This window comes from Columba livia, chromosome 5, assembly GCF_036013475.1.
Source record: "Columba livia isolate bColLiv1 breed racing homer chromosome 5, bColLiv1.pat.W.v2, whole genome shotgun sequence".
NCBI lineage: Eukaryota > Metazoa > Chordata > Aves > Columbiformes > Columbidae > Columba > Columba livia.
Window position 1 is genome coordinate 31,188,143 of NC_088606.1, and position 72,089 is coordinate 31,260,231.

The 72,089-nt window shown below is 35.9% G+C and overlaps 2 long non-coding RNA genes across 2 annotated transcripts in view; one reads left to right on the forward strand and one right to left on the reverse strand.

Annotated features, from left to right (window-relative positions):
• Window positions 1-16,325, reverse strand: part of LOC135579568 (uncharacterized) — a 22,238-nt gene extending 5,913 nt beyond the window's left edge. Inside the window, exons 1-3 of the long non-coding RNA XR_010472925.1 lie at window positions 15,583-16,325; window positions 9,870-9,950; window positions 1-9,239 (exon numbers count right to left, since the gene is read on the reverse strand). The exon at window positions 1-9,239 is cut by the window's left edge and continues 5,913 nt beyond it. This is a non-coding gene — a long non-coding RNA (uncharacterized LOC135579568). The remainder of the gene's footprint in view (window positions 9,240-9,869; window positions 9,951-15,582) is intronic.
• Window positions 16,326-29,032: 12,707 nt separating this feature from the next.
• LOC135579569 (uncharacterized) lies at window positions 29,033-54,808 on the forward strand. The gene is made up of 3 exons (XR_010472926.1): window positions 29,033-35,213; window positions 42,928-43,011; window positions 50,024-54,808. It is a non-coding gene; the product is annotated as an uncharacterized LOC135579569 (long non-coding RNA).
• The last annotated feature ends 17,281 nt before the right edge of the window (window positions 54,809-72,089 follow it).

Below are 72,089 nucleotides of genomic sequence, written 5' to 3' on the forward strand. Positions count from 1 at the left end.
ACACTTAATTCCTTCAGATGTGAAACAGATCAGCTGATTTCAGGCTTAGAACAATAAATCAGAGTTTTACCCAGTTATGGCTGTCATTTAAGCTGCTGTGAAGAAAAAGGTGGTGTTTTGGGGAGCAAAAGAGCATGTTAGTATGGTGAGAGGAGATAACATCACTATCCATAAAACATGTAATATACAATGTTAAAAAAAATGTTTTCTGAATAAATGTGTTCTTTTGCTGGACTGCCTATAGATGTGTGGAAGAGTTTGTACATGAACACATCAAGTTAGAAAATGAGCATATGTTTGGAACATAGAGTCTGTGTTCAGGAATCAACATAGATTGACCTTTGCAAGCTACACTGCATCATTTTATTTTGCCAGCAATTTCAGCTGCTTATACATAGCTTTCATGACTGGGACACATAGAAATGAGAATAAAGAACTGTGAAGTTGGTCATGACCAGATGGAGTGATTTGACAGTGTTTCAGTAGTAATCTACAGGTACACAGCAAGAATAACAACTTTTTAAATTTTTTTTTTAGAAATCATGCATACATCTTAGTCTATCAAGTTCTCTTTCAAAAATAATCTTAATATGTAGATCCAAGAACCTTTGAGGTTCAAGCACCCCATTACCACTGACTGTCTCCATAAAGACTAAGTGTATTTATCTACAATAAGATATTTCCAAAACACTTTTGCAAATGAGATTTGTGTTTCTGTCTTATTCTCAAAGTACCATCAAAAATTATACCTCCTTTCTCAGACACCCATTTACACCTAATTGCATACTGAGAGTTCTAATGATATAGCAAGGTCATATGTAAAGAATATATAATATTGTCAATAATATGGCGGTGAGTTTGCCTAGGAAGGATTACAATTATTTTTGACTCAGAAAAACATTGACATCCTAATATATGTTGCACTTAATGCAAATGATACCACTCTGTTTAACCAGTCCTGATTGTTCAGGATTCATGTAGAAAATGTATCTTTTAAATTTTATCCTGTAGATAAAACTAACCGAAAAAAAAAACAAACAAACAAACAACTGAAAAAAGATGATTGTAAATGCTTTAAAATATTTTGTTGATTAATATTATTCCATTATCCATTTGAGTCCTAATTGTTTCTTCATAGCACATTAGGAGGCAAGGGAGAGATCAAGCAAATACTTATTCCATCTGTAGACTATTTACTAATTACAATTAAGCCATTTTGTATGATACATTCTTGTCTGATTTCATCTGGTCCCATTTGGTTCTGAAAAGTCTTCAGGCAAAAGATATTGATGGCTTCTTCCTAATTACTGATCATGGCCCTTACACCATTTTAGTGCTACTTGACCTTTCAAGCAGCCTTTAATGATGGTAGTGATGAGATCTTGCTATAAATTTTTGCGACATACAGTAGCACTGGTGTTCCTAAGCTTTTCAGTCTGCATCTCCCTCCACTTTACCACTTAACCAGAGTTTGTCAACATGGTCACTTGTGTCTCCTATTTTGCACCTATTTTAATTGAAATTCTATATTTGGAGTAAGTTTTCTTGTAAACTACTGCACCAGATTGTGTCATCTTTTAGTTTTTACCACTATATAGTCACACTAAAAATTTGGTGTTATTGTGAAGCTCTTTGTACTGACAACCTGCCAAAGTTTAAGGCAAGGCAACAATAAGCTGTGGCAGACGCTCTCTGTTACCCCCTTACCTCCCGCCACCCCTTCCTTTAGATCGGAAAGATGATAGGAAGATAAGGAGGAAGGAAGAGAGACTTCAACTTCAAGTTGGAAGGTTTTAAAGGCTTTTACTAATGCTACTAATAAATAGAGAATATATACAAAATATACAAAACCAATCTTGAGTGCTCGATGTGGAGTTGGCATCACTCCAGCAGCAGCGGAGCTGGGTGTGCGGAGCTGGCGGCTCCAGCAGCTGTAGGGCAGGCACCCGGAAGTCATGGGCGGGACTTTACAGCAAACCAGAAACTGGATTTCAGGGATGCAGGGCCTGAGGACTTCCAGATCTCAGGCAGACAGACAAGGTCCTCTCTAGATGCCGGCCATGGTCAAAGAGAGACAGACCCTTGTGATCACCCTCTTATATAGGGGGTATGATGATTATGGAATGGAATACTCAGTTGGTCAGTTTTAGTCACCTGTTCTGTCTGCCCCTCCTCAAACATGACCCTCTCATGACGGAATGTGGGAAATCTTATCAGTCTTTCTTGGCTACCATAGTAATAAATCTAAACATGAGCTTCTTCAGCATTCCGTTGGTCATTTTATCAGCACCGAGTACAGTATCCAAGGAAAAATACGCAGGCAAAAACTCAGAAAAGTACAGCCACCTAGAAGAACTTAGCTAAAAGCAAAAATCACTAAAAGACAACTGACCTTGTTTTTAACAAAACCAACACAACCCTGTAAACAGTTCAGGAAGACTGAGGAAAAAGGCATATTGCCATATTAATTGTAGAAAATTGTGAGCTTCAGAAAAACATGAAGGCTACATATTTGGTTCTGCTTTACTCTATTGAGTAAAACTGAAATGCAATAGAATGGGGATATTTGTTCAGGTGAAATTTACCCATGTGCAGAACACCTCTTCCGCAATTTTGGATTTGTTAGTGGGATGCAAGTCCTATTGTAACAGTAATCTGTCCCTATGTACAGAAGTAAATTTTCTCACAAAAAAGACAGCTCAAATGTTCAGCAAAGGAACATGGAAAAACAAATATCCTGTTTTTCCCACCTTGCAAAAAATAAGCTAATAAGGTGCAATAAACATTTATATGTGCCTGCTTCTCTTCCAAGTATTAAAGATTTATTTGATCCTATTGAGAAGAAGATTTTCATCTCTATGTGTATTTCTACAAACTGAGGATGATTGACAAAGTTGATTTTGAAACAGGTTCTAACAATGGCAGTAATTTAAATGGCACACAAAACAGAAAAAGGAGAAGCTGATGGCCCTCTAGAGAGACTTGAGCACCGAGTATTGAGCAGTGGCATATATTGCCATTTAGGAAGGGAGAGTCCAAAGTAGAGTCCAAACATTTTTCAGCTCTTAATCATGACTGAAGTTTCAAAAACTTGTTTGCCCTGTAATCCTGTTTGTTCATTCAAGAAATATATAATTTTAAGGTTATAATTTTCTGTTTGAATGGAATTGTTAGTTAGTAGGATTTTTCAGAAAACAAAACAAAACAAAACAAACCTCAAACTCCTATTATTGAGAACATCTTTCTTTGAGAGTTTATGCTAGTAAGTCTTTCTTAATGCTTTGACTTATAAGAGGTAAAAGGTGAAATTAGTATAGGTGACACTGTATCATTGCCTAAGAAGATTTTTTTTGTTTGTTTTGTTTTGTTTTGTTTGTTTGTTTGTTTTTTTAAGTCTTTACTGAAAAAAAAGCAACTTATAGAAAATATGAAGACAAAAATCTTTGGAAATCAGTTTGATCATCTTTTAAGTGAAATTATTTTAAACAATGTAAGTCAATTTAAATGCATGCATATTTTTTACTGAGTACCACTGAAGAACACTACAGAGAAAATAATAGGATTGTTTCAGAGGTTAGGTATTTGTTAATTTTTTCAATTGATTAATTGCATGAATTGTGAAAAGAGAACTTTTTGAGGTTACTGATAATTTCTTGCCAGTTATGTATCTCTATTTCAGTTACCACGAATGAGATTACTGATGAAGGTACTTGTATAATGTCTTTTAATGTCAGTGTTTAATGTCAGTGTAATGTCTTTTTATGCCGTAACTTTGTGGTAGTTATTTGGAGCATCACGTTAGACCCAGGATGCTTTTGATCTCTTACATTCACTCATACATTCACAAAAGAAATCAGTCTAAACAAATAACGTGCTTCTGACATGTCTTCAAATACCAGTTTATCAAAGAAGTAATTTTTATGACTACACAGTGGAGTGTAGCACCATCAAACTTTTCAAATTAAATACAAATAATTTAATCAGATAAAGAGAAGAATAACTTTGAACAATAAAAATTGAATACAGTGGGTAGACTGTAGATTATTAAGGAGTTCTATCTAGCCTTTTATTCTTGAGTTTCACTCTTAGCCAAGACATAAACATTACAACAGCAAGTAAGTCTTTATACTTCAAAGACTATCTCCAGGTGTTTTTTGTTTGTTTGTTTTTTTCAGACAAATTAATTTTAATAATAAACACTACATAATGTATTACATATGAATAATCTTTTTCTTAATTTGTTACTATTACAGGAGGACATTAAAACAAATTCTTTCAATGTAGACATTTAATATCCCGTATTAAACTTTCTGTCCTGGAATCTTTGCTATTTAGACCGCCCATTGCTTTGGTCCCTGATATGTCATCGTCTTTGACCTACTATTCCTTCTCAAAAGCCTGAAAAAACATCATCTAGTTGAGAAGTCACCTAATCACAAATTAAAAAAAAAAAAAGAAAAGATGGGAGAACTCTTGGGATGAGATAAAGACATTTTAATAAGCAAAGCAAAAGCTGCATGTGTAAGCAAATCAAAATAAGGAAATAATTTGTTACTTCTCATCAGTAAGCAGATGTTTATCCCCTTTCCTGGAAAGCAGGATACTTGGGAAGACAAACAGTGTAACTACAAACGTCTGCATTCCTCCTTCTTTGCCCAGCTATTATTGCTGAACACAATCTTCTATGGCATGAGATATCCCTTTGATCATTTTGGGTCAGCTGTCCTGTCTGTGTCCCCTTTTCATTTCTTGTGCACACTCGGACTGTTAGCTGGTGAGGCAATGCGAGAAACAGAAAAGGCCTTTACACTGTGTAAACACTGCCAAGCAAAATCAATAATATAGCACTGTGTACCTTGTCTTTCTTATGACATGGCTATGGTAATAAAGACATTGAGCTGTTTTAATGCTCTTGCAACCATAAATTGACAAAACTTGGCAGAAGACAATGAAAGAGAGTGTGTGGAATGCAGAAACAGTTCACTTATGTGGCAGAGCATTCCTGTGGATATTGGAGACAACTGGTCAGAAAACAGAATGGTTTTAAAGCCATTGTCCAGCCTAGTGTTTTTGCTAAGAGCTTTGATTATTCAACTGAGATACATTGACATAATGTTGTCTTTAGGTCCCACTTATCATATTTAAAAGAAGATTGTATTTTCTTATCTTACAAAATGTATGTCATAAGATGTAGTGAATAAAATTTTATACTTATGATAGCAGAGCTGTACACAGGGCAATGTGCCTTGCAGTTACTCTGTCTCATTTATTATGCATTGGTAATAATGCCAGTCTCATTCCTGTGATATTAATAAAAAGAACATGCTGGTATTTTAAACAGAGCCTCTGATTTTTGATGTTATTCAGCTGAATAAGTATTTAAAACTTGCACACAGAAATGTTTGCTATATAGCACAATTACTGAAGTGCATTATCAGCATGAGAGCATTATAAGATCACAGGATTCTGAACTTTAAAGATGAGAAATGTAAAATTCCTCTTGAAGTGAAGTGTTAGCAGATGACTTGTGATGACAATGATGATGATAGATAACTGCAACAAAGACAGGGAGAATTTTTTAGAACTCTGAGCAGCTTTTGCTATGCATAAAGCCTTGAATGTGTTGAATATACTCAGTAAAAAGAGGTGCTTCTGTAGAAGATTTTGCAAGTTGATGATAAAAACATACTGCAAATTTGCAAGAGTCATGAAAAAGTCCTTCCTTAACATGAATAAAAATGATGATAATAAAACATCTTCTAAGTATGTGATGAATACCTTGTGAATGTATGAGATTATCAACATACTTTTAAGAATTACATTTATTATGTCTTATTATTTATGATTTTTTAAAGACAATAAACTTGACATAATTTGCCATTAGTTATTATGGTTTTTAATGAAAAGTTAGAAACAGAAGTGTACTACAGGGTTTTAATTTCATTAGTATTGTATATCCTTACAATATATTTTATATTAAATAGATTATATTTATGTATTATGCAACCTATCTATTATTGGAGTGGAAATCAAATATTGTATTTTTTCTGTACTGTAGATCCCAAAGCTTATTGTATATAAAACATATTCTATTCCCTAGAATTTTGAATTAATTTCTATGCCAGAAATCTAAACATATATTAGTTTGAAACCACCTATAATAAACTGCATTATAATGAATAAATTACAACAGCTGAGCTCTTTCCTCTTGTTTCATTTGATCTTCAAGAATTATTCTGCAGTCCTCCCCCATTTTGGCAGACCAATATAAGGTAACACAGTCTGAACAACAGGGTGTTTTGAGGTTAACCTCTACTCTGGATTAATAGCCAAACTGACCCACTGAAATTCTTTAGCAATCTATCAGAATCTTTGTCAATAATCACTTTATTAGCACAGTTTATTTCCTATCTCTCAACTAGTTCTAAATTCAGAGTGAGGCTTTTTTATTCCCTTAGGCTTATGGAACTACTTTTCCTTGTTTATGTAACTCCTGCTTGGGTCAGTCATTCAGCTCAGCTTCAGCTCCATGTGTTGTTAACGTAATTTTTGACCAAACCTCTTAATGTAAATTCATTCTACTCATGGCCACTCAAGCGGAATATCAAAAGGAAATTAATCTTATTTCATATGTATTGGTATCAATTTATTACTAAACTTAAAAGAAAAAAGTTCTATGCTCATCTTTAGGGATTGCTGACTTGATTAATAAGATTGATTAATAGTTTGCCACTAGTGTCTCTTTCTTCCCTAAATCCAAGAACTGAAAAGGCAATATACATAAACAATAACATGGCATAATCCTTCTGATCAAAATGTAAGGAATATGCCCTCAATGTACTTTGTGCTACTGGTTCTGCAAGGGTGATCTCCAAGGTGAAGCTTCCAGAGAAAGTTAGATTTCTAGACCTCCTTGATCACTGTACCAGTTGCAGAAGGACTAAAAGGAAGTTTCCTTCAGTTATCTCAGTCAGTTATTACATTATCAAAGACAAAATGTGTGTCTTGTTCTCACTTTTCCACCTACAAATATTGACTTTGTTGTTTTCCTTAATCCAAAACTAAAAGAATTTTGGAACAGAATGTACAACATTTAGTTCCTTCTTGGACTGAAAATGTAATTCAGAAAAGCTGCTCTAGTTGACATTTTTGTTGAAAATTTTATTAGAGAGATCCAAGAAGCAAGCAGCACAAACAGAAATCTCATGAGCAATCTCTTCAGTTCAGAGCTAAGATACACTAAAAGGCATAAAACAGAGCTGAATAGCTAGTCCAGAGCTGAGATAAGCAGATCTAAGATACCAGCAGTCTGACAATTCTCTCTGCAGTGCATATATTCCATCAGTCTGGCAGCACTGAATTCATTTAAGGAGGGACTCGTGATGTGTGCCTGATTTGTGTAGCATGCATATGTAATTTGTTTGCTCTTGGCTAACAACATTTTTTTTCATTTTTTTTGTTTTCATTCTTTCCATGTTATATCAGTCTTTCTTAAAACAGATGAATCTCAAAAATAAACAGAAAATACTGTCAGCTTTCAGGCTACCTTTCCATCCTGAACTTAACAGGCAAATGTATGGAACTTGTAAGCACAGTAGTCAAAGCTGCTTTGCAATCTGTTGTTTGGCAGTTTGCAGTTAGGGGGTGGAAAGATTAAAATGTTTTAAGAGATGCAATTTTCCTATTGCAGCTCTTAGCACTTCAGCTATGATTTCTTCTTCACAGAAAGGAGTGGGAGAAGAAAGTCAGGAGTAGAGCTTTTGAGGTGGCCAAATGATCTTAACACTTCTTTCAAATTTTGGCAGCTTTCTTGCCCTGATTTTTCCAGACAGACCTCTCAGCCCAATCCAAAGTTCTTGAGTCTAAAATATGAAAGGATCTTTTGGCAGGAATCATAGCAAAATTGTCGTCTTAGTTACAAAGGAATTATCCATCAGGTCTTGTCTCTGTGGAAATTTCACAGCACCTCTCTCTTACAACCTTAATTCTACGAGTACTAGGATATTGGATAATGGCATGAAAACAACCTAAAGCAGATCTCTGTATTTAAAATGTGAAAAAATGTTAAGACTGAAGTTGTATTTGGGTATATTCTGTATTGAAAACTATTACAGTTTTGTTCAGGGCACAGAAATCAAAAAAGAATTGTCAAAAGACAGCTCTCCAGGTGGTCTTGTTAGGTCTTGCAGATTTCATCTCCAGAATGCCAGCTATTGGGTGGACTGACATGAGTGGATTTAGTGCAATCAACTGAAGGCAGAGTGGGGGCAAAGGGGACTCTGATCTGTGGTGCCAGCAACTGGAAAGAACGGGTGGTCTCAGTGGCAGCTACTGGAATGGGTGGTGATCTCTGCTGCCAGTTTTGGGGAAGGCGGGGGGGGGAATGGTGTGTGTCCTGAAAAACAGCTGCTGGGGGGACAGGTGTGAGTAAGGCAAGTGAGGGACTCAATGTCAGTGTCCAGAGAGGAACCACACATCACAGTCCCTGTGTCTACCGCCTGCTGCTGGAGGTGGGCAAGTATTCGTATTTGCCACAAAATGGTGTGTGATGAAGTTTACATGACTCATTCTCTAGTAAGTTTCATGCTGGACTAGCCAGGGAGTAGGTGGTCTTTGATCAAGCAATGAGTATCAGGGCAGAGGGTGTGTGCTGGTATTGCAGGAAAACCTGAGTATGAGGTGCCTATGAGACAAGTGTGTGTACCTCTACATGCTGTTGAGCATCAGGCTGAACTTGCAGAATAGGAGACCTGGGAAGTGGTTTATATGGGATGCAGGTAGTGCTATTGGATGGATGGAGGGATCATGGTGTGCCAGTACTCAGGGTGATCCATGAACGTGCATGTTCTTGTGAATCTTATGAATCTGGAGCACAGTGCATGTGTGCTTTCACTCATGAAGTTCAGTCTCTACCAGAAAAAGAGGAGGAAAGTGACTTGGTTTTCTGTACTTACGTTTTAAACAAATGTCATATACAGGTGCTGTTGAATGCAGTACCTTGTCTGTGGTAGTCCATGCACCTGACTATGCATGTATGTGGGACATATGCTGAGCTTCACTACTGGGTAAACCTGAAAAAAAAATAGGAGTTATGTCCCTCACAGAGAGACACCTCATGGTTCCTGGTGTCCTGGGCTGGGCTCCAGCAGCAGGGCAGGAAGAATTCCTGGGCATGGAGTTGCTGGAAGTAGTGACTGCTGTTAACATCCCTTAAAATCTGTGTTGCATTTTGAGTGAATCTGTGGAGTAAATAATAATAGATGATGAGTACTAGAAAAGTTAATCAGTTACAAATTTTAACCATACAGACACTAAAACAGGTAGTGCTTCCCTTGTTGCATAACAACAAATATCAGTAATAATAGCTATAGAAAAAAAGACTGAAAACCTGGAAATAATATTAATTAATACTTTTCAAAAACATCTTTCATTCCAAAATAGTATAAATACTAGAATTTTTATTTGAAGTATAAAATCCAGCAGACTAATCGGATGTGTTCAGTCCATATAGTTGTCCAGAAGAAAGCTAGTTGGGACATGAGGCCTTACAGAATAAGATTTATTGTTTTAATTTTTGCAGTGGGGAAAACTACCTTAAAATTAAATATATATCTATAAAAGCTTATTTTTATTCCAAAGTGAACCTTTGGCCCAAGAAAATGTAAGGTACAACAATATATAGAGAATTATAAAAAGTTTCTAACACACTGTCCTGTTTTGGCCTTATTTTTAGTCTCCTGTGATGTCTGCCTCTGTGGAACTACTGAGTTTTGATTACCAGAGTCTTGGTCATGATTGAGACTATGTATCAGGATGTTGTTTATTGGTCTCACTATACACTAACTCAATGAGTACGAGCAACCACTTACAATTTTTCTTCAAAGTTTCAACCTCAAGGTAACGACACACACAGGGACAGTCCGAAGTCAGTCTTTGGTAAACAGGAAACCCTAGAGAATGGATGTGGCTGTAGTTGGCAATGAATCTACTGGAAATCTCACATGGTATAAAACAGAGGTGAAGTAAAATCATTGAGGCATATTTTGAAGGATCATGAAGCTTTTTTTTACTTTTTTGTTTTTTTTTGCCAGTTGGGTGTGCAAAATCCTGTTTCACAGTAGAACAGGACCTAAGATGTGAAACATAAGAAATTAAGTTTTTGGTTTTTTTTTTTTAATCTGTTATCACAGATAAGCATGTATAATGTGGCTTCACTAAAGTAGTGAGCATTAGAGATTTTCTCTGACATTCAATTAGTAAGTGAATTTTACAAGGCTATCTCCCTAATTATAAATGCCAACAAATAGAGGCTGAAAAAAAATACAATTTGCAGTTATAAAGTTCTGTCTTATTGTTCTCTTCAGTGATAAAATTGTCCAGATTACTTATTAGCAACAAAACTGTTTAAATTTCTGCACTTGAATTTGGGCATATAATTTATTCAAGAATTTAGCCAAATATGATTTATTCCTTCACATTTTAATCACCAATTTCTTCTGTGGCTGTTATAATAGCTAATAATTTCAGCCTCTGTGTCTCCTGTGATACTAACATTTTTCAGAAGACACTAAAAACATTGATGTGAGAGTTTAAAATAGTAAATTACTTGCAAAGTAATAGTAAATTACTTGAAAAGAAGTAATCTGCCTTCCATATAATTAAAACCTCTGAACTCAGCAGCTACAAACAATAAGTAGATATCTGCAAACTACTTCAATTAGACCTTAGGGTACTTGATACTAGCCTGATCCGGTCTGATCTATACTAAAACAAACGTTCCATTTTCTTATAAATATTTTTGTAAGAGCTTCACTAATTGTTTAATGAAGTCCCTTGGACTCCTCTTTCATTGCATCAGTATCTCCCAGAATAAGCACATTTTCTATGGAAAAGAGAGTTGAGGTTACAGAAATAGTCCTATATGGGAATTCATATGCTATTTCACCCATTTCTGTGGAATTCAGCCAAACTTACTTACATATAAACATTTCAGAAACACACAAATATTTTCCCTATTCTGTTCCTCAGCAAATTCCTTTTTTGTTCCAACTGGCCAGAGGGCACTCTGCCCATGAAGTATACAAAGCAACATTTATTTCAGAAAAAGAGAGGAAGAAAAAGGGAAAAGAAAGCTTAAAAATATTTTATCTTTATTCCAGTTTCACTAGCCACTTCATTCTGACCATTCTGCTGGGGCGTTGCATGTTCACTTTGCTACAATACAGGAAAGAAAATACATTTGTGCTTGGCTGAAGTTGCAGTTAACAGTACATTGGCCAATGATGCTTATTTTTCTCTGTTTCTTTCATATCCATACTTTATATGAACACTAAATAAACAATTTGGGTGTTCCATTTTGATAATTTAAACCTTATTTTCTGAAATTCTTCTCTTTAAATAACATCTCACATCTTCAGAGCTGTCCAGTTCAGTTGTCACAGTGAACTGGCAACATTTCTGACACTTCTCTCTCACTTTAAGTTTCTAAAAAAATGGAAGAAACAAAATTCTTAGCCACAAGAACAAACTAGTGTTACAGCAGCAGTACTCTCTGTGGGACTTAACTGAAACAAACAACACAAATAAACAAAACCAAAACCAAACAAAAATCAATGATAACTTGGCAAATGAAAATTGAGACATTTCAAAGTTTTTTTTTTTTTTTTTTTTTTTAAAAAACCCCGAAACTTTTAAGAACACGTATGGGACAGTTTCCAGAAAAACAGAAAAATCATATCTTGATAGATAGGTAACATACCTGCTTAAAGTTTTCTCCTTTTTTGAAACATAAGTATTTTTCAGCTTCTTATGAAAAAGTTGCCAGAATTTTTAATATTGGCAAAACAAATATTTCCTTCATTCCCAAAAATAAAATTAATAGCTTCAAGAAATATTTATTCAAAAAATGTTTCATCCAGAGACTAACACTGGGTAGGGGTAGGCAGCATTGTAAATGGTTGACAAGCAATGCCTTGTAATGGAAACAATTTGCCAGCTTTGCTGACAGTTGTGACCTTTAGATATCCAAACTTTTTAAGAAAATTCTGACGTTGATTTTTTTTTTCCTTTGTTTTGTTTTGTTTTAATAGTTTTGTTTAGCTTGGTCTGGGCTTTTTGGTGGAAGGGCAGAGGGGGTCAGCTTTCTCTCAGTTATCAAGTTGGTATACCTCCCTGCCTGTTGTACTCCTTCAAATTCAAGGTAAACTAGAAGAAGACCAGCCAACTGTGTCATCAAAACTCTTTGTAATAGTCTCATATACACCGTTACCATACATACTATTTTCTTGTAGCTGTCTTCTCTCTTTTAAGTATTTCACATTTTGCTTCCCATTACAAATGCATTTAACTTCTGGATGTAGAATGTATTTTGCTTAATTCAGAAATCTGTGGGTGTTAAATGCCACCATGAGTAATCAGTATAAATGGGAACAAGATCACACCCTACTAAGTAGTTCACATAAAGATACAAGATAGAAGGAATAACTGGAACAGTCCTTTCCTGAGATTCATTGCATAAAGAAACAAATGAAGTTGCTCTAAATCACCTCAAATTCTGAACGACATTACCAATTAACCCACAAGTTACTGTTAAAACCACGATATGATATTGAGACAGTAGCTTATATCTGCTCTATAAGACAATATTACACATAACTTTTCACTATGCTCTAGGAATAATGAGCACAACTCTTGACATTAAAAGACTGACCAGAAACAGAAAAATATCAGGCATTATAAAATTCTGTAATAAATGTTACTCAAGCATGGAAAATATAAGTGATTCTTTTGGTATTCCACTATATCTCCTTCTGTGAAGAAAATAGAAAACCTGAAGAAGATTATCTGTTGCCCCAGGCAGCTCTGCACCACTAATTTCTTTTTTTTTCCTTCCTACTGGAGAATTGAAAGAGGATAAAAAGCTTAAAATGAAGTAACAAAAACATTGTCAGGAAACTACAACTGGACAATGGTGATGATGATTACTATTACTATATTTTGTTTTCAACCGTAAAGATTCTTCGACCAATTGCTGTTTGAAACCTGTTTAAAAAGTCAAATAAATTAAATGAACAGTGCCTCTTCAGTAACTGCTACACAGAGTTCACTTTTATGATTATTAATTTGGTTTAGGCAAAATGAATCTTTCTATGTAATTAACATTTTCAAGCTATTATATAGAACTGTATCTATATTTTCTGAATGATTCTGAGTTTAATTATTTGACCTTTCTCACTGTTTGATCATTCTTTTCTCAATCAATTTCACACCAGTTGACCAATATAAAAGAAAGACTGGACTGCAATGCCCGTACTGCACATCATTATATCTCCAGAAACTGAACAGACACAGATCAAGACAAAAATTTTATGATCTCTGTGCATCTTTTCTCAGCAGAGATGTATTTTAGAAAGAAGACTTAATCCCAGAAAAAAACAAAACCTCTAATACAAGTCACAGAAGAAACAATGGAAACACAGGTATATAGAAATTAGTGCTGTAGTAAGTAAAAACGAAGATTTCTTCAGGACAATCAAGAAAAATCAAAATATCATGAACTGTAAAAATCAAAACATTTTCATTTTAACCAAAACTTTCTGAATGAAATTTTTGACAGGAATGGAATGGATGTTATGGAATGGAAACTTTTTTGCAAAAGTTGTTTATTTGATATGAAAGCAAAAACTGAAACATATGCATTTTCTGCAAGATTTTTTTTTTAAATATCAATCATATTAAAAATGTATACATGATGGAAGATTTCATCTCTATACGTGAAGATATTGTCTTACATAACTGAAAAAATTATGTGTGTATATATCTTTGCAGACGGTGGGCCTGAAATTAACCAGTTTTTAGTTAAAATCCTTTTGACTTGTAGGGTGTTCCCATAAAAGATATTTTAACATTCCTTAAGTGTTATGCAATTTCCAATATTTGCTGGTTACCTTGGTTGCAGCCAGTAACAGATGTTTCAAAACATAAGCCAGGTCATGAGCTACAGAGCTGAATAAACAGCTTAAAAAAATATATATTAAATACTATCATAGTTTATTATGCTATCTCAGTTGCAAAATTTCCACTGGCTTGGCTTGTCCTTTCTCTGATGTTTTAAACAGAGCCAGAAACTTTGTCTGAGTCAGGCAAGCCCCAGTTTACATTATTCTGCCAAGTTTCAGATGTCATTTATTGTTTGTCATTAAATTCTAAACAGACTTTTCATTTACTGAAAATGTAGAGGAGAGAAAGTATGGTCCAAAACATTTGTTTTAGAACAAGGGGTTCTGCTAAATTTTGGAATTTCTAGTAACCTGAGATGTCTAAAGGAGAGGGACAAACTGAATTTCCCAAGTGGATTTTGCTCTCAAATGCGCATACTTTTTTTTTTTTTTTTTTTTTTTTTAATAAAAATAACCAACTGTCACTTATGTACTGTATCTTGAGTCATTCTTTCTTGGTTCATTCCCTTAGTCACCCTTTTCCCTGGCTTGCATACATCTAGTTGTAAGTGTAATGGAAGCTTGAGGATATTTGCCTAACATAAGAAATATCTCAAGAAGGAATATTCTGCTTTTGCAGGCACCTTTTCAGTTCACAGAAAAGCTGATATTGCTTCAAGAGTGTTTCTATTGGAAAAGTGGAAAAAAGGTGCAGTGACGTTTTAAAGGTACTATATGTTCATACAGTGTTTTTCACCAAATTATTTTCATATTAAACCTGCTTTGAGAATTATATGGGGTAAAGGACAAAAGCAATAGGCAACTATTTTATATCTTTTTCAGTTACATGTGTCTAAATTTGCCAGAGAGTAGTGTTGTTGAAGATGACCTAGAGGTCAAAACATTTAGAGTGTTTCCCTCCTAATTCCCCTTTTGATTATTATATTTCCATTGATCTTGTTGAAATTTGGAGGAGAACTGTGGATACTGCAGGTCTGCAGACTTTTGTATAGAACCTGGCACTTTATAAAAGATACTCTTTGAATCCAGTTAAAACAGTTTTATCTGACTGTTCACTGATTGCTCTTCATTGGTCATGATCGGCCTGTGGCAAAGCACCTTTCCTCATGATTGTGAAGATTACTCTCCACCATGCTCCTTCTGACAGTGTGAGCATTGACTTGTACTTCCAAAGGTCAGGCAGCTCCTGCAGTTATTGGGAGTGAGAACACGAACTCCAGCAAGGCTCTCTGAGAATAATTTAACCTTCATATTACAAAACTGAGTGCTCACAGAGTCAGGACTTCAGCCAACTTGAAAGCTAACCTTACTTCTCCACAAACACAAATGTGGACTTCAGTGTTGCCCTAGCAAAAGAAAAAAAGAAATCAAACAACTAAGCAGAAGAAGGATCCAAAAGATATGCATCTAGCAGCCATTTTATTTTACTTTTTAAAGATTGCTAGACTGCATGGAAAGAGTCAGTTTTGGATTTCTTAGCTTTAAAACCAAACAATGGTTCCTTCAGTTTTTAAGAGCCTTGTACAGAAAGATAAACCATTCCATACATTCCTTTTCTCTATTGTTCTGATATCAGATCAAAGAAATTTATTCCCAGTGAAGCACAGTGCCCGACTTAACTCACCTTTGAAAATTCTTTTGTATTTGCTGTCAAGTGGATTCAAGTACAGAGCATAGCTGACGTACTTTAAGGACCGTCAAAATTTGGCTGTCTATTAGTGATCATGTCCTGCGGTACAATACAAGAAGGATGATAGTGTAGAAACAAAACTGCAAAAGAAAATGAAGGCTCACTTTTCATCTTGATGGAGTGTAAAAAATAATATTTTTAATTTTTAATGCAACACATTTGTATTGTGGCAGTAAGCTTATATTACATATAAATGAATATGATTCTTTGATTTGTAGGAGAATAAAGGAGACAATATGATGAAGAATATGTCAGGCAAGTAGTAAAAAGGAAGAAATATATGTAAATCTCAGTTGCCTAGGAAAGGTATTGGTTTCTGAGTCTGGGCATTTATATATATATATATATATATACACATATATATATTTAATGCATTATAACTTTCACAGGTTTAAGTTTGACATCTGGCAGATTTTAGACAGCATAAAAGATCATCCTTAATGGCCTTTCTGCCTCATCAGTGGGGCCATCACTCAAGTAACAAAATGCCAATCAGTTGCTCTTGTTCCTCTTTAGCTTCAAGTTATTGCTGGAGAGGTTTTTGCAGAGATCATGATCTCTCTGCTTGATATGCCATATATTATAACTATAGTTAAAGATCTTCAGGCTTATCTATTATAACCCCTTAGTTTTCTTGACTGACTTTTTTTTAACAGGATAAGACATAGCATGTTAAGTTTCATTCCCTCTTGACCATCCCCACTTCCCCTCAAAGAACAGATCTTATTATATCTGAAAGACAAGGAAAACAACAGCAACAAAAAAAATGTGCTGTTTTATTTGAAATATGAAAATGAAAGATTAACCAACAGAATATTTTAAGGTATTTCATTGTACTGCTACAGATCTGAGGTTTTAAATGAAAATGAAATTTCATGGGCAATTATAGAGTGAAATAAATCACTTCTTATGGAAAAAGAATACAGTGTAAAATCAGAGGAAAAAAAATTGTAAATCATACACAGTGCTTAAATTAAATGAAGGAAAAGCCAAGGGTGTTTCTCTCCTCTGGATCCTACTTAAACCACTCTGTTTCAGATATCATTTATTTTTGGCTTATCAAGTTAATTCTGGTTAATACAATCTTACAGTGCACTGGATAATACAAATATTTATTTTCAAAATACATGCCAAATGGTTTCACTTGTTTCTAAAAATGAACTGGAGCAAACTTATGATATTCTCTTGGTATAAAATTAATAGAATACTTGACTGGTTTTCAGTCACTCCAACACAGAGATAAGCTTTCTAGGCTGAAAACAATTAAAAACCTGTAAGCAGATATTAACAGAGTAAAACAATACAGTCTGATGATACCTGAATCAAAAGTAGCCATGTTTTCTATAGGTGATCATATTTACTAGCATTTAATCATACAAATATAACGTAACATTTAAGCACTGGATTAAACTTAAGTTCCAGACAGGTTTTTGTATTTTATTTTAAAACTTGCTATATAGCTTATAGAGTAGAATTATGTACTTTTTATATATTGTCCTGAATAAAAGTATCCTAGTCAAACTTTTATTTAGTTGGGCTTGTACAATGAAAAACTAAGCCAAATCTCAGGATAAACAATGACATATCTGAGTTAACCTATCAAGTAAGTAAATATCCTTCTTTAAAATATTGTGCCATGTAGGAGACTTTATTTTCAAAATTAAAAATAACAGAAAAAATATCTGCTTTCTTCTCTTATTTTAACTTCAGAACTGTCCATTTCTGAATATCTTCACTGTCAAGGAGATTACACAGCAGATGAATATAGCAGCATTTTAGTGTTCCACACTTAAACTCACTACCTGAATGACCTGTCATCTGTGTATTGCTCATTTTGATATCCAAGTTGCTTCCAGGTTTCTTCACCTGAAAATGAGATTTGGTTTGTACAGGTTCCAGGACACATACCAAGAAGAGATGGTGAAGCACAGGAACAACATTTCTTAATTGTTAAAGACTTATCAAGCTGTAGGATCAGCTCAGGATTATAGAATCTTAAAAATGCAAAACCACACTGAGAAAGGAGCTGTTATTGAATCCTAATTTCAGCTACATTTGAAATTAATTACCCTCCTCCCAAAAACCTCAGTAGTTATTGCTTCACAATTGTGAAGAAGAATAGGCAAGCATCAGGTCTTTCCTTACATTAATTTAATTTAAAAAAAAAAAATCAGACACTTTTTTACTGGTTCTTGGACATGCTGCTTTGACACTTCTTTGATTAACATAATCACTTCAAACAGTGATGAATAAAACTTTACTGTCTACTATATCAGATGTACCTGGATTTATCAGGTAAACCATAGTGACTGAAGCAATTATTATCTTCTGTCTTTTCAATGACTCCCAGAAAAGTTTCAGAATTGGCCTTATCTCAGTAGGCTGAAATAGGTCAGGAGAAAATTAATTTCTAACACTGTATTTCCTATTTTTTTGGTGACTTTAAAGCACTCCCTTTAGTTTTAGTGACACTTTTACATCATTAATTAATAATACATTGAATAAATATGATTTTAGAAAAATATGTCTTTAGCGTGTCATTGAAAACTTGTGACTTCCCTCACTTTTGAATTAATTCTTAGCTGACGAAAAAAAGAAACAGTGTTCTTGAGTAGCTGCAATTGAATTGATATGCCAGGGTAAGGCACACTGCTGAAGTTTCTGTCACAAGACACCATTATTTGAAAGATAGTCTTGAAGTTGTTTTGCAGGGACTGAATTGCAACAAAGGCACTTAAGATGTGGCTTTTTGATTCCTTAATTAAAATATTATTAGAAAATAACTTATTACTAGCTGTTATAAATAATATTTTGAAACAATATGTAGCATATTATAAAGGATAAACCAATAGCTTTCCTCAGCTAGCAGGCTATGATTCAAATTCCAGACCTGGAAGCTGCTGTTTAAATAGAACATATAGGGAGCAGAGTTGTAAGGACATTGTTCATAAGACAGACCCAAAGTCCATCATGTCCAACAGCCTCAATCTGACAGGGACCAGGAGCAGATACTTATGGAAACACTATAAGAACAGTGAAGTATAGGATAATAGTGCTTCAGTGAAACAACTTTCTAACCTTCATCAATCTGCATTTGAGGCACTTCCTGCATGACTGATCATAGCTTACTAGGGCTAGATTGACTTTTTTTCTCTTGAATTGATATAATTTCTTGAATTCATGTTTTAGTATTCACAATACAGTGTCTTGCTCCAGTTTACACATCTAACGAAAAAAATCTGATTTTGACTATCTCGACTGTACCACTTGAGATAATTTTCATTTGATGTTCCTTGGGATGTTTTATAATTAGAAAGAGTAAATAAGTATTTCCTATACATCTTCCTTGTGTGCCTCATAACTTAGTAGACCCCTGGCAAAAAGCTGATTAATTACACTAACATTTCTTTATCCTTTTTAGATTCCAACAACTGTAAAATTTTGATTTCTGTGAATATCTGGCCAATACTGATATTTTGAACAGTTTATTCTGTCTTTAATGAAAGCATACTCCCTTTAAATTTTCTGAACAATCTGCTGTTACCATCCAAAAGCCCCTTTACTATGACACTGTAGAATGTTTTTGAACACAAATACAAAGTAAAAAAACAACCCAAAACATAACAACAGAAGATATCCCATTTCTTTAACAAAATTGTATGTTCAAATATGGAAGCTAGTAATTCACATCACCTGGGTATGAAAACATAGGTGATGAATTTTGTGAGTTTAAATATTAGATATTTTGTCATCTGCTTCTGAAGATTGTTAAAACTGTATTTAAAATGTGAAGCTTCTGATATAAAATATTCTCTATTATCTGGTTTTTTTTTTCCTTTTGCCACCAACAATCCTAGGTTATTAGGAAAAGTCAGTTTAAGTTTAAGAAAAAAGATTTGGAAGAGTACAGCCTTACAAGAAATTAATAAATTTTTTTGCAAGAATGAACTGACATAAGTATGTTTTCATTCCCTCTGGTTACTTTTCCCAAGTAGCAGTCACTAAGTGACTCACTAATAGCTACATTATGCCTTTCAACAGAACATTGATTTTTTTCATGTGCAATGACAAGTTTATTCTTTAAGTTTTTTGGACTAGGCTATCCAACTTTTGGTTTCTGCCAGTTCAGCAAAACTTAAATTTTTCAGCAGCTACCCTAGAGATTTTATTTTCTGTAACAGAGGAGTAGTTTTGTTGCACTAATAAAACAAGTTTATATAACACAGTACCTCATTTCAAAAACTAGACAGCCTAAATTGCAATTCTTATAACTGACCCAAACATAAGATGTTAAAATAAATGCTTCATTGCCCCTGTTCTCACCTATGGACCCGTTTCCCTTGTCAGACAATATTAACTGTATATCATAGAATTATAAAACCATAAAATGGTTTGGATTGGAAGGGACATTACAGATCACTTAGTTCCAACTCCCCTACCATGGGCAGGGACACCTTCCACTAAACCAGGTTACTCAAAGCCTCATTCAACCTGGCCTTGAACACTTCCATGAATGAGGCATCCATAGCTTCTCTGGGCAGCCTGTTCCAGTGCCTCACCACTCTCATGGTGAAGAATTTCTTCCTTATATCTAATCTAAATCTACCCTCTTTCATTTTAAAGCCATGTCACGATGATTTCTTGTCTTGTCAAGCTATTGTCTGATATCGTGAGAATCTCTGGCCATAATGCCACACTAGAACTGAAGTCCAGCTAAGACATTGGTCCACATAGGCTGGTGACAGTAAGACACAAAGCCTGCCACTTTTCTAAAGGTATAATTTTATGATATGTAATCTATTAATCTATGTCTATCAGCTTTTCAGTATTCATACAGTTTACTTTGATGGAAAGAAGTCTTTTCTCACAAAAACAGGTATTTTTAAAAAATAAACTTAATTTCATTTAAACGTAGTTTTTTTAAAATATAAAACCAGTATAGATAGAAGTGTTCCAACCAGGCTTCTTAATCTTAAATTTTGAGCCTTATACTGTTAAATATTTTAGCTTTTGTGCACCTTCATAATACATCTTTTTCAGTGCAGTTCTTTTTTTGTGTGTGTGTCCGTAAATTTAAAGATTGGACAGATCTCAGAATACTATGGATTTTTAAGAGCTTCATTTTCCTGTGTTCTATTTCTCAACTGATATGGAATTGCACTAAACTTTATACCACCTCTATGATGATTTTCCATAACCTTTTGTCTATCAGTTTGTGGACTTCTAAATTAAGAGAAGATATCCAGTAATTTTTATTTGTTCTTTGCTTTCAGTGAGACAAACTTTTTCTCACAATTGCAGCAAAATATATCTGGGGGATGGGGGCAGGGAACAGAAAAAAATACCACCTTCTTCTAGGCTGTTTTTTTAGATTGTTTAGTAGGAGGGTAATGGCTTGAAATCCATTACTATTTTTGTTATCCTGCAGATCCTCAGCTCTCAGGAGAGAGATGATCACATGTGAAAGTGCCAGCTGGAAGCAATGTTATGTACAGGGCGTAAACCACTATCTAACACCCCAGATCATGAGCTGGAGAACGGAAGATTTTTATCTGTAGGAATTCTCAAAGCACACTATTACTAAATGTTCAAACAATCTTTGTGCTCCCTTAGGCCTGGATTCTAACACAGGCCCAGCTGCTGAAGTTGAGAGAAAGCAAAGTGCAAGAAAGACGTAACTGGCAGGAACAGAATGATGAATAAGCAACAGTTAGGAAGTGCTGTGGGGCTACTAAAGTTAAACTATGCTTCCTGCTGACCTCAAAAGAACCAATCTGCCTCCTGTAGCATCCTAGAAACATACGTGAGTGTAGATCTTTTTTGTGGATACTTTTGGGGAATTTGGAAGTAATCTTCTAAAAAAGCAACATACCTTAGTAAAAGCAATAACTACAGCCTCTCATTACAACAGAAAAGATTAAAACCTGATATTACTGTTATATGTACTCTTGTATTATGACTCCGCTGATTCTGGAAAAAGGAATAGATAGCTAGATTTCCAGTACTTTTGGCTTATTTAAGGAACAAAGTTGAAGAACTAGAGGATATTCTTCATTGCTATACACTTTCTGCTTCCAGCTAATGCTGTCTTCTCGGTGGGCCCAGTGCTGCTTAAATGCAAATGTATAACTTTTGCTCTCTCATGGGCTCAGAGGAGCCTTGAATTTGTTTTGCAATTGAACTTGATAGTTTTTCTCTGCTTCACACTACATGATGGCTTCACAGATCCATACTCCAACTATTATCAGCATTAATCTTGCAGTGTCACACAGAATGTGTTTGTACAGTAACCACTGGTTGTTGTATTGTTACTTTTATTCTGTTTATAAATTTACACCAACACATACGCTTTCCTTGTCTGGGCAAGGTCAATCAGTGGTCCAGAGGACACTGGACTGAGCAGAGCATTTGTTTCTCTGTGGGGTTTAAGGTGTGACCTTGTGCAACTCACTTAACTGCTCTCTGCCTCAGTACTCACCATTTGTGAAACAGAGATAATAAGTACATGGTTGGATGAGAAACTAGGCATCCTAACTTTCTTTAGAGAACACTGATAAAATACTTTAATTCTTGCCTTCATTTAACAATGAGAAGTATTATCTGTGGCTTGAATAACAGGCAGATTCACATACTGGAAAAACCTAGAAAATCTAGGCCTTGCAGCCTGTCTAATGCTGATTCATCTTCCATTCTTCTGATGACAGGCATGACTAAATGGCCAGTGGATGCCTCATAATCTCTGTGAATCGCACTGAGAAAGTCTTCTCAGCTGCTTTCAGAAATCTCAGTCTTGTGGGTGTATTGATGCACAGTTTGGACATGCACTTATGAATCAATATTTTATTTTCAGGAATGTGTGTTTTCTTTTAATATTTGTCTTATATGTGGAGCTTACATTTTAAAATAACAGAGTAAAAGGACTTTATTACATAATTTAGTATAAATTATTACAGTGATCTGGATAGCAATGTCAGTGTATTCAGAAAACTCATCGTTCCAAAGAAGTCTCAAAGTTTAAGGCTTCTATGGAGGTCAGTAGAAGAGTCAAAAGCCCTGCCAGACAGCTCCTCAGTGGATACAAGTCCCTCATTCACTACCATAGATAAGGTATCTGCAGCACACCCAGTGAGGCTGAAGGACGGAGGACAGAATGCTCTTTTTTGAAATCAGAGGGAGAAATTGTCTCCCATCTCCCACGACACTTACTCTCTCCTAAGAAGACATATTTTTACTGTGTTCAAAGCACTGAATCCAGTGGCACAGAGGTTACAAGTATAATAGGAAAACCAAATATCAGAAGAGGGTCTTTTCATTCCTACAAAAAGAGCCTAGAGATGTGGAATTGATTTTTCTACCCATAAAGACACTTCAGAAACACAATTTAGGATGTTGTTGCAAGGCACAATTTAGGAAGAGATAAGAAAAATCTTGCAGGATCTGACACTAGAATGGAAATCACACAGATTGATACTTTTGAGCTCTTGTTATCAGATCCTGGAAGAAAAAATAATGTGGCAAGGATTTACACTAATTTTCATTGCAGCAATATTTGTTGTGAAATTGGTGGTTAGATCTTCTCTTGGGCAGCCACTAGAGGACAACCTGATCACATACTTTTAAGTTAGTCTGACATTGCTACCCACCGTGGTACATAGGCACCAATAGCCTATGATCTACAACCCCTTCCCTCTGACAAAGCTGATCTCTAAACAGTATGAAAAATCAAAACTTTTAAACATACAAAATAACAAGCATCTCACAGCTCTACATGAGAATCTGTATGAGCTTGACCTATAAATTTTGATCCACAAAAATACATGGAGCTTAATAAGGTAGCTTTTTTGCACAGCTGGCAGGAAACAAAACAAAAAAGAGTTTTCGTAAAAGTAAATAAACAGGACATATGGAATATTGCAACCTCTGATTCATTGGGCCTGAACTGATGGAAGTATTTAGAAGTACTTCTGTCCTGTGTTTTTTAATTGTATTTTATAGAAACATACTATAACCAGTCTACTGGAACATATCTGTTAAAGGAGTGCCAAAAGGCCTCAATTTGCCACCTGTAGTAATAATATACAGTGAGAGTTTCTTCTCTAGAAGCCTTACTGCCTGAACAGCCAAGGCAGAAAGGCTGTTAAAAGGAAAAGGGGGGAAAAGGGGTTCAGTGTTGTGCACTAGCTGAAACCAGGAGATGAAAAGCAAGGCAGTAACATTTTTTGTGGCAATCACTCATTTATATTGTTCTATATATGTGATTGGATTGTTACTCTTATGCTTATTAGAGAAGCTGATGGGAAAAAACCAAAATCACCTATTTTTCTAGCATTCTTTTCTCCTGTGTACTATGTCTAAGAGTGAATTTATCTCCGACTGCAGGTTTCCATGAACTTCGTTTCTAAGCTAAGACAGTCTCACTTCTACCTGTTTATCCATACAAAGCCTATTGCACAGTCTGGAAACTTCCTTCTCTCAAATGTGTTTCCTTCTTCTTATGCCAATTTTTGACACACTCTTCCCTGGAGTAACTGTCATTACATCCAATTTCCATCTGTCCGTAGTTTGTACACTGTACAGCACCTCCTGAAGACCTCTTTATCAGTGGGTTCTAAAAAGCATTTGTGTTTTACCTCGTTTTACATTGCATTAGATTTTGCAACAACAAATCACGGCTTCTGGACCTTAAAGGGTTAGTAACTAAACGTGCCCTGAAAGCTCGCTGGGGTGGGAGCAGCAAAAGCACAAAGCATCAAGTCATAACAGTAACAGAGGAAGAATGTCGGCACAAAGACAATAAACACTGTTATTCTTAGTGCTCCAGGAATAACAGTGATTATTGTTCTTGTTTTAACATTATGTTGTTTCCATAATATTTTCTAGACAATAGCACAGTGTAAAAGGAAATGCTGAGGTGACCTGTATAGAGATTTAAAAATTATGAAATGGAGAGGGAGATAAATGTGGTTTTTCTCATGTTAATTTTACATTGATGGGACTTCAAGAATGCTGAAACCAAAACACCTAGGCAGATGTGCATACATATTTATTTATTTGCTCTTGACAATAACAGCTTTTGAATTATCATAGCACACAAACAACCCTGTGTATGGCCCCATAAAAGATCTGTTTCCTCTTCCTCATTTACCTCCTCAGCTATGCATCACTCCCTTACACTTTGCCTTTTAATAAGGTTCTAAGATTCTGAAAGGTAAATCATGTCGATAAGTGATGCACCAGGCAAGTTGAATGCTGTTGAATAAAGCAGCATATTGATAGTGTATCACTGTTCCCCACACGAATGTCGATATTGAACAGGTACCAATGAGAGAGCTGCCTTTATGTGTATTGCTGTATTTACATACAATGGGATTAAACAGATGATGTGAATCAGTGTAAACTTTATCTATACCAATACTAGCCTGCATCACAACACCCTTTTATTGTGTTCATGGTTACATAACACCCAACAGTGCCTGCAGTATTGCTCAAAGATCACCTCAACATACTAAGGGAATTTGCCCAAAGCAAATTTCAGTACCTTGTCCTACACTGAGGTGTCAGCTGTGCACCACTGCATTGTCACCATACACCAGGTAACACTGTATAGTAGCTGTAGTAGCTCTAAAGTTACTGTTCAGTTTTCTCAGTGCTATTCCACAATGTTCCAACTCACATTTCAGTGATGATTTGGACAGCCGAGAGGCAAAAGCCAGATGTAAAAAACGTATAACTGTTTCAGGCCTGAAAGAACAGCTCAACACAACTCAGGCTCCTAATTTTCCTTAATGCTTTTTTTGAAACACTTTTGTTAGCACCTGATTCTACCAAACACACTTCACAAGATTAATTCCTAGGATACCAGTCTTGATCTCCAGAAAAACATATCAAAACATTTGTAAAAAAATAAATCAATAAAACAACTTATTTTCTCTCATAGTTTTATGTGTATTTTCTAATTTACAAAACTAACACCAGAAAACAGTGAAATTAGCATGATCATCGAGCAGTTATTTGGCACACAGGCTCCATCTATTAAGTCATATTGGGGATGTCTGTTCCCTTGTTTTCCTGAAAAACTCTCTCAAAAAAAAAGACAGAAATTAAGTAAGTCATTATGTATTTCAGACAAAGGTACTCTGTTGCTTCTTTCTCTCCAAAAATCCCCAATTACTTCTACTTACTCATAGTGTTCTATAAATGCTTTGTCTTTGTACCTATTGATTTCAAACACTATGAAAGCAAAGGAGAAACATAACATGGACTGAATTATATTGAGGGATCTTTCACCTCCAGAATTATTTTACCTTGACAACTCAGCACCTTCCATTTCAGGTCATTGTCAGTAAACACGAGAAAGAAAAACATAACTGCTGAGGCCATCCATAAGCAACAGAAAAAAGATTCAAGAGGAGAAAACCTTGAACGGTACAGACTAAACTGATCTGATGAGAAAGAGCAAAACCAGACAACTGAAAACAAACAAACAAACAAACAGACAAAATCAAACTTATTTTTTCTCTTGAAGCACATAGGCAATCTGAAAGTGGGATGTGGTGGGGATGCAGTAACACAACATTGCACAAAGCAGTATGGTCATTGCCATTCACAAGGCATAGAAGATTCTTTGTGCAGGCCATATCATTTCAAAGTGTGGGATGGAGGAAATGGCTACAGGTGCAACAAGAGACTGCGTACAAAAGTCATTTTGCATTTACACTGGAAAGTAGTGCCAGGCATTGTAGGGGAAGCCTGAATCTCAGACTACATTTAGCTTTCTCCAGTAGACCAGGACTTTATGCATTGGTGCAAAGCTTCATTGTACACAAGGAGCAGACAGCCTTTTATCTGATATAGCTACCTTTCCCCAATACTCAACTGACCATATGTGAACTGCCTACAAAAGGAGATTAGGAGGAATGGCAAGACTGGCAAGTAATGAAGTTTCGCTGTATGGGAGTTTACTTCAAAATTTTGGGCACTGAGATTGATCATAACATGTTTGTGAATCTAGGACTGAAAAATCACCTGCCAAAAGAAACTTTGGAGAACAAGCTCCTGTCTGCTTCAAGGTACCCATACCATTCTGGATGTAGTTGCCTGTGTGAGACGAATATTTACACAGGGTGGCCAAGCACACGGGTGTTTCTAACCTTTCCATGACTGGAAAATAGCAGAAGACAATATTGCCAGCAAAAGTATGACTACAGCTCAGATAAACCAATCTAAGCTGGCATTAGACTGTCAGATTCTAATGCTGTTTTAGTCATTGCAATAGTGAATCCAGAAATACAAGTATTTACCCCAGGATCTGATGCTGGTATTTCAGCTGTCCATATAGTTTTCTACACCCTAATTCAGATACATTTACATAGTCACACCTCTGACAACCATGAAGACCTATGAGCAATATCTATATAATTCCAAAAAAGCTAGCACTTTTCAATTCAGCCCTGCTCATGTATCACAGAGGCTGTTCAAGTTCCCCAGCTTTTACAGTCAAAAACCCTCAAGTTATATCTGGAGGCTGACAAAAGTTACATTAGAAGAGGCTGACTTTTCGTTAGCATTTCTATCAGGTTGTGCCCAGCTTTTATGATTGACTTTGGTAAGGTTGGCCAGACCATGCCAGTAATCACATCAATGAGATAATTATGGAAACAGAGGGATTTTACAGTGTTGACTCTGCTAGCCAAATTTGCTAGCCAAGTTAGCTGCTGGTGGTGAGGGCTGCAAGACATCTGTTATTCTTTCACTTCTTAAAAATGAGTTTTCAAAATCAGTAGTGCTTATGGTGATAAAATGAAACACTGGAATAAATCCTTGAGTTCAAACAGTTTAGGCATATTAAATTACTCTACAGCTACTTAACCTTTTATCTGGAGAAATAAAGAAATGGTAGTAAAAATAGTTCTTTTAATACATGCCACTTGATGTGTGGCAAAGAAAACGCAAAAGTACATATTTTGGGCTTACAGTCTTCTGGCTAAACATGAATGGAGAATAGAAAGAACAAAATGGAGACAGAAAAGTAGACAAAAAGAAAAGAAAGGAAGAGTGATATTAATTGATTTTAAAACCAAATAAACTCTGGAAATATTCCAAATGAATCTGCTTCACAGAAACACTAAAGACTGTGTTAAAAAAGAATGCAAATTCTTCAGGAGTGGTTGCAATAACCTCACTGGGTTTTCTGTTTCAGATAGCTTGAAGTCATCTAATTAAAATGAGATTATTTTTCAAATTTCCCCCATCCCCTCCAAATCCTGTACCTTTGAGTGGATTTCCCCCTGAAGCTTGGGTACAGAGGTCAGAGTCTGCTCTTTGGCTAAGTTACCTTTACTCAGTTAACTATAACTGAGAACACACTAATGCTCTCATTTATAGATAGATTTGCTTCTTAAATTTGTGTGTGTGTGTGTGTGTGGCAAATAATTAGTGTTCTTTGCATTACTTTATTTCACTTTGATACATGAAGTTAAAAGAGGTCACATCTGACGTTGGACAATTCTGCAGATGATACTTGGAACATTTTTTTGTCAGTGTCACTTAGCATTTCCAACCAGGAGCTGAACTGCATGCTGAGTTTGATGGGTTTTTGTTACTAGTGATATCAGCCTAGCTTCCCTGCTGGGTATCAAGATCATGTATCTAACGTTTCTCCCTGTGGCAGCGTTCCCCTTAACTAAGCATGAGCCTGTTTGTCCCTACAGTGTCCTTTTAGACATATAAAGCTTTTTTGGTTTCACATAGAATGCAAAACTATGCCTTGGGGGCATCCTAATTTATATACTTTATCTGAAAATGCCCCTGCAGCAGAAGTCACTTTGTAAAAGTGATACCATGGCATCATATAAATGTACTCCCAACATAATTTTCTGTCCTAATATTCATTCACTCACGGAAACATTTTCTTTTGCTCTTTTGTGTAATTCATATTCCAGTTTTGCAATGCCAAAGATAAAATCAACATGCATCTGATTTATTTTAGTAAGGAGCAAAGTCCTTTTAAGTAACTTTGATACCAACTGAAAAATTCTTTCCCAGTTGCACACAGAGTGATGTTTGTAGTACAGGTACCTCAAGGGCTTTCTGTACTGCACTGAATTTCATTTGATTGTGTCAGATTTAGTGAAACAGGTAATTACTTTCCTGAAGGCATAACTATGTTTTTTAAAGACTTAATGAATGTTTACAGTTTTAAAGTTAAAAAATATTTAGACTAGGTATGGAGAGTTAGCAAATATTTTTCAACACTCATGGCCTACCTTTGTCCCTGTGAACCTTGAATAAATCAAGGAATGATTCTGAGTGGGAAGAAGCTCCCCTGTAAATTAATTACTGTGTAATTAATTAATTACACAAAGCTCTGTTGAATGAACATAGATTGTAAGTTGTAAAAGTATTTATGTCACAGTAATTTTAGCCAGATAAATGTAACATCAACTGATCTCATAGTATAAAACTTTATTATAAAACTGCAGACCATTGGGATCATTCAAGTTCTACAATCATACACAATTTTCACAAATAATTTGATTGTCCTTAAAAGATCCTTTCATTAGTTTCCCTTTATGTGGAAACTAAAGGAAGTTTTAGCTCTTAAACTCTTAAAGAGATGATTGATTTTTTTTTTTTTATCTACACAGATGTTGAAATCCTGGACTCAGTTAAGTAAATGGAAGTTTTACCAGTGAACTCATAACAGGATTTCCCCATGAAGTGTGTCCTAAATAAAATTTTCTTTCTTTCTAGTTCTTTTGTGGGCAGTTGGAAGTTAGATTAACCCACGCTGATTTTATAAAGCTGGTATAAAATTATGTTAAGAGGTCATGTCTTTTTAAAATTATAAAGGCTTATCTATTTACATTCTACTGGTCTGAAGCAGAAGTAACCAGGAACTGTGGAAAAATCTTGTTAAATAAACACTGATTAGGGAGAACTTCTGCATTTTAAAATTTAATACATTTTACATATGTAATAAAGGAGTTAATACAATGAAGCAAAATGCCATAATACATCTTATTGCAACCTCTTACTAACATATTGGAGCTTCAAAATGCAGGATAATGACATTACTAATCACTAGTATAAATAATACCCTGTACAAACAGGTATTATTACATTCAGCTTAACTTATGGATACCCAGGTATTTCTGTTTTACTGTAAATGAATAATTAATTTTTCCCATCTCTCTGTGGTTTCCTGTAGAACGTTCAAGTACTGAACACATTAGAAGTTAATGTGAATCTTTGAAGAAAAAATTAGATGTCCTGAATACAATCTAAAGTAATTAAAAACAAAAAAAATTACAGGACTGATTAGCTGGCAGCAAGAGTGATACATACTAAAAATACTAACAAATAGTATACAATGATTGAAAAAATAGCTGCCTTATTCTTTGTTAAGGAAAAACAAACGTATAAACAAACAAACAAAAAACAAAAACAAAACCCAAAACCTAAACAAATCCCTCCAAATCTTCCTACTCCAAGTCAAGAAAATTACCCTTAACAGAAGACTATAGTTTAGTGCAGTGATCCTGTTTCTTTTGGCAGTCACCTGAATAGCTGCAACATACAGGTTTTTGTTGTTGTTCATGTTCGTTTTTTGTTTGTTTGTTTGTTTGTTTTTGTCAACAGGAAAATAATTCTGAAGCTGCTCAGAGAACTGGTTCTGCCTCTCAGAGGAAGTTAAAAAAATGAAAGTATCTTTTTTTCCATCATTTTCATATTCATTTAGGTTTTATTTTATTTTGACACTCAGAGTGACCACTTGTGTTACCTATATAAAGACACTGAATTACATTAATCAGCTACCTATAGTCATAGCCATCAACTTGACATTGCCATGCACCCTAGTCAAGCCTATGGTTGCTTTGGCTCAGTAGAAGATTCCAGTGAGTACAACCTTTTCAATCTCTGTCTTAATCAGTGCAGTTTTATCTGCTAATAATGGGACAGAATATGAAAAAAAAAAAAAAAAAAAAAAGAAAATACATAACCAGAGCTTATTTCATTGGGCTACAAAATACCTGCGATACCTGCGTCGTGTTTCAACCTGAGCTAGCAATATAACCACAACAGCTGCTTGTTCTCTCCCTCTCCCCACCCCTCAAATAAGGGAGAGAATCAAAAGGGAAGGAGAAGCTTGGATTGAGACAAACACAGTTTAACAAAATAACAAAATATTAATACACTACTAGCAAATATATATATGAAATAGAAATAGAATATAAAATAAAAGATACTTAATACAATTCCTCATGAACTTTGTCCACACCAAGCAGTCAGTCCTAGGAAACAGCACCTGGTCCCAAAGCTGATGCTGGAGAGAGAATAGAAGAAAAAATGCAGAAAATCCCAGAGACCTCTGCAAAACAGCAGGATGGCAAAAGGCTGAACTAGAGAAAGTCCTGAACAGAACTGCCCCAAACAGGTCTCCAAGAGTGAAGAGAAGAGAGAAGATTACAAGATCCCGATTCTTCTTAAATATGCAGCATGACACTAATGGGATGGAACACTCTTATTGATCAGTCTGGATGTCAGTCAAGCTCTGCCCCATCTGTGCCCACCTTTCTCGATGCCTCACTCCTGTAGGCATAATTCTCAGAATGCCCTTTGCTCTCAGACCAAAGCGATTAAAAACATTAATTCTGTCCTTGGGTGTTATCTTCTTGTTCTCAAACTAAGTCCAAATAATGACTGTGTAAGCTATGAAACAGAAAGGCTTCTAACTGCATGAAGAAAATTTACTCATTTTCAGTCAAACCAGTACAATCTGAAATAAATATCTTTGCAGTTTCTGATTCTAGTTAAGAGTTAAGTGTGAAATTAAAATCCAGATTCAAACAATATTAACTAGCAGAAAATCGGAATTCTTATCAGACATTAAAATTTCAGCAGGTACAAATTTTAATCAGTTCAATTGATAATATCTGAAGCCTCGGTGTTTTCTTTCTCAGCCTTTGTTTCTACCATAGAATGCCCTATCCTTCTTGTATTTCAGCATACACTTGAGAATTATAGATCAAATCTCCAATGGTACACATTTATGATTTTATCCATCAACCATTTGTATATATTGTTAACAGAATTTTTCAGGTACTACTTTACTTGTTTTGCAGAATTGGTCAAAAATTGAAGTACATATCTTACCTCTCATGTTTTATTTAATCTGGTTACAATAACTTCCTATTATTTCCCTCTGTCCCACCCCTTTGTTTTCATACAAATTCCATATATGGTCTAGACTGAACAAGGAAATAAATAAATAATAATAAAAATCTGTCAAAAAAACCCTGCTGTGCTTTCTCAAGCAGATGACATTTCCACAAGAATTTCTTCCATAAAAATAATCTTTTTTTTTTTTTTCCAGTTTTTCCAAAGACGTTTATCGTTTTCACCAAGATTCTAATTCTGTGCCAACACTGGCAAGCTGACTTTGATTGCTTTCAGACAACCATGAATTAGTGTTCTTTAAACACTCAGAAGTATACGCAGTTCCTGGCAATGAAACAGCATCCAGCCTGTGTTTGCAAGGGGACAATCTAACTCTGAGCTACACAGCAACATGATGTTGAGCTCTGAAGGAACTATTACAGTGATTGCTAAAGCTCTTTTCACTCTTTTCATTCTTTTCACTCTTTTCACTCTTTTCACTCTTTTCACACCATGACTGTAAAAGATATTTGGGGATCTTCCAATACCCCAGCACCCACATATTTTGTTTACAGTGTCTTTAATGTTAGTGATGCCTTAGCTTTTGTGTGTCTTGGACATAGAAATGTATTGCTAATTTCTTGGAAACTGGCAAGCGGTAGTTTGTACCACCACTTACACTTATAATGGACTTGAGTCTGTATCACAGCTATATGAGGAAGATTCATTGCATAAGTGGGATATAGAGTTTAGATGACTGATTTGTCTATTTTATTCCTTGCAAAGTCACATCAAAGAGCGCATTGTGTGAACCTTTATTCTTATTTGTTGGATAAATATATACGGTAGATACAAACACTCATTTACTCTATTTTGTATGAGTTTTTTTTAGTCAAATTATTAAAAAGAGTATTATAGAAAACTAAGTCACAAAAAAGAATTAAATAATGGACTCCACAGCCAAATAATTACTTATCAGAAGGAATTTGCCCTCACATCTTATGTAAATGAAAATGGATTGAGCATTCAGTGATGATCAGAGAGACAGCATTATGCATTTCTCTCAAACCATTGGCCAATGCAGATGGGAAAGGGTCGGTGTATTTTTATTCCTCGCCATTATTTGGACAGATGGCCAGTCACTGCAGTTGTTGAAACTTCCTTTTTTCTTTTTTTTTTTCTAATTTAAATTTAATGAAGTGCAAGAGATTCACCAAAATAATTTTATTTTTTAAATATTTCCTGGGGGAAATAAATGCTATTGCTCTCTTTTGCCTCCCTCCTGCAAGCAGCATTTGTCTCACTGTGCAGCTGCTGCTTGGAAAAATAACAATTGCAGCTCTTAACAATGTGAAGCTACCAATTCTAAGAAAGACATGACACAGAATGTAACAATCTGGCACCTTTTATGCAGTGACGCAAAGACCTCCCTACTTGTGAAAATTTTTCAGGTTTTTGGGTTGTTTGTTGTTGTTGTTGTTGTTTGTTTTTGTTTGTTTGTTTGTTCGTTTGTTTTTATAATGAGTTTAGACCCAATTTTGACCTAAGCAAATTTAGGGACTAGGGACAAAATATCTTCCAGATTTTAAAATGAACTTATGCTTTTCTGGATCCATTACTCTCTGGAAAAATTTAGCTTTTTAAAAAGTACCATACTTCTCTAGTACTTTTAATTTGTGTACAGAGATTTAGTCTTCCAGCCAGAATGGTTAACTCAGAAAGTCTGTTCCCAGAACTATACTAAACATCACTGATGATGTAATCACAGATGCTTTTGACAAATAAAAATTACAGTCATAAACAAGTAAGCCTCATTGGCTGGAAATCAGGAAGAAACAGGAAGAAAACTATGTTTATTGGAATAGAAATAACTAATCTGGAAAAAAAAGGCATGTTTCTAAGAAGATGGTGAAAACAGAGAAGAAAGAAGAAAAACATAAAAATCAAATTATTTGCATCCCCAAAATCCCTGGATTTCAACACCCCAGAACTTCAGAAGAGTGGAAATGTGAATACAAACATATCTCAGTTAAGCAAGGCTACAATTGAAAGTCATTCAGCTGGAAATCGAAAAACTCTTTTCTCTGTTATTAATACATTTGGATTGCTTTCCATTTTATTTCCATTCTAATTGATTAGAGTCATCATCTCTAGCAAGCAGCAGATGTATGTTTTCTATATTCATGTTAGATAGCTCCATGGTAAGTGTGGAGTGCATGGAACATTTCTGTTATCTAGATAGGCAACTGCAAGAGAACATGTGTAGGACTCCTCTAGGATGTGTAATACCACCTTCACTGAGTGATAGTACAGAAAGAGTTAATATGAGCTAGCAAGCTCAGTTTGAGCTCAGTGTGTTGATACAGCTGCAGACTGCGAGAACATAATCAAATTAAGGAAGAGTGGCTTTTGGCCATGATAACTTCGGGGTGGAGAGAGTCCTTGTGGTGTGTCCCTGTCAGATGAATCAGTTAACCAGGACGTATTTTCAGAAAGTGCTAGAAGTTCATATTGTACAGTGAACAGAAACTTACTTTCATTTGTTTTGTGTTTTTACCCAGAAATAAGAGCCCATGTGACAGACACAGCCTACAGTAGGACAAAAAAATATTTGTTTGGGACTTCATATATGTTGATGTGAAATTCTGTAGGTGGCTGGCAATCAAGAAGGGCTCATTACTTGTTACTTGGATGAAAAATTGCATCATGGAAGAAGTAGACCTTTTCTAGGATTAAAACAGTAGTAAAGAGTGAATGGAGCAATCTCTTGTTCAAAAAGAGAAAGTTGTTACACTGTTAATAGAATACTTTCTCCTAGAGGGCAATACTACTGCTTCAAGTGATACAAGGGATGCTGTCAATAAATTGACAGAAATCAAAAACTATGTACAAGTCTTCTCTTTATTTAATCACTGAGAAAGATATGGGCCTTTTAGCTCTGTTTTGAAAATTGAAAGGTGTAAAGAAATTTACAGCTTTGATCATAGTTTGATAAATAATGAAGGATACTTGTAAGACTTGCACCAATGGAGCTTTGCTTTTCAGTTTGCCATAAACCAAAAAGAGGACGGACAAGTAGCTTTTACTTCTGTCTGTTGTGAAATTAAATTAAGTACAAAATTTGATACACTCACCAAACAACAAATGGAAGTTTGCATACTTTGTAACCCAACTTGTTTTCCTATCACTTTTTCTAGGTCTGTAACTGCATTGTCAAGGCTCAGAAGATTAAGACCTGATTGTGCTCAGACAAGTTCCTTGATTCTGTGTTTGTCTCAGAGGGTGTGGATAGAGTGTTTGCTTCTTAATCTATTTATTTTTTCCAAACACTACTCTGAAAACTACATTATTTTCAGCAGTATAGAACGCTGAGTAGTACAACTCCTTCTTATGCCTTCTGACTGCTTGTAAGTAGAACCTAGTGTTTGTTTTGTGAAATTGTTTAATGTTAAAAAGTAGTAATCAAAAGCCCACATCAAATCATCCTTCAGTGGAATATGTAAGAGGAGTGTAAACTTCATAATATTATAGTGATTGTAGTATTTGCTTGGAATGGATTAATCTAAATATCTGTTGAAATGGAGAACTTCAGTCTATGTTTCAAACATTCATTCAATTGCGGAGCCATCTTCTACAACCAAATACTACCCCCAAAATATTCTGCTCCTCTAATTTCAGTTTTCTGAATTAAGAAGGATAGGCATTTGTCAAGATGGAAAATTATATTCTCCAGTGTTAAAATTCACTATTAAAAGAAATACTTTTTTCCCCTTTTCATTGTGCCTTTTTCTTTATAAATCTGAAGTTCTGAGTCTGCACAGCCACTTTGCACACATGCAATCAGTAAAGCAGTTTTTTGCAAATCACATAACATACACAAGTTCCTACCCAGTCAGAGAAACATGAAAAATAGTTAAGTTGTTTTTACCTTGTTTGACATTCACTTGTTTTCTTCTGGCTAAACACATGCAGAAAACTGGAATTTTACATATATATTTATCCTTTCTTATTACTTTTTTCTTTTTTTTTTTTTTCCAGTCACAGTCTTAACAAAAAAATGCAGTTTATAAAAACTGTCTTTACATAATATTGATCTTAATTGCAACTCCATTCACTGCAGATTATATAAAACTGTAGTTACTGAGCTAGAATGTGCTTTCAAAAAAATTCCTTAAAGATTTCTTCAAGCACAATGACAAAAGACTTTTTGAGAGAAATCTCATCACCTCCAAAGGTTTTTAAATAGACAAGCAGGTATGCAGTTAGCTTTTCACATTATGATGCATACTTATGTTAATTCTTTGGAAACTATGTACAAAGACTGTAATATTTCACTCATGATTACAGAAGAAACTTTCTTTAGCCCTTACCAAAATCATCCCTGATTAGTATAGTTGTGCGCAAGACACTTTGCTACTCAAGTTGGGGCAGTATGCACAAACAAAGCATTAAGAACTGAGGCTACCTGTATAGTTTTCTCTTAAAGGTGTCTTACAGAGACCTCAGGAGTGAAATCACTGTTTTGTTTATTTCATTTGTTCTTGGAGGACAGATGGAGATATAACTAAAGAAGCTAACTCAAATGAAGAGAGTCTCTAGGACCAGTAGGCCTTGCACACTTTGGAGGCAATCTGGTTACGAGTAATATTCAAAGAAATCCCTACTGAAAAGAGAGAACATATTTCCAGTCGGTTGCTAAAATAAAGATTAGGTTCCATTATGTTTCTTTAAATGTTCCAATCATGTAATTTACTAACCTTCTATTTCTGACTTGCTAGAAACAAAAAGTGCTACAAGAAAGATGCTGCCTGCATCAGAGGACTATGATACTTTATTTCTCCAGGGGTTTATTTCCCAACCATCCCAGACCATGTCTTTCATCATTACTCTAATTTATCCCTGTCTTCTCATGGTCCTAATAAGCAATGCTAACAGCAAAACAAGAGGTATTTGACCTTGGGTGTGGATAAAGACATGAAACGGTTTCAGGACTGATCTATCTTCACTTTTTTATTTTTTTTTAATTTTTTTTCCCAGTGTCCCAAGTGCCCAGAAAGCTGTTAGGTGAACCAAATCTGCACAGACCCTTGTCAGGACAGCCTCAGACAAAAATGGACTACAGTCTAATCTTTTGACCACTGCAGTCCACCTGAGCATCCTTGAAACTACTTCAGTGGCTGTTGAAAATGAAGTTTAATGCCCGTTTAACACTATGTCTTTTCTTTCTCTCATTTATGATGACTTTTCCAACAATATTATTTTGAACAGGGAAATGCAAATGGTGTTCAGGATTACAGTCAGTCATGCAAACAAAAGCCCAAGACGCCCAAGTTTTGATCTCTATTAGGAGTAAAAGACTCACTGAGATAAACGGATTTTGCTGTCAGTTTCCTCCTTTTCTCCACTTTCTCTTGTTGCATGCAGCAGAGATGACCATGACATATAATCTTCTCTGTTGCAAGGACTGAAAAGCCCAGATGATGGTCTCTTCACCAGAGCTGTCACCACCTCTCCTTTCATGCCATTTCATCTCCTGATGGAAAACATTGCAGAAAAAGGGAACATGCCATTGATCTGGAAAATAACACCAGCACAGCAAGCCGTATATGTTTCCACCACTCCACCCATGTCTCAAGTATTAACACAAGCTTTCCCTTACCACACCCTTGTCTGGTGCATTATTAGCTTTGTTCTTCTTAATTTATGTGTTGATGCTGTGTTCCCTGGCAGAGAGCCATTCACAGCTTTTCACCCAGCCTGCTCCTTCCTCTGTCAATCCGGGATCATCCATTGGTTCAGTTTACTCTTCAGGCCTGGAAAGAGTACATCTTGATAGTTACAGTGAGAGTATTCCTGCTTGTTCTAGCAAGCAGTTTAACCACTGTTGTTACACTGAGTCATATTATATGGCTTTACCTTCTGTATGCTTATCACCAGCAACCTCTTCGGTTTAATTCAGTGATTTCAGGAAAAATATCAGGAGTGCAGTAGAATACTATTTTAAATGTATGAGTGAAAAAAAAAAAAAAAAAAAAAAGGCAAACTAGGAACTAGGTTGTGTCTCATTTTGCACCACTGTCTTGCAAAATTGTCCAAAGAGACTGGGTATTTTTATATTTACAGTAGTGACGCTATGTCATATCTATGATCTGAGGTTCAGGTAAAAATATAACTATTTCTGTGACATTCTGTGGTAGATGAAATATTAACTTTGGCTTTAGGAACAAGTGGAGGAAAGGCTGAAGCCAATTACATGTCTAGAACTGAAGTCTTCTGTTTTCTTCAAAGAAATCATGCTGAAGCAACTCTGCCATGATTATCATAGAAATAGGAATAAAATTCTTGCAAGTAAATATGGCACTGGATTATATGTCCTGTAGGGCTAATTTAATATACGGATAGATTACTCATTTTATTTACTATTTTTTTCAATGCTACTATTCTTCTTTTTCTTCTTACACTTCAATATATTTTTGCTGGTCGTTTAAGACTCAACACAAAAAGCATCTTAGTCAAATTCCAGCTCAAAAATATGCCATAGCAATAAAAATAAAATCAAGTAAAAAGCAAAAAAATCTGTCTCCAGAGAAAAACAATTATTTCATTGAATGATAAAAATAAAAACATAATCAATTTCTCTGTGGAAAATAAGGAATTGCAGGGAAAAATAAAAAAACAAAAACAAAACAACAAAGAAACAAAGAAACAAACAAACAAAAACTACATCAAAATACCTTGCTGCCCAAAGGAGATGCAGGCAGTCTATGATAGGAGAAAAAGATTAACAAACTTTGAGGACAGTTAAAGAAGGAAAATAATTGCATAAAAAAAACATTAGCATATTTCATTACATGAACTTGAGACATGAAAAATGGTTGAAATAAAATAAATTTTAAAGGATACTGTCTGAAATGTCAAATAACACTGAAAATTTTTAAAGCCATGAATGCATTTGCATGTATACTTTTCTATGCACTCACTTTTCTGTCATACATGTCCATGCCATAAGCAACAACAGAAGTTACAGTAGGTTGTTTTGTTTTGTTTTGTTTTATTCTGTTAGGTTTTGTTGTTGTTAGTTTTGGGGTTTTGTTTGTTTATTTTGTGGTAGTAGTAGCTATATAACAAAAATGAATATGTCGTATTCCTTTGGGACTCTTTTTGTTTCTGGACTGCAGAATACAAATTGCATTTCACACTAATTATCCTAATCATTTAGTGTGCTATATAGAAATCTTTTATTATTTTCCTTTTCACTGATTGTGATGGATACATTCTCCTGCAGTATTTTTTTTTCCTTTTCACTGGTTGTGCTTGATGTATTTTTCTTATAGTATTTTTTTTTCAGCATTTATTGGTAGTTCATACAGTAAAGCCAATACAGCTGATTACAGATCACTATCCATTTGGTAATCTCAAGGAGACAAAACAGGGAGAAAGAAAATGGTAAAAGGATACTGATCACAGCTTAGTAAAATTGTCCTTTAACTTTTGTGGATTAACATTAATAATAGTGGTCAAAAGTCTGAGAGGCTGTAGGAACTTCAGGCAATAACATCTCCACTACTTTCAGCAGTAAAGTACAGTCAGTAGTTGTACAGTCATTGTCAATAGTCATCGTGGTGACATGACATTGATCCTAAATGAAAAAAAAATAGTAAAAGCAATCATTCCGATATGTAGAGTAAGAGGATCATTTAACTAGTCTTATAAGTAACTGATTAATGCAAATGATATAAATACTTTACATTATCATCACTCATAAATGAGAAATAAATGTGTTTTATCACACTCAGATTTCTAAAAGCTCTTACTGTTTTTCTAGAGAAAGACATGGTCAAGTGATCCCTGAGTCTATCACCTCAATTACTATGACTGTGATTGTAACTCAAGGCACCTGAGATGGAAAGCAAGTGCAAGTATGAGACTGTCAGTTGTTCCTATAAGAGACAGGTGTCAGAAAATAATAGTCAAGTATCCACAGAACTTATTTTATGCTGAGGCATTCTGTGTGCCTGCCTAATTTTGGTATGTGTTATTAGTTGTATAAATCCTATTTGTTATGCGTATATATATTCTTTTAAACAGGTAAGAAGAGTGCTATAAGCAAACTCTACCCCAGAAAACTTAGAGGTTTTTCAATGAGCCAGTGGTTGTAGAGTTTTGCAAAGGTCCAGAAAAGTTAATCGAGTTAATTGTAGAGTTTAAAAAAAACAAATCTAGAAGTTTGTCCATTCATATCTGCAATTTGTAACTGCAAACTGAAGTATGATATCAATGTCATTTTGTTAATACCTTCAGTTTTAGAAAAAAAGTGTTATCAGTACTTCTTAGCTCTTTACTTGCTCTCAGTACATGTGTAAGCTTCCCAAACAGGAAGTCATTATTTGTAATATTTTAATTCTCAGAATTTTCTATGTATTATAACCATTCTAAGTATTATGCAATACTGTTATAGTTCTATTGATGTTTGAGTCATCTGGATAACCTATTGTTATTTTATTGAGACTATGTACAAAAAGCCCCTGGGAACATCAGCCCCTGCCCCAGTGACTGCAGTCAGGGCTGGCCTCCAGCTCCCTACAGCCCTGCCCACCCTGCCAAGGGCCCCACTGAGCTAACCCACCATCAAGCCCATCTCCCAGACTGGCCTTGGCCAGTCGTCTTCCCCAGGGATGTGTCTGATGTGCAGTGAAGGGGCTGCCCTGGTGCCCCCTGCCTGCCCTGATCCTGGATGAGGTCTGTGACAGGCCCTAGCTGCCAGGTTCTGTCCAGCCGTCAACCTGAGGAGTCCCTGCCATTCCTGGCCCCACACCCACATGGAGCTGAAGCTCACGTAGCAGCTTGACAATATTTAGTGAAGGAAACTTGACTCCCTTGTGGGAGCACTTGATATTATACAATAAATGAAAAGGATTTAAAAAAAAAAAGTCTTAGGATTAAGGAAATGGAATGTCATACTAGAGAAATCTCTTTTATTATTATGACAGTGAATTTCTTTGACGTGTTGGAGAACAGAAGTGCTGAATGTTTTTCTCAAATAAGTTGATTCAAATTGATCTTTGTTGTGAAGTCATACTCAGAGGGGGAACAAAGAGCTACCTCCATACAACAGCACAGGTCCTTAGTTTTGAGACTGTAACTGTGGGGAGAGATACTGCTTTGTGCTAACCTGAGTTGTTTATACAGTCCTTGCATGCTTTTAGCATATGCCAGCTAGAAACCTCCTAAAGAATCACTTGGTTTGGAAGAGTGACTGCTCTGGGATTTGTTCCCACAGGCAGTCTGCATGCAGTCTTCTGTGCTGGAGACAGACACAAGGACTCTGTGCTAGCTTGCTGGCTGGCCTTTGCCAGGGAATGCTCCTGGGCACGTGCAGTTTTCTCAGAGAGGTATAACTTTGGGCCTCCAACAATAAAGGGACCAATTGCCCAAAGAAGCTCAGTGTGGAAAGTTGCCTGAGCTAGCTATTAGTCAATGCTAGAAAATGGTGTGTGATTTAAGTTTTTATTAAACATCTATATGGTTAAATCTGGGTCTTATCTGTGTTTGAAATCCGAAACAATGAGATGCATGCTTGGAGTTAAGCATAAACAAGATTTCCCATCTCAAAATCCCCATCTCTAGAGTTAGAGGTATTCTGCTTCAGTCCAGTGACGGAAAGCACCAAGAGAAGGTGGAAAACCTGGGTTTGAATTCTTTCTCTGATTAATTTGAACACAAAGGTCAGTTTCATAAAACTGTTGGTCAGTTATCCCAGCACAAATTTGAAAAACATAAAATAAAACCTGAAATCAGTAAACAGGCAGATAAATGACCAGATGGAGAAAGTTCAATCAGGATTTTGTGGGAGGCGGAGGCCAGGTCTCAGAAATCTGTTGCAATTTTTGTAGACATCCTGTACAGGGCAAAGAAACTCAGCAGATATAATGTATTTAAACTACTAAAGCTTTTGTTGTTCTTGTCCTAGAAAGAATAATTTTTCTTGTCATAAGAGAGAAAGTCCTTTTGTAGGGTGATACATGGTTAACAGAAAATAAAAGGTAGGAATAAATTATTAGTTCTCACAATGGAGGTTGTTATCAGCTGAGATACCTGTTCAGTGTAAATGACCTAGAAAAGGTGATGAACAGTGATGTGACAAGGTCTCCTAATTGTTTTTTCTGCTCTGAATAACTGTGACGGTAAAATGATGTGAGAGTGTTTCAATAGCTGAGTGACTGGATGACAAAATGACAGATGAAATTCAATGTCAATAAATGCTATCTAATGCACATGAAAAACAGGAGCCTTAACTAAAAATGCATGGTGGTGACTTCTGACTTACTTACAACTGCTCAGGAAAGAAAAATATTGCTTTCATTGTGAGTATCTCTGTCAAAGTGTTGTCTCATTGCTCAAGAGCTTTCAAAACAGCAAACAGAATGACTGAAATTTTAAGAAAAGAGTAGAGAACAAAAAGTGTGATATATCTGTATCTTAAAAACTACATGAAGTCGTGGTCCAACCTGAATTGAGACATAATATTGTAATACTAGGTGAGAACAGTGGCAAAAAGAATGGCTTCTATTTTGTAAAACCATAAAAATATTCCTCAAATTCATAAAATGATAACTAGATGACTTTGCATGAACATATTGAGCAGAAATATTAAAAACATCATAAGGAAATACTTTTGTACCAAACATAAGACTGTAAAATTCAATACTACAAGATACTATTGATGTCTAACATATAAATACGTTTAAAAAGTGACCAAATAAATTAATGGAATAAAAGTCCACTGAAGGCAGTTAAGCAAAAAAATAGTGATGTAAATTCAGATCAAAATTCCCTAAGTATGAAAGACATTCTTAGAAAGATACCTGGTTCCTGGAACAATTTCACTTTTGCACTAAATGCTAATGGTCAGAAGGGTTATATTAAAATGTATGTTATTACATAAATAAATGATTTATAAATAAATATATAAATATTTTATAGTATTTATTATAAATAATAAATTATTTCTAAATAATGATACTATCAGATAAATAAAATGTGTGATTTGTTTTATACTAGACACTAATCATCATCTTTGGGTTATGGAATCAAGTCTTCACTTTTTCTTTCCTTCTCTAGTCAGGTGAATACCAATATCTTATGGAAACTTCACCAGTTGTGATGGCATTTTTTAAGAAACTGCAGATACTCACTTCAAATCTGGTAAGGGAGAGATCTCTGACAAGTCAGATGAAGTGTTCAAACTTATGGAGTATTCTGAGAAGATTCTTAGTCACTTGCCCTGATGTTATTTCATTTTGTATAGAAGCTTTAAATGTTTATTTAGACAACAGCTCTGTAATGTGGTAGGATGTGCTTTCACAAACGGTCACTTTAAAGCAAACTACTCAACTCCTACACAGGGATAAAGCTTGCTTGGGTTCTTTCACAACTAGCATCCTTCCCTCTGACTTTCCTCCTGAAGGAGGCAATTGTCTTCTTCTGTATTGTATGGTTTAACATTACCTTCTTCCATCTGGATATAGGATCCTATCTCACCCTCCTCCAGCAATGCAAAAACACTTGGAAGCTTCAAAGTAATATGCCTGTGATAAAGGGTAGACGAAGTGTCTATGACTTTTCATGGGATATGAGTCTTTTGTTCTGAAAAGCCCATATGCAGACAGTGAAAAAAAAAGATTACAGCTGCTGCCCCAAATAGATATATGATAGTGAAAAATCCATTCCAATATGCCTACTGAAGACACATGGTGTGACTAAGAAGCGGCACAGGGAAGCAATATTTTGCAATATAATTTGACATACATACAGTACTATTATTTTATATGTTCTAATAAACTCTGAACTGTCTTATAATACAAATATATGTTGACTTTTTCCATACTGTGTAACTATACGAAGTATTAATTTCTACCGTCTTTGACAATACATATTTCCTGTGCTTGTATGTACGTGTTGAATGTGTCTCTACCCTAAGTCTTCTAAGTCTTATACACATATGTAATAGCCTCTGCCTATATTGAAACTCTACTATTTTTCTGTTAATTTGTGTTCAGACAGATCTTCCTTAGTAATCTACCTATTTTTGTATTCACTTATTTTCTACAAGTGCCATAAAAAGGTTTAGTTTCTAGATTAAAAATAAGAAAAATATCTACGTTTCTGATTAGTACAGTTACTACAGATAAAGATTTCTCCCCAGCAAAACACATAAGCTTGTGCTTAATATTATACATATGTTTTGTTTTTTTTTTTTTCAGTTTAGTATTTAGTTCCCTTTTCAGTACACTTTCCAAACTTTGTGACATTTTCTTCTATGTTTTAGTAAGGCTGGCATTACATTTCTGACTTATCACACCTATGGTATTTTTTAAAACTCCAGTTTATTTAATTATTGGAATTGAACCTATTTGATCATTAATTCAACTCTGATATAATTTCAGAATATAGTCACCAGTAGTATCTGTTCCAGGCTTCAAGCTACTGTTACAGGGCTTCTTAACTCATCTTTTCCTGTGTATCTTATTTTCATGCTGAGGTCTTACAGGTCTTCTTGACATATTTATGAAAATTTCTCAGTGGTAGCGAGAAAGATTTATATATTCCAAACATAAAGGAGAACAACATGTTAAGCAGGTAAAAACCAAGCCTGTGTATTATACTTCACAGAATTTGGCCTGTGAACTGTAGACTGTAGTCTTCTTAATTCTTAATAAGAATTATTTTCTGGTTTGTACAGTGCCTAGCGTTTTGTAGGTAAGACTTAAATAATAGATGACAATATAAGCACATATGTAAGTTCTTAAAATACATATTGAACCTACATTGAAATGGAAGGAAAAGGGAGAGGATGGGAGATTTATGTAAAGGGCAGAGAAGGTAGACGGTGTAAGCAAGAAAGATTTCTGAGAAATCAGAAGAAAAAACCTCAAGACAAAATAGATTTCTGAAGCTTTAGATAAAGACTCATCACTAAAGATTCCCTCATCTGTTATACTATATATTGGCATCAGGCTGTCACAGACGGTTTCATATGAAAGAACCTTTTTAGCATGTTGTAAAATAGCTGTGGGCTTTAAAACCAGAATGAAATCAGTGTTCTTTATAGCCTTGTTATTAAGATTCAATGTTTCCGCAACAATGAAAAATGCTATTGAAAAAAGAATTAAATTTAATAATCAGGCTATTAACCAAGGATATTTGTTGCACATTACATAGAGACAAATTAAAAAGATTATAATAGTTTTCAGAAAACATCTGTTAAACAATGTCAAATTGATGATAAAGAAAACTGAGTTCCCTTTGCAGTTAAGTTTAATCCAGCTGCGCCCAGCTATAAAAGAGCTATCAAAAGCAGGCATTCATTTGTTGTTAATTCAGAAATGTTATCAGTATGAAACTTTAACACTCAAGTCCTAACATTTTCCAAGTTGTGTGTGTGGTGCTGGGTTATTTTGTTTTGTTTTGATGTGGGTTTTTCTTGGTGGGGTTTTTTGTTTGTTTGCTTTGTTTTCTTGATTTATGGAAATGTGGATAAATAAGTTGACTTAAGCTCCTCCTATATGATAGAGGTACAACTCTGTCTGTCACAAGAAGAAAAATATATGGAGCCAGGTTTCAATTTCCTTTGACTTCAAGTAAAGAAAAAAAGATAACTTTTGTTGAAAACAGCAATTTATTAAATAAACAAACGAACCAACAAACAGGCCACAGGTTTGTTTTACCTGGCCATTTAGAACATTGATGTTTCAAAAGATAAGATTTCATCCTGATGAGCTGTTATCTGTTTTTCAATATGATCTTGGTTTCTCTGAACTCAGTTGAAGAGTTTCAGTTGATGTTACTGAATTTTCATCTCTTAGAATATCTTGCAGATGAGATTTTTTTTGTTTGTTTGGGGTTTTTTTCAGGTGTAAGGGGTGCTTTAATTTGTGACAGTAACTGCTGTGTCCATGTCAGTAAATAGTGCAGACCAATGAGAAGAGATCTATAGAGTGAAGTTTGGTATTGAGACCTATGTCCATACTTTACGGATTCCAGAAGGTTCTACTGTGGACTGTTTCTAGCCTGGTCTTGTGGAGTGAGTGCCCGTTAGCAGTTAAATACAGTTTCTTGATTTAGTTTTGTTTAGGAGAAGTACAGTTGGTATGCTCTAAGACCTGTATGAAATGTGAAACAAAATGCAGTGAGAGAGAATGATCAGGAGACTATCCTAGGCACATCTGTTACTCAAAATAAAATACTAATACAAAAGGAACCCAGTATGACTAGTTTATGATCAATTAGATGCTATTAGCTCATGCTGATTCACACTTTTCTCTACAAACAGAAACATTTATTTCAAAGATGGTATCAAGATAGTAAAATGAACCTCAATTCTCCCTCACTCCCCCACCTCCAAGAACCTTAGTTTGTAGTTCTACACTTTCTAATAGTTCAATTTGAAGACTGTTTGATTGCCTTATAGTTCCTTTTCTTCATTAACTTATTGTAGGATTTCTTTTTTTTTTTTTTTTTTTTTTTTTTTTGGGGTGTGGAGTACTTAATACTGACTTACGTATCTATTTAACCTATTCCTTTGAGTAATAGAGAACAGCTACATAAAGTCCCAGCAGTCTCATGTGGTAGGACTGGATTTGGTTTAAACAAGCATTTCTTTAAGAAAGCATTTTTTAGTAACAGTCTCCTGCTTTTACTTACTAGTGACCAGGAAAAGTAGATTTTACTTAACTTCTGAAGACCAGATTTAGGTCTTTATTAGACATCACTATCTCTTTTTTTTATCTTTAAATAAGTTTATTTTTCCATTCCTCTTTCCCATTTTCCCCTCTCAAAATTGATATTGATAAATGTAACACTAATAAAACATAAAATTATAGAAACTAAAATAAATAAGAGTTAAAATAATGAAATAATGAGATAATGTAGAATCCTAGCATTATAAGACAGCTCATGCTTGGAAGAAACCTCAGGTACGTCTCTCAAATCTGGATCAGATGTAAGGTACTGAGATGCTGCTCAGGCATTAATCCATTATGGTCTTGAAAACCTCTGAGGATAGACTTCATAACCTCTCTTGGCAACCTGTTTCATGACTTGAATCTTCATGGTGGAAAAAATAATTTCCCCTTATATCCACTTTGGACATCACTTGTTTTAACTGGCTCTGTCTTGATGACCTACTTGTAGGCACTGATAGGCTGCTTCTAGATGCCTGCCAAAGCTTTCTCTTCTCCAAGCTGAACAAGAAAACTCCCTTGGCCTCTCATAGAATCACAGAATTGTATAGGTTGGAAACAGTCTTTAAGATCAAGTCCAATGGTTAACCTAGCACTTTAAAGTGTACCACCAAACCATGTTCCTAAGCACCACATCTACATGCCTTTTAAATACACCCAGGGATGGTGACTCAAACACGTCCATGTGCAGCCTCTTCCAATGCTTGACAACCCATTCTAAACTTCCTCTGGTGCAACTTGAGGTCATTTCCTCTTGTCTTGTCACTTATGATGTGGGAGAAGAGACCAACATCCACATTGCTACAACCTCCTTTCAGGTAGTTGCAGATAAGGTCTTACATAGGTCTCCTTTTCTCCAGGCTAAACAACCCCAGTTGACTCAGTCGCTTCCCTTAGGACTCATGTTCTAGAACCTCACAGGGCAAGGGCTCCAGCACCCTGACCAACTTGGTGGTCCTCTACTAAGCAAGTATCAGCTTATTAGTGTCTTTTTTATATTGCAGAGGACCCAAATCTGGATGTAATATTCTAGGTTGGTCTACAAAGTAAAGGAGAATAATGATTGTCATGTCTCTGACCACATTCCCTTTTCCAGGAGTTTAGCTGACTGAGCCCAAAGTTGATCAAGTCCAACTGCTAAGAGCTGTTGTGAAGCAAGGTAGAAGTGAGGATCTGCCCCTCCGTCCCTAAGAAGCTCCTTTTCAGCTGAGGCTCTCACACTTGGCCCCCACCTAAACAACATTGCAGTTGTGTAACAGCCAGATCTCCCAGGCACATATTGCCTTGATTCTACCCTGATGCTAAACCACTGACTTGCTTTCTGGATTGACTTTGCACCTGTTCCATTGCAATGGACATACTGTGTGATCACAGACTGACTCTAACCACCACACCTATCCTGACCCTGACTGACTGACTCAACTCTCTGACTCCTTGTCCGTGAGGTAGGTACCTTTTTCCTCTCCTCTGCTACCCTCAGCTCCCAGTTTGCCCTTCCTCATGGAGCACTCTACCAGTGAGGCTTCGTGAAAATCACTTCTGTTGAGCTACTGACTGCACTTCCAATGTGCCAGAGAACACTGTGGGCTCATGATCAGCTTGTTGCCTATCAAGATTCCCAGGGTCCTTTTCAGAAGAGGTGCTTCTCAGTAAGTCCCCAACTTGCAGTGTTACAAAGGGATCTTGCTTTCCAGTTGCAGGACTTTTCATTCATCCTGTTTAAATGTATTTGTTCAATGTAATATCAACAAAAACTATTAGCATCATTTCTTAAGAAAATCAGCAAAACCTGATATTCTGTAAACAAACACTCATAAAAAAGACTTCATTAAAATAAAAACCCTAAGACAAGAAATATACTCTCATGTCACACAAAAGAAGTTCAGTTTGATGGAATTAATTTTTGTAATACAAATTGTCTTATGGAAAGTAAATAAATCAAAATGGAAACAGCAGCTGTGGCTCAAACTTACTATTGAACACCAAAAACCCCACTGAAAATAGTAATTAAGAGTGAAAGTCCATTCGCAGAGCTGATAAAGCTTCTTGCAATGCTAATGTCATTATAAAATCAAATAAGATTCAATCACTACAAACAATTGAGATTATCATGGCTGAAAATTTTTCACAAGTTTTTTTTCTTATTTTTTTTCTGTCTTTATTAAACAGAAATCACCTAAAAATTGCAGCAAATGACACTAAAATATACGTTATTTTTAAAGAGTGTTGTGACATTTATATTTTGAGTGTTACGACCAACTACAGGGTTGGTAGGTTCTAATTCAGAATACCGAAGTTTAACAATCTCACAGCTTTAAGGTGGTAGGGGTATTCATATACTTAGTGTTAAACCTTTTTTTTAGTACTTTGCAGAGTCAGGCCCTTAATGAAATACACCATGTATATATATAGCAAGATAACATTTTCTGTGTGAAGTATGTGTCTCTTAAAATACACCTTGCAACAGAGATTCATTGTCATGCTATTAAAGGGAAAAGTTTATTTCCTTGGACTTATGACTACTGAATTGCATAAAATATCTCTCTTATCACTTGTTGACATAAAAATAAGGTTTGTGTCAGTGTAAATATTCATTTTGCAATAAACACTGTTTTTTCTCAGTTCCTCACATATGATTTACTGGCTCAGAACCATTAGGACCATACAGCAGTTTCAAATTAAGACATGGATATACGGGATTAGTTGAATGGACAGAGAAGGGACAGAGACTGTGCAGTGCTTAAATTTAATGTGTTTGGCCCTAAATTCTGAGCATAAGAAGAACCATGCACTTCACAGATGGGATACAAAGATTTATATGCTGAATAGAGAGCTGCGAATTTCCCAGCAAGAAAAGCTAAGAAGAAAATGGTATCTTATGAATGAATCAGAGAGCTGAGAACAATGTTTCTGAGAAGATGCCTCTGTCAACAGAGGATGCAGAACCAGGATTGTCATTTACAGCTCATTTCAAAACACCAAGTACCATTTAGGTAGTCTTGATATTTAAATAAAACAAAATTTTGCTGAACTAATATTCTCCTTTTACAGCAGCTTGCAAGCTAAAGTGTTCATTCAGAGAGAGGAAAATCCTAGTCTGTTTTCTCCCTCATCTCAATACATACAAATACAGTTCTTAAACCATACAATGCAGAGTTGCACTCCGCAGCATTGCCTTCATTGGAAAGCTGATTCACCTGCCCAGTGCAAGATTCATGAGGCACAAAGGAATGCAATTCTGAAGCTTTGTGTTTAGTGACAGTGAGAATTGTCATTGTTCAAGATCTAGTTTCTACATCCAAGACAATTATTATATTTTCTTATCCAGTGTAAATGGATACCCTGTAGAATGCATAGAAAGTGGTGAGATAGCAGCTTGGAGCATACATCTCCCAAATCGTGTTTTAAAATAGTAAATATCCTAACAGTAATCTAGAGTCACATTATTCATTAAATCTCTCTTTTTTTTCCCCTAGCTTCATCAGCCTTGAAGCCTTTCCAATACAGCAACATAACTTCCAGAGGTGGAGCTGAGAAAACAGTAACTATTAGTGTACTATATGAAAATGTGGACACCTACGTCCCTCCTTCAACTGCGTTTTAAAAGTTATATTGCCAATGCTCAGAAGACAACTCAGGCTCTAGAAGCAGAGTGAAACTGGAGTGAACCTGAACTGTGTTACAAAATCACAAAATGACTGCTGTTGGAAGGGACCCCTGGAGATCAGCTTGTACAATCCTATTCATGAAGGAGGGTCACATAGAACAGGTTGTCCAGGACCATATCCAGATGTGTTTTGAATATCTCTTAGGATGGAACCTCCACAACCACGCTTGGTTACCTGTACTGGTGCTATCACCCTCACAGTCTCCTTATGTTCAGACAGAACAACCTGTGTTTCATCTTGTGCCTGTTGCCTCTTACCCTGTCACTGGGCACCAATGAAAAGAGCCTGGCTCTGTCTTATTTATGTTGTCCCTTTGGATGCTTGTACACATCATTAAGATCCCCCCAAGTCTTGTCCAGGCTAATCAGTTCTCTCTCAGCCTTTCCTCATAGGAGAGAGGCTCCCGTCCCTTAATCACCTTTGTGGTCTTTTGTTGAAGTCTTTTTTGTACTGAGGACCCAGAACTGGACACAACAGTGCAGGGGTGGCCTCACCATTGTTGAATAGAGGGAAAAGATCAACTTCTTGGACCTGCTGCCAATGCTCTTCCTAATGCAGCCCAGGATACTGTTAGCCTTCTTTGCCACAGGGCTATATTGCTCGTTCATGGTGAGCACAAGGCCTTTTCCTCAAAACTGCTTTCCAGCTGATCAGCCCTAGAATGTGCTGGTGCATGAGGTTATTCCTCCCAATGTGCAGAAGGGAGACAAGTGAAAAATATGAAAAGTGCTGAAGTACAAGAAAATGTAGCTTTGTGTTGTTCTGTGTTTCATATTGACCAACTGCAAATAAGCAATTAATTTCTTATATGGTTCTTGGTTTGTTTTTGTGGGTTTGTTTTGTTTTGATTTTTTTGGTTTATTTGTTTTGTTTGGTTGGCTTGTTTTAATATTCTGGTTAACCATGTAGCTATATTATTCTCCCTGTCAAGCACTTCAAAATATGAAACTCAAAGTACTTTTTATTGAAGTAAATCATGATAATAACAAAATTTAAAATGGTTAATTATTTAATAACTTAGATTGTCAAAATCTGAGCTAGGAACGAATGGTATGGCTAACCTACCCGGTTTATCAGGTCTGTTTCTGAACCCTCTTTTGTAGACACATGTTTAGCCACTATCCATCTCAGCAATAAATCCTATTAGGATTTAAAAAAACTGCAGAGGACTCAATGGTATTTTCCACCTGCCTGACACAATACACTAGAGTCTGCACCACTTGGAGCTGAGAGTTAGATCAGCTCCATCAACTGAGCAGTGGCTCAAGCTTGACTCTTCTACTCATCTGAGTGAACTGTAAGCATGGATTTAATCTTCAGAAGTAAATTTGCCCCTTGTAGTCTGATTACACATGCAACAGAATGCAGGATTTTGACCCAGAATGGAAAGCGGGAAGCCTTCACAATCAGTGGACTGAACCCTAATAGTGCTTTTTTTAATTTGTACTCATCAGAACAGGAGTCGTTTTGCCAAAGCTCAGGGCAATTTACTTTCTTTAGGCTTCATCCTTGATAATCTATCCCTCCTTTTCATCAATTCTTTTACATGCCCAACATTAGTGTAATTTCCAACAATAGAACTTGAACTCCAGTCAACATAAAAGACTACACAGCAAGCACTGAGGTGAAATTATAATACACATAAATAAAGCCTTTCAAAGCTGCTTTTTTTTTTGTTTCTAATCACTGTCTAGAGTGGAAAATAAAGTTTATTTTCACTTCACGCCTTCTAGCTATAAGACACAGGTTTTTTTCAATAAGTTAACAAAATCTAAACAACTGATATTTGTGTGTATAGAAATATCTTGAAACAGCTATAATTTCCAAATACCTGTTTTCTGATGGCAGAAAAATATCAAAGCAGATGATATTATTTGGTCACTAGATGTCAGCAGTATGTGGAATTAATGAAGAAAAATAATGACAAAAGTAGAACTTCCTGTTATAAAAAGAGAGACGAACTGCTAACATTGTGAGATTTTTTAAAATTACCTATTTACAAAATTACATACCCATTGTCATGATGATAATGTGGTTCATGAGTGAATGCAAACAGCAGTGACCTGAGAAATAAGACAACCCCCAGGTTATCTCCACAAATATTTGAATATAATTTCAAAATAGTATTATTTTAATTATTTATTTTGCATCCTAGCATGCCATCATTATACCCACTACTATGTATCCCCTGGCAAGGAAGATTTACCATCTCCAGAATATTTTTCTGCTATAGGTGCTAAATAACGAAGCTATTTTCATTCTTTTTTCTTCAGAAAATTTTGTGGGTTTTAAATTTTTTTATTCTTTAAGAGAGATGCTTAAATAAACAATTCCTATCTGTCCTTCTCATCATATACTAGGTATAGGACTGTGATATTCTGTGTTTCACTGCCTAACTTTTATAAGAACAAGAAGCTTTTCTGCATCCAAGAACGTCTATGTTGTTCCTTTTCTTCTTTTTACACTTTTGTATATTGTTCCACATTAGGGCTGCTCTTAGTTCTTACTTCAGAACAAGTTTCTAGGACATGCTTCTGCTTAATCTGCCTCTATTAATTCAGGATCCTGGCCAAGATATATCAAGATCAGGAGGTCTAATATATATCTTGAAGAACATACTATTTCCAAATAGAGAAATCTCAGATTTTTTTGTGTCATTAAAGTGGGGCAAAAATACTATGTCTGTTTTGTATTGTGTGTGCTTTGAGGTAGCTGCATGGACCTATCTCTGAAAGCCGTCTTTAGTAAGAAACTAACCTTTTAGGCCATACTTAGAGTTTGACTCAGTCTGAGTTTGACAGGAAGAATTCCATGTTATTTTTGCAATCATGCAGAAAGAATCCCCCACTGAAATGAATCTACTGTTTTCCCATGACAACAGTATACAATATTAATAATTTTGTTCAATTTCTGACATATCTTAGGTATGCATGCATCCACTTAAAAATGAAATAACTTAGCTCTCCTCTATTTTAGCCTTGCAAATACATATGAAAATGTTCAGCCAATGTATCTGTAATCAAGCTTGGGCCAGGGAATAGGAGGCCAGATGGCATATGAGTAGAGTCTCACTATAAGTAGCATGGTACTCTTCCTGCAACACTGAGATTTTTTTATCTGTGTAATAAAATGGTATCCAAGCAAGTGAAGATGAAAATGAAACATTAAACTTCATGATACTTTGCAAATTGAGGAAAAGTGCTGTATTTCTGGCAGTTACTCACCCCTCCCCCTCATTTTATTTGGGCTAATTCTATGACCAGGAAACATCTACCACCTTTTGACTGCTTGCCACGATATCTTTTTAGAGTTCAACTAGTCTGAATAACGATTATACTAAAAAGCAGCTCTATATAATACAGTGTTACCAAACATCTTACAGTTTCTTGGATTTTTTTTTTCTCTGTTGTTTACCATCCCTCTGTTTGTGTTTCATGGTTTGAATCCGAAAGTCATATAGTACTGAGATACAAACTTCATAGTATGCATAACAAAATGATAATTCCATGCCCTACAGCAACATTAAATGTTTTATAGTTACAGATGTTAATAGATCAAAAGGGTGACAGAGCACTGGAACAGGCTGCCCAGAGAGGTTGTGGAGTCTCCTTCTCCAGACACATTCAAAACCTACAGGGATGCATTCCTATGCCATCCACTCTAGGTGAAACTGCCTTAACAGGTGGGTTGGACTCGATGATCTCCAGAGGTTCCTTCCAGTCCCAACCATTCTTTTATTCTGTGAAAAGAAGCAAGCAATTGATATATCCTAAGGAAATGCTTTTTAACCTGTGCATTTCATTTATATATTTACATTTGGAAATTTGCAATAGTGGGCAACAGTAAAATTTTTGAATATTTATTAAAATAGGAACATTTTTGAGACACTAAGATATTAAGATTTTTTTTTTTTTTTTTTAATTGGAATATCTATTACGTGAACAACATTTTATGAAAAAGGAGAGAAAGCTTCTGCTTCTGTTTAAGCTAGGAAGGGTTTGGGTTTTGCCTTCAGCATCTCTTGTATTAGAATCAGTGTGACCTTATTAGATTTCATTTCTTTTTTGTTGTTATCTAATGCTGGTAAACTTTCTTCTTGGCCACTATTGATTTTAAATACAACAACAAACTGTATAAAGTAACAGGATGAAACATGTACACAGAAGTTAATACTGCCACTGGCAAGAATCTAGCTTTCTTAAACAGCGTTCCAACATGAAACTGAAATTATAAAGCAATGGAAAGGAAAAAATGTGGAGAGAGAGCTTGATATCAGATATAAAAATGGAGGCATAAAAAATTATATTATAAGGAAAGAGTTAAAAAATGTTAAATAAGTCTTTCTTGTGTCTTAAAATGTTGTTTTCCTAGTACAAAACTGCAGGAGAATAAGTAGTATTCATGACAAAAAAAAATTGTTGTAACTCTCTGTATTTTAACATAACATAATTATAACATACCAAGTAAATTAAACTCCTTAATCATCTTCTACATCTTTCCAATTTATCTAAAGATTGCTCTGTTGTTCATCTATAATACTCATCCCGGAAATAAAATCATTAATCACCATGGCATCAAGAAAAAGGGTTTACATTTTATTTCTTGTGATCTCTAGGGTACAAAACTTGAGGAAGACATTAGTTGTTAATAATTCTGATCCACTGATCTGGATTTACCACATTGAATATACAATAAATTTCAACGTGATATGAACAAAAAAGACATTCACAATTCATTGTAGTTTTAAATATCGTACATCATAGGGTATGCTTTCTTCCAAAGGAAATAATACTAAATGAAAAGTGCGAGGTATTCAGACTGACAAACATTAAATTTTTATTACCTATGTTATGAAATAGATTCTATAGGCTTCTTCTGCAGTTTGTGGAGAAAGACAAACTCCTTCAGAAAACAATTCAGTGCACACATGTTAAGCTCCTGATCGGAAACATGCTGTAGAGAAGCTACCAATTGTACACATAAAAGGTATGTAGAGAGACTGGCCAGCTAACTCTTGTCTAATGTTAGTTATTATGAATTGCTCCCCCAATTTTGCCCTTCAGTTTATTTGGTCTTGCTGATCATTCAGATTTTGGTTGGTCGTATTTCCAGAGCTTCTCTTCCCACCAAACTCTGGAAGCCTTCCATAACACAGCTGTTAATTTCAGTAGCCTTTATGTCAGTATTTCAGGCAGAAAAAAATCAGAGGCACCCAGGTTTTTGCTGAATTATTTCTATTTCAGAACTCAGGATCCTGAAGCTTTTGGGGAATGTAGAAAGAGCATACATGAAATTCAAAAAGATCCTCTATGCATTTAGGTTCTTTTCTAGATGAAGATGCAGAGATGACCAGAAAGCTTTTAGATTTCAAAAGGAAATACTACAATTTCTGATGGTAATTTATTTTGCAGCTAACAGTGATACACTAAGTAGAGCTACCATACAGAAGCCATATGCATAAATCAGTCCTATATTAACCTACATTAATGATTTTCATGTTCTTTATTAAACATGAAGAACCCACTGAACAGTGTGCTTGGAAAAGCATGTTTATCTTCTTTGTACTTTGGTTACTACTTATTGTACCCAAAGTCATACAGAATTAAAAAGTGAGGGCTTTTATATTTAGATATTTATTCTGTAACTAACCATGGTGGATTGGCCTCCGCTAAAAGCCGAACTCCCACCCAGCCACTCACTCACTTCCTCCCTCAGTGGGACAGGAGAAGAAAATAGGAAGAACAGAGTAAGAAAGCTTGCCAATTCATGTTGTAGGCAAAGCAGACTCAAGTTCAGGAAAACTAGGTTAATTTATTGCCAATTGAAATAAAAACATGGTTAACAGTTCAGATAGCGGGAAACAAGAAGACAGACATTAAATCAACACCTTTCTTTCACTATTTCTAATTCGGCCGTTTACTCCAGACTCATCTACCCTCCAACCCATGCAGTGGGTTGGGGAGTGTTATAGTCAGTACATAGTAGATTGTCTTTGCTGATGCTTTCCTCTCACACTTTTCCTCTGCTCCAGCATGGTCTCACCATAGGTGACCATTCTTTTGGGAATACCCATCCACTCCACAATGGTCCTCCCCATGAGCTGCGGGTCGTATCTTCTCCAGCACCACAGAGCACAACCTCCTCCTTCTCTGATCTTGGTGTTCCCTTTGTTTCTTCTCACTCTTTTTGTTCTCTTTCTCTCCATCCAGCACTTTTTACCCTTTCTTAAATATGTTTTCACAGAGTTGCCACACACTTGGCCCTGCACTGGGTCCATTTTGGAGACAGCTAGAATCAACTCTGTCTAGCACAGTTCAGCCTCTAGTCTTTTCTCACAGGCACCATCCCTGTAGCCATCAGGCTACTAAAACCTTGCCATGTACAGCCAATACACTAAGAAAGTAGCAACTGCAGCAGAAAAACAAACTAAGTCAATTAAGTAGGTTTCTTATGTGTCTCAGTTGTACTTAAAAGAAAGAAAAGCAAAATCCACCTGAATGCTCTGTCCCTGTCAAGCCTCTTTCTTAACTTTGCAATTTGCATGTAATGAAAAAAAAAAAAAAAATCATATTGTCAGAGTTCCCTACTTAATTTTGTGAGATTTTTGGTGTTTTAAAATTTGTTTTTAATATTCAAAGTTGTAATTTTTAATGTAGATTATGGTGCATCTGTTGCCTCCAAAGTATAAATAATTTGCAGTGGTCTCTCTACTTCTTGGTAAAGAGAGTTGATTCAAGTTTGTTGCACTTCCAGCAACTCCAGGCATAAGCACATGTACCAAAAATACAGCAGTACAATTCAGATTGTTTCAGGTTGTGCAGACTTCCAACATATTTGTTTAAAAATATTAATTACAGCCAGCTTAGAAAATATGGTAGTCCAACTTCAGCAGATAGAGAAATCACTGTGCTCACTTCTGACACCACTGTTTACAATTTAAAGCATGTGACATCATACCAGCCTCTGAAAATTATTAACAGTAGAAGTGGAAATACAACAAACAAACAAGCAAACAACAAAAAAATCCCAAACCATTCAACCAGTTTGTACCTCAGGCAGTGTAGACACAGTTGTCAGTAGTATTATGGAATCAAACCAGTCTCATTAAGGATCTACCTCCAGAACAAAATGAAAGAATGTTGATAGTTCAAAAAAAATTCAAAAGTCATGCTAGTGTATTTGAGATTATGGACATTTGGAAAAGGAATTCTTGCACACTCTCAGCTGGTACTGTATTATTTCTATCCTACATTAGCAGGTTAATTCTACATTTTCTTTCAGCCTCATAAAAATGTATCACCTAGGTACATGCTCAGTGTGTGTATAACTTTATGAAAAATGTGACAAATTTTTCCATGGCAACACTCTCTGTAAGAAAATACATCAGTCTCACTACTAGGTTCTCTACTGATTATACTGAAGAAAAGATTTTGCCTTAAGTAAGAAAGAGGAAAGGAAAATATTAATTTCACAGACTGGGATTCAATTCTCCCATTGTTTTGTATTACAGGTTACCAGCTAACACCTGTATGAAGTGGGTATCAAGTACTGCCATGCTAAACTACTAGCTTTTCATACTCCCTTTGCCAGATGTAAATGATTACAGTATTTTTAGATTCTAGTTTTCCATTTAGACTAAAAAAAAAATCCCTGATTCCTGTTATCTATCAATTAGATATCACTGCAATTCATAGTTTGGTTGCCATAGCTACCAGTTACCTGCTAAGGACTCTTGTGCTTTTCCTAGGATTTCCTTGGAAAATAAACATAACTAGTAAAATATTTGGTTTTTTTTGGAGAACCACATTTCTAAATAACAAGAAAACCTTAATGATTGAAAATATATTTTTTTAACTTAAGTAGAATTGGTAATCCAAAGTAGCTGGCATTATTTAAAATTTAGAAATAAAAGAGACCTGTCACACCAACTTGCAGAAGTTGAAAGCTTTTTAATCTGGCTCACAAGGTCTAGCAGGATAGTAGTTTGTGATCTGAGGTACACAGAAGCAGATTTAGGGATTAGTAACCAGAGCAAGTAAGCAGGGTCCTATGTCAGGACAGAAGATGCTAGAAAATGGAAAGAACCCACATATAGCAATGACTTTGATTACTGTGACCCTGACACAAGCAGCAGCACTGACAGCCTCAGCTCCAGCCCTCTACTGAAGTCTGGCAGCCCAACCTATAATACGGGTCTCCCAGTCTGCTAGAGAATTCCAGCTCCACTTTTTATGAGCAGCATCTGATAAGTAATCTGCCACTGCCTGGAGAATCAAATTTGACTATTTAATATCCTCTAGACTCCTCAAGCCCTAAGACAGTAACCTGGCTGGAAATTGTCACTGCTCAAATAATTGGCTAACCTTCTTTCTCATAATAAATTGGCATGCATTTATAAAAACATGCTGACTTTATCTATTTTTTCCTGCTTTATCTTCTCAATACTGCTTTTGTCTTCACTACCTAATCAGGCAAAATCTTAGTTTCTGCAACTAAGCAATTATATAATATGTGTGAATTAATATATATATGATTGCACAAGTAAACAGATATTATAGGCCAGATCTTTGTATTACATACTGAATTACTGACACAATTTTAGCCAGGTAAACATCTTGCCAGTTAGCTGCTGAATGCACAAGCCTGAAAATTATGTTTATGTTTTTATTAAAAAAAAAATCAAAAACCTAACCAAAACCCAAACAAAACCCACTACCTCCTCCACACCCCCCCTACACTCCCCCAACAAACAAACAAACAAACAAACCAAAACAAACAAGTAAACAAAAACAACAAATAAGTTTCTTGTCATATTTAAATGGAACCTCTCGTCTTACAGTTTGCACCCATTACCCCTTGTCTTATCATTGGTAGTCATTAAGAAGAGTTGGCTCCATTCTCCTGACACTCACTCTTTACATATTTATAAAAGTTTCACCCCTCAGTCTCCTCAAAGCTAAAGAGACCCAGGTCTCTCAGCCTTTCCTCATAAGGAAGATGCTCCACTCCCTTAATCATCACCATTGCTCTGCGCTGGACTCTCTCCAGCAGTTCCCTGTCCTTCTGGAACTGAGGGGCCCAGAACTGGACATGATATTCTAGATGTGGTCTCACCAGGGCGGAGTAGAGGGGAAGGAGGACCTCTCTTGATCTACTAACCACCCCCCTTCTAATACACCCCAGGATGCCATTGTCCTTCTTGGCCACAAGGCCACAGTGCTGGCTCATGGTCATCCTGCTGTCCACCAGGACCCCCAGGTCCCTTTCCCCTACACTGCTCTATAATAGGTCATTCCCCAGTTTATACTGGAACCTGGAGTTGTTCCTACCCAGATGCAGGACTCTACACCTACCCTTGTTGTATTTCATTAAATTTTTCCCCGCCCAACTCTCCAGCCTGTCCAGGTCTCACTGGATGTCTGCACAGCCTTCTGGTGTGTCAGCCACTCCTCCCAGTTTGGTGTCATCGGCAAACTTGCCGATAGTACGCTCTATTCCCTCATCCAAGTCACTGATGAATATATTGAATAATACAGTCCCCAGTACTGACCCTTGAGGCACTAGATACAGGCCTCCAACTAGACTCCGCCCCATTGACCACAACTCTCTGGGTTCTTTTCTTCAGCCAGTTCACACTCCACCTCACTATCTGATCATCTAGACCATACTTCCTCATTTTAGCAGCAAGGATGCTGTGGGAGACTGTGTCAAATGCTTTACTGAAGTCAAGGTAGACCACATTCACGGCTCTGCCGTCATTTATCCACCTTGTTCTGTCCTCATAAAAGGCAATGAGGTTGGTCAAGCACAGCTTCCCCTTGGTGAAGCCATGTTGACTGCCTCTAATGACCCTCTTGTCCTTGATATGCCTTGAGATGGCACCAAAGATAAGTTGTTCCATCACCTTCCTAGGGATGGAGGTGAGGCTGACCAGGCTATAGTTACCTGCATCCTCCTTCTAGCCCTTTTTGAAGACTGGAGTGACATTTACTTTCCTCCACTCCTCAGGCACCTCTTCCATTTCCCAAGATTTAGCCAAGCTGATGGAGAGTGTTCTAGCAATGACCTCAGCCAGCTTTCTCAGCACCCACGGGTGCATCCCATCTGGACCCATGGATTTATAGATGTCCAGATTGCTTAGTTGGTACCTAATCCAGTCCTCATCAACCAAGGCAGATTCTTCCATTGTCCTGACTTCCTCTGGGGCCTCAGGGGGACGAGGCTCCTCAGGACAGCCTCCGGCAGAGTAGCCAGAGACAAAGAAGGCATTCAGTAACTTTGCCTTCTCTGTATCTTCTGTCACCAGGGTACCTACCACATTCATCAGTGGGCCTTAGCTTTCCTAGTTGCCTCCCTACATCCTCTGACAACAGCTTTATATTCTTCCCAAGTGGACAGCCCCTCCTTCCATAATCTGTAAACTCTTCTCTTCCATTTGAGCTTACCCAGCAGTTCCTTGTTTAACCAAGCAGGTCTCCTGGCTCCCTTCCTTGACTTCCTACATGTCAGTATGCTCTGATCTTGAGCTTGTTAGAAGCAGTTCATGAATGCTAACCAACTATCTTGGGCCTCTTTACCTTCAAGCAGCCTTGCCCATGGGATTTTCCCTAGCAATTGTTTGAAAAGGCCTAAGTTCACCCTGCTGAAATCCAGGGTTGCAGTTCCGCTTGCTGTTCTGATCCTGCCACATGAGATCCTGAACTCCACCATTTCATGGTCATTGCAACCAAGGCAGCCCTCAACCTTTACTGCTTCAACTGGACCCTCCTTTTTAGTGAGGATGAGGTCCAGCAGTGCACCTCTCCTAGTCAGTTCATCCACCATTTGCATAAGAGGCACTGGAGGAAGCTCCTGAACCGTGGCTGGCTGGCTGAGTAATCCCTGTAGCAAACATCAGGGTAGTTAAAATCCCCCACAACAATCAGAACCTGTGACTGTGAGGCTGCTCTCAGCTGCCTCTAGAAGGCCTCATCAACTTCCTCATCCTGATCTGGTGGCCTGTAATGGACACCCACAACAGTATCACCCCTGCCAGCCTTCCCCTTAATTTTCACCCATAGACTCTCAACTCGCTCCTTATCTGCTCTCCAAATGAGCCTTCATAAAGTTAGTCATTTTAGCAATAAACAGAACCCTCTCGCCCTCATAGTCCCCTGAATCTGCTTTGGATGACAATTGTTAGCTATTAAGGACTGGATTGTGGGAAGATAAAAATAAAATGGTGAACACTATACCTTTAACAACTTGCAATATAGAATTGCTACAGAAACTTATAAATGTTGTGTTAAAGGGGGCATTCCCGTCCAACACACTAAGACAGTATTAAAAATATGTGCAACGATTCAGACTGTGGAGTACGTTTTAATATTTGGTTTAATTTCCTAAAATTAAAACTCTCCATAACTTTTTGTACCACTTCCAACAGAAGTGATTTGGGGAGAAATAGAATATATAAAAGTGAACTTCCACCATCAGAAAAAAACAGCAAAACATACTTGAAAGACTATCATTTTGGTGTGTTGTTTCTATACTGGTTTTCTTTCTTTTCTCAAGAATCTGACCTTCTTATTAGATTAAGGATCTGTATAGTATGCTTGCCAAGTGGCAAGTTTCTCAGTTACCGCCTTCTTGAAGATGTACAAGAACTGTAGCTCTACAACTAAGATGTCTGGCTTTCTTTTACTTCTTTGGTTGATGGTGGTGGTGTTTGGTTTTGTTCGTTTGTGTATTTTCTGTTTGTTTGTATGTTTTCCATTTATTTGTTTTCCATTTCACAGAATCACAGAATCAACCGGGTTGGAAAAGACCTCAGAGATCATCGAGTCCAACCCTTGGTCCAACTCTAGTCCATTTACTAGATCATGGCACTAAGTGCCATGTCCAATCTCAATTTAAAAACCTCCAGGGACGGCGAGTTCACTACCTCCCTGGGCAGGCCATTCCAATGCCTGACCACTCTCTCTGCAAAGAATTTCTTTCTAATATCCAGCCTAAATTTCCCCTGGCAGAGTTTAAGCCCATGCCCCCTTGTCCTATTGCTAACTGCCTGGGAGAAGAGACCAATCCCCACCTGGCTATAACTTCCCTTCAGGTAGTTATAGAGAGTGATGAGGTCACCTCTAAGCCTCCTCTTCTCTAGACTAAACAACCCCAGCTCCCTCAGCCTCTCCCCATAGGTCTTATGTTCAAGTCCCTTCACCAGTCGTGTTGCTCTTCTCTGGACCCGCTCCAGCACTTCAATGTCTTTCCTGAACTGAGGGGCCCAGAACTGAACACAATACTCCAGGTGTGGCCTCACCAATGCAGAGTACAGGGGAAGGATCACTTCCCCTGTCCTGCTGACCACGCTATTTTTGATACAGGATAGGATACCGTTGGCCTTCTTGGCCACCTGGGCACACTGTTGGCTCATGTTGAGCTTCCTGTCAATTAGTACCCCCAGGTCCCTTTCTGTCTGACTGCTCTCCAGCCACTCTGCGCCCAGTCTGTAGCGCTGCAGCAGGTTGTTGTGACCAAAGTGCAGCACCCGGCACTTGGCCTTATTGAACTTCATCCCATTGGAATCAGCCCATTTTTCCAGTCTATCCAGATCCCTCTGCAGAGCCCTCCTGCCCTCCAGCAGGTCGACATACCCTCCCAACTTGGTGTCATCAGCAAATTTGCTGATTGTAAGCCAAATCCCCTGTTTTCTAACCCAGTCACATTTTTCTAACACTAGGCAGAAAATAAGGTTGGGGAAAAATGATAAACAGAGTATTTCTTTTCCTGGGAGTGTTTTCGCCCTGTGTTTAGTCCTCAGTGGACTTCTTGAGACAGAATTTGTACCAGAATCTTCTCATTTAACAATTACTGTTGGGCCTTTCCTACACAAAAGCATCTCCCACCTAATTGATTGTTATTTATATTCTTGGCGTCTGCCAAATTTAATCACAATAAGTTCCACAAATTGATGACATACTGTGTGAGGAGTCCAAAAATCACCAGATTTCCTTGTTTTCTATCTTATTTAGCCACCTTCTCTTCAGTTACTTCAGTGTAATAACATAATATGTATATAATGTAAAGCTCTTCACTGATTCATCTTCTCCAAGCTTCACAAACTCAGCCATGTTTCCTATTATTCCTCTTTTTTTTCAGGGCAAGAAATTGACATTCACCTAATCTGTTTTTGTTTGTTTGTCTGTTTTTGTTTGTTGTTGTTGTGTTTTGGTTTTTTGTTTGGTTGGTTTGGAGTTTTTGTTTTTTGGTTGGTTGGCTGGGTTTTTTTGAGAATCCATTTCATGCTTTTGATCATCCCTGATGCCTTTATCTGTATATTTTCAAGCATCATTATATGATTCTGAGGGCTGAGGATGAGAACTACATTAAATCTTTATGATGTGTGTGCATACCAAATTAAAATGGTGCTATGAAGTTTTTATCTGTTTTTTCTTAGTAATTACTAATATCCTGTTTACTATTTTGACAGCTACTGAATCTTGACCATTTTAAAAGCTATTGAATCCTGGACATTTCTGAACACTATCCTCACTGATCCATATTGTATGGCAACATATCACTTAGAGTGTGTAATTGAATATCACTGGTCATTTTGTCATCTAGCTATACTTAAAGTATCAAGAGACCTTTTTGTATTTCACCTCTTTGCAGTTAGCTATGTATTTGATTTTCTTTAATAATTTCATATTGTGCAAAGTTTCTTGCTTTAGTATGCAATTTATTTTCCAGGTCCAGCCTGTACATATAATATATAATTCTGTGCAGTAACAGTACATATCCCTGGACGACCCAATAAAGTCATCACCCATATCAGTCACTGTGAAGATTTTTCTCAAATCTCCTTTCTGGGTTTCAAATATATTCTTGTGAGATTTTTTTTTTTTCAGTGCAGAAGCATTCAAGTCATGAAGTCATGCACTTTGGTTGCTCAGCATGATTTCTTGCCATTGTGCCTGTATCTCATGCATTTGCATTGCAGCACAACTTTTCCCCTAGTTCATGCCCTGTGTGCCGGACACAGGTATTTGACTTGACCTATGATCAACTGTAACAAATGTGCAGAGTAGCCCATCAGAGAGAAATCGTAGTGTTCCAGACACTGTAGTAAAAGTGGAAGACCTTCTGAGCCCTCACCTCTCAACCCCCCAGAGGCTCATTCCCAAGTAGTTGTGTAATGTCTTATGTTCTCTCCATGAAAGCTCATTCATCTGAATCTACTGTAGCCTCTGGCATCACATAGATCAGCATTCTGAACCCCATATATTGATATTCAAAGTAATTTAGAGTCCTAAACATGCACACAAAAAATTAATACTCCAAAATCTTGTTACTGTTTGTGTGTGTGTGTTTGTATTGCTTTATTCTGTCTCTGTGAACAACTTATGAATATACCTTTATCATAGAGTCCCATTCCATGTGTCTATTATACCATTTTCATAGCAAAAGATGTATTTTGAATGGTTAAAATACTTCCTCTCCATCTTGTACTAATCTTCCAGTATAGTCTAGTACAGCACAACATAGCTTTCTGAATGTCACATGTCCTTATTGAATTTATCTTTGTCCATATTATTAATAATTATGAAGGAATCATGAATGAAGAATGGTATATATCTTTCTGCTAACATATTATCTTGACCAGAGTGCCATAGATTGTGTTGTCTCCATTTCATTTTGGGCTTTCCATATTCACCTGTCTCAAGGTCAAAAGGATGATTCAATAATGACAAAATAGAGCAAACACTTTCTACTGGAAGTAGCATTTCATAAAAAGCTGTGATGGCAACTTTACAGAGACAGCGAAGGAATGCATGTTTTTAACTGAGCGCTACCTGACAGATTCAATAATCAGGGGAAAGCCTTAATTGATGACATTTCATTAGCATAATGAGGTGAAGCTGGGAAAAGACAGTCTCTTATTAATTAATCAAACAAAGCACGAACTGGTTTAGTCCCTTACTTCTGCCATTTTCCATTAATCATAAGACTGTGTATTAAATTCATTTGAATTCACTAGGTGTTGAGTATTTCTGTGGGAAAAGTACTGGCAGAGTGAAATGCTCAAGTAAACACACGCGGGTATGAAACACATTAGAAATTAATGGTTTTAAACTTAAATTCTCATCTCTGCAGGAATTACTGATAATATTTCTTCAAAAAACACCACACCTCAGTAGCCACTGGTATGCAGATGAAAGCTGCCTCCTCTCTAACAATCTGTTAGCTGGCTGCAGGTGTTTAATCCATCAGGGTGAATTTTTAGTATAACATCAAATGCAGAGGCCATGCTATTTGCTGTCAGAATAACCTTTTTACAACACAGTTTGCCATACGTTGGACAATTTTCCATATTATTCCAGGTAGTATTTTCTCTGCCTTTTGCTTTGCATTTTAAACATATAATAAAAATCAAAACCAGGGTATTTAAAAGATCAGAAGGACTCAAATTCTGCTTTTTGATTGCTGTTACATTTCTTGTTTTCTGGAGAACATTTATAGGCTGTGATCGTGACTACCTCAGTACATTTTTGGTAGCTTGGAAAATAGGGAGAAATCAGGAATCTTCCACATTCTAAGCAGAAAGACATTTTTGTTTTCCACTAGTAGGGTACCTTTCCATATGAAAGAAAAACAACAACAACAACAAACAACCAAAAAAACCCCACAAACAAACCAAAACAAAAACAAACAAACAAACAAACAAAAAACACACCAAAAAACCTAAACAACAGAGATTTTTGTTTCTTTAGAACAGGGCTTATCTTAGAAAAGAGAGACCAGTTTCCAAACGCTGAATATTCACTTTCTACAACTTTTAGTATTAAATTTATTATCAACTTTATAAAAGACAGAGGTCCTTCTCTCATGCAGCTGGTTATTCTAATAATAGGCTAGAGAATCATGTTGCTTCCTTATTAATCAAATTCTTTCTTAAAAACTGGCCCAACTTCAGTAAAGTAAGGAATAACTTTATGCAAAGACCCCTTTGCAGCTTAGGTTCTCACAAAGGTTTCATTGGATACCTACTGGTGAGGAGGTGATTGAAATGAGGTCAGATTCAACCAGAGTATCTGCTAGTTAGTATTTATGTTTTAGAGGAAAAAGACCATTACATTTCTTTCAAGAAAATGTATTTGTTGTCTATGTTTTGAACTAAGTTCTGTTCTTCATGCCTATTGACTGCAAGCTTAGCTACAGGATTGAGCCTTTGAGAGACTGTAAGTAAATTCTTATTAGATTTTGGTAATTATTCAGTACTTCCAAGGTGACTGCAGAGATGTGAGACTTTAGGCACATAAAAGTTTTATTGCTGAAAACTTCATTGCAAAGAGGACTAAGGGCTTGACAAAGGCATGATTTTAGATTTAGTCTCCTAAGCTACTTATTAAAATATATTTTTGTGTCCAAATACCATTGAATGTCTTGACCCACATGCCGGGTGACAAATTTCATGTATTTTCCATTTGAAAACAGAATCAATAGATTAAGAGAGTAATTTCTGGTAAGCCTCAAATTTAATGGAGTAAGTCCACAGAAGAAAGGTATTTAGTGGTGATGAAACTACAGGCTCTTGCCATTGTACTTGAATATTACAGCAGATAACAAACTCTGAAGACAAACTGATAAATTTTTTTACATACACTAATATCAATTAATTTAATATTGATGGGAATGGTGTTGTAGCTAGACATCCACTGCACTAGCTAGGGTTGTTTTCAGTGGCAAGGTTTATAGAGTTGATGCACTGCAGTATAGCACAATATAAAAATTTCAGTGATGCACACTTTTATGCTTTTTGTTTTAGTATCCAGGCTTCTATGATTTTTTCTAGTACCAGAAATGATACATTTTTATTAAGATCTTCATAGTCACTGCAGAATTGCATTTTCTCTTTAGTTCCATAACTTTTATGATAAATTTGAAATTCATTGTACTATTGCTTCAGATTATATGTCTCTTTCTTTATATTCACATTCATAACATTCTCACAATTCACACAGAAATTAATTACTTTCACACAGCTAGTGTGGAATACCTTTTTCAGTTGCACCATCAATGGGAATGAAGCAAGAATTGATCAATAAATTCAACACTTTCAGCTGTGGATAAAAAAGTGAATCAAGCAAAAAGTAATACCTTATTCAAACTTTGCATACATTAAATGTGGTCCTTAATCCAGTTAAGGTTCCTGAATAAGATCCATGTATGATTTAAAATCTGCTTTGCTTAATACATATTCAAGATACAGGTAATAAAAAATATAGATGTGTTTCTTTTTAATGTGATAGAATAAGAGAGCATGTACTCCATTTTTCTTTATTTATTTATGAAAAATTTTATGCTCTGTAATAGCATATCTGAGGAAAAAGAAATCTTCATTGTAAAAGCTGAAGTTAATTTATCTTTTAATATTATAAATAGAATTTGAAATTTTTTATTCGCCTCTAAAGCCCTGTCAGTCTAATATCTTGAGGTTATGATTTTTATTTTCTTTTTGAGCTGTATAAGAAGACAGTGCATATGATTTCTTCTGAATATTTCTGTTGCAAAACTTGGTAAACAGGGATCGGTACTGCCAATGAATACTATAAAAAACAATACTGAGAGGAATGTGAATTTTTTAGGGCTGAAAATTACTTCCCAAAAATTTATTAATTGTAACCACTATGGAATCTATGGAGGACTACAATAAAATTAAATTCAAACAAAAAAGCCTATGTTTAGTTCATTTGAGCAACAGATCTCCCCAAGAATGCAGGAAAATTATGTGGCTATTTTGTAACAGGGAGTTCCAGATATCCTTCATTTGAATGAGTTGCACCAATGGCCATGTTCCAACCCCATTCTGAACAGAGCTTGTAAAAAAGCTGTCAGTTTAGATTAAAAAGTAGACTCCTGAGAACTTGTTGAAGTAAAAAGCTATAAAGAAGAAATTAACCAGAAAACAGTGGAAGATGTTTATAGAATCCTTCCAGTTAAAGTTTTTGAACAGAGTCGGTAAGATGGGTTAGATCAGGGGTAACTGCTCCTACATTTATACAGCCCTAAAATTACATTTGGCCCTTTGACGGCAACCTCAAGGCTGATGTGACCCTCAGTGAAAATGATGTGACACCCCTAGGTTAGATATTTCCCTGCTTGTGACTGTTAGTGCATACAACCACTAAAGTGAGTACAGGTAACAGACACAGAAAAAGTTTTTCCCCCTATTTTATTCCAGTGATGTCTCCCAGTTCCTAAGTAAGGAATCACCCAATTTGTGACCTTTTTAGTGACAAATCAGCACAGTCTTCAGAATACTTTTTGGAAACATCTGGTTTCATAGGTGTAGTGTCAATAAGGACACAGAAGTAAATAGGTTGGAAAAGAGTAGAATGAAAATCCTACCCAGAGTTGGACTTGAAAAAGATTTAGGACTCTTGCATGTATCTACTGGCAGAGTCAGGTATCTCATTAAGCTCTCCTAACTACAGATAGTGGGTATCTACTCAAGGACTGACCTTTTAGGCTAATTTTCTTTTGTAGATTTAGCCCACAGAGGCATCATAATTTTAATTGCCCCTGTGAAGTAATATACTACTCATTATTTTGTAGGGCATGTTGTTGTAGTGAAAGAAATCCATAGCTCCAGATGTAACCTTATTTTTTACTACTTCTCAAAGGAACTTACCTACTTACTTACTCCCAGCCTTTCTTAATGGGCTTTTTTAAAAATATCATCTGTACAGTTGGATTTCAAACTAAATTTAAATGCAGACATTAAATAAATAAATATAATTAAAAACAAGTGTTGCCAAGGAGTTTGATTAGAGAAAGAAAAAAAAAAAGTATTATCCCCAAATCTGCATGTCCTATTGTATGTTCTAGCATATGCAATTCAGCTTGCTAAAATCAGCATAAGATATCAGAAAGGAAAATTTTTATATGAGAACAAAACTTGTTAGTTCAGGAACTTCTGAGAAATGAGATACTGTCAGGGAAATCACTGGGTTTGGTATTACAGGTTACATCTTTTGTCACATGAAGTATGAGTAACTGGACAGTAGCACCATATGAATGTAGTTGAATTTCTCCATGTCTGCACTGCACTATAACCCAGGAAACTGATTAATATTCATAGGCAATAATCAGAGATAACATGTGGGGGACGGGGTTATTACTGAAGCATCCCTGTACCAGGATAAACACTTGAAAAATTTCAAACAGTATAGAAATACTGAACTGAGCATATTAGGAATGACAATTTAAAGCCTAAACATTGTAAGTACAAATTTATTTTCAAACAACAATATTTCAAATTCTCATACAAAAGAGTTTTGATAAATTAATTTGTAAGATTTCTGTCTAGTCATAGAAAATTAAGTTATTGGAAGATGCAATTTTAAATATGTCTTTATGATGGATTTAAGTTCTGAATGTACAAAGTTAGATTATTTATTGCTGTTATAAATGAAATTTTCATATACCTTTTCTGGAGGATGTATGAAACGTGATAAGACCTTTGAGAATAAGATTTGTTTAAAGCAGTGCAATAATTTTAAATAACTCTTTTAGAAGTCAGATTAAGTAAAACAAACAAACAAAAAAACCCCCAAACCAAACAAAACCAAACAAAACAAAACAAAAATCTCACCAACCTTACTTCTGAAAGAAACTCTTGCTATAACTAGGAAAATTCAAGTATTTCACATGAAAATATATGAATTAAGCAATATTATAGGTGAATGTAAGAATAATTGTAATATTCTGATTACAAAGAAAAAAATAAACATTTCTACTTAGTAGTTTGATCAATTTAACCTAGTTTGAATTCAGAGAAAAACCCAAACAAACAAGCAAACAAAGCAAAGCAAAACTAAAACCAAACAAAACCCCCAAAAAACAACAAAACCCCAAACAAACAAACAAACAAAATCAAACAAATAACCAAACAGGTGTAATGCTCAGAGGAGCATTTCCAAGATCTATTTGTTTTCCAAGAATTAAAAGTTCTGAAATTTTCTATGTAATACTTGCATATCATTGCAAGATATTGTCTGAAAAAGACATAATTTCTAGTTTTCTACAAAAATGTTATAGGTGTTCAGAAATGCTGCAGAACTTTTGGTAATATCTGCCTTTTATTAACCTCTGTAAGTGGACTTGGTAAAAATTAGAAAGATTATTTGAAATAATAACTAATAAAACTGTGTAGTTATTATTTATTACTTACATAGAGTGAAATGTCCAACATAAAACCCATTTGTAATCTGACCAGATTCTATGTCAGTCTTTTCTGTGACTTGTCAACACTTCTGCATAACTTCAACATAAAAGTTTATAGCAGCTGTTGCCTGTTATCTTACTGTGCTTAGTAAGACAGACAACTGAAAAAGTTGCCTCACAAATATTTCTAATGTAAATTTAGCAGAGCTTCCTTTTATTTTGGCTTGTTGCTGTGATAACCACTTATCAGGATTATATTAGCTTGATCTTACCTAGGTTGTAAACTCTTAGAATTTTTTGTCATCTGGTTAATTCTTTTTACCTGCTTATTCACATACATTCCTGCAACTTTAAACTCCAAATTGCTTAGACTTTGTAATGTTTCCTAAATATTTTTGCGTACTTTTTCCATAGGTGAGCAACATATGCAAAGTCTGATTCCATTTTCTATGTATGAAAGCCTGAACTAGGTGTGAGGTTTTTATCTCCATTATGCTGTTTTGAAACAGAAAAGATGATGCATCAAGGAGTGATATGACAGAAATACGCCACATAAGGACATTACATTGACTAAACTTGCGCACAAAAGACTGAGAAGGATTTTTTTTTAGTACGTCTCACATATGCTGTGAAAAAAAAAAATGGAAAAAAGCCAGACGGCTGACTACACAGAAGATTAATATGAACATACTGACTATATTTTAATCTGCTAAGGAATTTCTATAAAGAAAATTGATCAGAAATTTCTGCTTAAAATTGCAGCCGAGTATCAATGAAGTTAAGCAAAATTAATCTTCGATGTTTGGAACCCAATATGGAGAAAAGTATGATAGCCGGAGTGAAAGACAGAAGTCACTGTCATATCTTCTCTATTCACCAACACAGCTATACCTTTCAAATATCAACAATTGAAATGAGCATATTATGAAAGTAAAGGAATTAAATCTTTTCTATCCCTAGAATATGACACTCTCTACAGTCACAGCCATCCCTGGTTTGGCACTATCTTGTGGTTGGCTTAGTAGACATATACTGGTTTAGGGACCCTATAAATGTAACATTTATTCTGTTCTGCTAATGTATGCATGTACAGCTTATTCACAATGTTGAATGTAGCTGTTTTGTCAGTGATCACTATCAACAGTAGCTGATGTCTCTTCAGATGTTTTACTCTCACTCCATTGCACTCGTAATTTGAATAAGGAATCTCAATTTCAGGAAAATAAATTTTTTTTAGAAAGAAAAATTATTCCTTAAGATCAACAATAATATTTAATTAGTAACAAATATCTTAAAGAATATCTTCCCTAAAAATGTCCTTGGGGTGGGAAGGAGGATCTTTAAAAGGGGCATGGGATAAACACCCTTTTCCATCTTTTTTCTAAAGTCTAGCTATACTAATGAATTTTGTATCCATTTCTGATATGTTTATTCTCTCATTTCTTAGCTTTCACATGTGACCAGCACAGAACGCTTTCTATAAAATAACTTCTAGGATGAGTTTTTCTATATATAGTTGCTCAATCTATGCACTCAAAGCCTAATAAAAATGACCACACCTGCCATCTGTTACAACCATTTCAGATGCCAGCTCCAACTGGCACATTGACTGATGCTCCAAGGCTGGCCTCATGGTTTACCCAGAAATCTGCAAGTCAAGAGACTCATG